Source organism: Chelonia mydas, chromosome 6 (genome assembly GCF_015237465.2).
Source record: "Chelonia mydas isolate rCheMyd1 chromosome 6, rCheMyd1.pri.v2, whole genome shotgun sequence".
Taxonomy (NCBI): domain Eukaryota; kingdom Metazoa; phylum Chordata; order Testudines; family Cheloniidae; genus Chelonia; species Chelonia mydas.
Window position 1 is genome coordinate 8065815 of NC_051246.2, and position 71168 is coordinate 8136982.

The following is a 71168-nucleotide window of genomic DNA, read 5'->3' on the forward strand; positions in this document are numbered from 1 at the left end:
AGAAGTCCAGTCTGCTGTTTCGACCTTCAGGAGGAGTTTGTTTCATGAAACCATCCATGGTTTCATCCATGGTTGTTTCTGAGGCTGTGGATGGTTTCATGAAACAAACTCCTCCTGAAGGTTGAAACAGCAGACTGGACTTCTACATAGAGTGCTTCCGCCGACGTGCACGGGCTGAAATTGTGGAAAAGCAGCATCACTTGCCCCATAACCTCAGCCGTGCAGAACACAATGCCATCCACAGCCTCAGAAACAACTCTGACATCATAATCAAAAAGGCTGACAAAGGAGGTGCTGTTGTCATCATGAATAGGTTGGAATATGAACAAGAGGCTGCTCGGCAGCTCTCCAACACCACTTTCTACAAGCCATTACCCTCTGATCCCACTGAGAGTTACCAAAAGCATCTACAGCATTTGCTCAAGAAACTTCCTGAAAAAGCACAAGATCAAATCCGCACAGACACACCCCTGGAACCCCGACCTGGGATATTCTATCTACTACCCAAGATCCATAAACCTGGAAATCCTGGGCGCCCCATCATCTCAGGCATTGGCACCCTGACAGCAGGATTGTCCGGCTATGTAGACTCAATCCTCAGGCCCTACGCTACCAGCACTCCCAGCTACCTTCGAGACACCACTGACTTCCTGAGGAAACTACAATCCATTGGTGATCTTCCTGATAACACCATCCTGGCCACTATGGATGTAGAAGCCCTCTACACCAACATTCCACACAAAGATGGACTACAAGCCGTCAAGAACACTATCCCCGATAATGTCACGGCTAACCTGGTGGCTGAACTTTGTGACTTTGTCCTTACCCATAACTATTTTACATTTGGGGACAATGTATACCTTCAGATCAGCGGCACTGCTATGGGTACCCGCATGACCCCACAGTATGCCAACATTTTTATGGCTGATTTAGAACAACGCTTCCTCAGCTCTCGTCCCCTAACGCCCCTACTTTACTTGCGCTATATTGATGACATCTTCATCATCTGGACCCATGGAAAAGAAGCCCTTGAGGAATTCCACCATGATTTCAACAATTTCCATCCCACCATCAACCTCAGCCTGGTCCAGTCCACACAAGAGATCCACTTCCTGGACACTACAGTGCTAATAAACGATGGTCACATCAACACCACCCTATACCGGAAACCTACTGACCGCTATTCCTACCTACATGCCTCCAGCTTTCACCCTGACCACACCACACGATCCATCGTCTACAGCCAAGCTCTGCGATACAACCGCATTTGCTCCAACCCCTCAGACAGAGACAAACACCTACAAGATCTCTATCAAGCATTCTTACAACTACAATACCCACCTGCGGAAGTGAAGAAACAGATTGATAGAGCCAGAAGAGTTCCCAGAAGTCACCTACTCCAGGACAGGCCTAACAAAGAAAATAACAGAACGCCACTAGCCGTCACCTTCAGCCCCCAACTAAAACCCCTCCAACGCATTATTAAGGATCTACAACCTATCCTGAAGGATGACCCAACACTCTCACAAATCTTGGGAGAAAGGCCAGTCCTTGCCTACAGACAGCCCCCCAACCTGAAGCGAATACTCACCAACAACCACATACCACACAACAGAACCACTAACCCAGGAACCTATCCTTGCAACAAAGCCCGTTGCCAACTGTGCCCACATATCTATTCAGGGGACACCATCACAGGGCCTAACAACATCAGCCACACTATCAGAGGCTCGTTCACCTGCACATCCACCAATGTGATATATGCCATCATGTGCCAGCAATGCCCCTCTGCCATGTACATTGGTCAAACTGGACAGTCTCTACGTAAAAGAATAAATGGACACAAATCAGATGTTAAGAATTATAACATTCATAAACCAGTCGGAGAACACTTCAATCTCTCTGGTCACGTAATCACAGACATGAGGGTCGCTATCTTAAAGCAAAAAAACTTCAAATCCAGACTCCAGCGAGAAACTGCTGAATTGGAATTCATTTGCAAATTGGATACTATTAATTTGGGCTTGAATAGAGACTGGGAGTGGCTAAGTCATTATGCAAGGTAGCCTATCTCCCCTTGTTTTTTTCCTACAAACCCCCCCCCAAGACGTTCTGGTTAAACTTGGATTATTGCTGTGCACATTGTAAGATGAGCTATTGCCAGCAGGAGAGTGAGTTTGTGTGTGTGGTTTTTGGAGGGGGGTATGTGTGTGTGTGGGGGGGGGGGGTGAGAAAACCTGGATTAGTGCTGGAAATGACCCACCTTGATTATCATGCGCATTATAAAGAGAGGTTTCAAAGAGGGATGGGCTATTACCAGCAGGAGAGTGAGTTTGTATGTGTGTGTGTGGGGGGGGGGGGGGGAAGGGTGAGAAAACCTGGATTTGTGCTGGAAATGGCCCTACTTGATGATCACTTTAGATAAGCTGTTACCAGCAGGAGAGTGGGGTGGGAGGAAGTTTTGTTTCATGGTCTCTGTGTGTATATAATGTCTTCTGCAGTTTCCACGATATGCTATGCATCCGATGAAGTGAGCTGTAGCTCACGAAAGCTCATGCTCAAATAAACTGGTTAGTCTCTAAGGTGCCACAAGTACTCCAACTCTTTTCTCAGCCATTTAAAGAAATCATAACCTAACACATACCTAGCTAGATTACTTACTAAGTTCTAAGACTCCATTCCTGTTCTGTCCCTGGCAAAAGCATCATACAGACAGACACAGACCCTTTGTTTTTCTCCCTCCTCCCAGCTTTTGAAAGTATCTTATCTCCTCATTGGTCATTTTGGTCAGGTGCCAGCGAGGTTACCTTTAGCTTCTTAACCCTTTACAGGTAAGAGGATTTTTCCTCTGGCCAGGAGGGATTTTAAAGGGGTTTACCCTTCCGTTTATATTTATGACAGGCTCCCCACAGCCTCTCTAGGAGTTCATTGACCCGGGGCATTGGGTCGGCGTCAAACCGAGATATATTGTTCAGCTTTCTACAATCAATGCAGAATCAGAGGGTGCTGTTTGGTTTTGGAACTAGGACTATTGGGCTTCGCCACTCACTATGTGATTCCTCCATCACGCCCATATTTAGCATAACCTCCAGTTCCTTCCGAATGGCCTCCCACATCTTCTTAGGCAGGGGCCAGTGAGGGTTGCGTACCTTCTGCCCTGGCAGGATGGCGACATGATGACTCATGACAGCCATCCACCCAGGCCAGGCTGACAAGACCTCTGGGTAAAACCGCAATAGTCTTTGGAGTTGTTCCTTCTGATTCAGATTGAGGCCTGCTCCTATGGTTTTCTCTAGCAAAGGTCCCAAGTCTCTGCAACCTTTCCTGTAAATGTAGAACATGATGGACGACCCCCTTTCCCTGGGTCTCCTGTTCTTCCCAGCCCTCCTTCAGGAGGTCGAGGATGCCTTGGGGTTGTCCCCATGTAGGAGTTTAAATGGGGAGAACCCTGGGAGGCTTGGGGTATCTCTCTTATAGCAAACTACAAGGCTGGGAGTAACGTATCCCACTGCCATGGATCCCCTTCCACAAATTTACTTAGCATGCTTTTCAATGTCTTGTTAAAAAGTTCCATCAATCCGTCCATCTGGGGGTGGTTTAGGGATGTCCTCGGGGCTTGTATGCCTAAAAGATGGCAGAGGTCAGCCATCAACCGGGAAGTCATGTTAGTCCGCTGGCCTATCAAGATTTCATGGGGTATTCCTACCCGGGAAAAGACTTCGGTGAGTTCGGCAGCTATCATAGGTGCAGTGGCCATCTGTAATGGGACCGCTTCTGGGTACCAGGTAGTGTAATCTACAATCACGAGGATGAATTGGTGGCCCGAGGCACTCTTTTATAGTGGGCCCACCAAGTCAAGTCCTATTCGTTTAAAGGGGATTTTGACTCTTGGAAGAGGTGTGAAGGGCGCCATTTGTACTCCTTTCGGGCCCGTGAGTTGACACTCTGGGCATGATGCACAATAATTCCTCACCTCTTGGTGAATCCCTGGCCAGAAGAATTGCTGCGCCACCTGTTGGTGCCCTGCCCAGGGTACTGAATGCCACCTGTTGGTGCCCTGCCCAGGGTACTGAATGAGCAAGGTGTAGAAGTCCCTGGCGTAGACTTCAAGGGCCCAGCAATTGGCAGAGTATTTCTCAAGTCTGGGGCTCTTCCACCAGCTGATAGAGGAGGTCCCACCATACCTCGGACCATGGGCCTTGGGGTTTTCAGGAAGCCTCCCCCTCTTCTTGATCCCTAACGGTGGCCTGTTCCTAGGCATGCCTAAGTGTGGAGTCCTCTCGCTGTTCCTGAATAAAGTCGCCGTCCCATTCCAGCTCTCTCTGTGCCTCCTCGACAGAGGAATCTGTCAATGTCAGTTGGGGTACTGGAGTTTCAGTGGGTCTAGAGGGCCCTTCCCGAGGATCCTCATCCTTATGCTCTCGCCCAAGTAGTCCTCCCTGTGCCTGCCCCTCATCCTTTCCCATTGGAGGGTCCAGGGCAGACTTTTGCAAGAATTCTCGGAACCATGGCCAGTCCTGCCCTAGGATCACTGGGAAGTCTAGCCTCCAGGTTATACCCACCGAGAGGTTTGCTCTTCGGTTGTGTATTACCAGTGTTACCTGGGCAGTGGGATATGAATGTAGGTCACCATGAACGCATTGGACATAAATGGGGGTTCCGTCTGGCTCCAAATCAGGCACGAGGTCACCCCGGACAAGAGTTTGACTGCAGCCCGAGTCTATCATTGCTGTCGTAGGAACCCCTTTGACGAGCTGCGGGACTTCTAGTTTCCCTGGGCCCCTTCTGTGGGCCCGGGGGCTGGCAACCCAGACTTGCCCATAATTACAGTCCATGTATGGGCAATCCTGATGAAAATGTACTTCTTGACCACATTCATAACAACGGTCTCTCAGTCTTCTGGGTGGCGTGTCAATCCAATTCAGCTCTACCCCTCCAAGTGTTGCCTCTTCCCACAGTATAGGACCTCAGGTGGCAGACAATTTCTGATTTGGGTTGGGGGGCTAGCCTGAGGCTCCCAACGGGCATCGTGGCCCTCCCGTTGGGGTCACCTGAGGTGTTTCCCTGGTTATTTGGCCTCTCCCCATGGGTTCATCTGCCTTGCGGGGTCGGGGTTCTGTAGTCTCCGCTGACAAGTAATCCTCCATCAGGATTACTGCCTCCATAAGTGTCGCGGGGCAGTGTCTACACAACCACTCATTGCCTCTGGCTGGGAGGATTTGAGCAAACTGTTCCAAGCTGACTGCCTCTGCCATTTGTGCCCTGGACGGCTTGTCGGGCTCTAGCCATTGCCAAGCATAGTCCTGTAGATGTTGAGCAACTACCCATGGCCTGACCCCTGTCAGATACTGTCTCTGATGAAAGTGCTGTTGATATGTCTCTGGACTGATACCGGTCTGGTCTAGTATGGCCACCTTCACTGTTTTGTAGTCCAGGGCATCTTGGGGGTCCAGGTTACAGTAGGCTGCTTGAGCTGGGCCGGTTAAAGGGGTACCAGGGTCGTCCAGTGTCCTGCCGGCCATTGTGCAACAGTGGCCACCCACTCAAACATAATGAAGAAGGCCTCAGGATCATCCCCAGGCCCATCTTCATGAGCCTTATGGGGGAGCCCAGGTGGTAGGGGTCTTTTTGGGGATTGGCCAGTGGCTCGCCTGGCCACAGAACGACTGCCCTTTATTGAACAAGCTTTTCCTGTTGGGATTGCTGTTGGGTGGCCAACTCTCGCATCATCTCCTGTTGGTGACTCATTACCTGTTGCAGCAGCTGCACATACTGCTGTTGTTGCTGTATGGCGCTTTGCTGTTGGCCTTCCAGGAGCCATTTCAAGACTTTGTCAGACTCCATACTAGCATCGACTATCTGTGAGTCACTAGCGTGGGACGTTAATCCCAGAGGGGTATTTGCACCGCCTTCCGATTCCTTAGTTTAGGCCTCTCCTTAGGTCTCCAGTCGCTGCCCGCATTCTCCACCATATGTGACATGGCTAAGGTGACCCCATCCGATGTGGGGCGAGTATGCCCGTCTCCCTTGTGGAATGGGACAGGTGCACAAGCCTTATGTGCCTCTTTCCCCCAACCCAAGTCCGTATGTCTGTCCTTAGCTGCGGGATAGTGTGGCCCAATGGCCAGAGTCCATAGGATCATCCTGCTTGGTCAGGGTAACACGCCTAGTGGCTAGAGTCCATACAACACGCCCCTACCATCAGGGCAGGGCAGCCCAATGGCCAGAGTCCTTACAAACACCCAGCTCGCTCATAGTAGCGTGGCCTAGCGGCCAGAGTCCCTACAACACACCCTTAACATCAGGGCAGTGCGGCCCAATGGCCAGAGTCCCTACAAACACCCCGCTCACACGACGTAGTGCAACTTAGCGGCCAGAGTCCATGCAGAGTCTCTCTCTATGGAAGAGAAGAATGAGGGGGGATTTGATAGCTGCTTTCAACTACCTGAAAGGGGGTTCCAAAGAGGATGGACCTAGACTGTTCTCAGTGGTAGCAGATAGCAGAACAAGGAGTAATGGTCTCAAGTTGCAGTGGGGGAGGTTTAGGTTGGATATTAGGAAAAACTTTTTCACTAGGAGGGTGGTGAAACACTGGAATGCGTTACCTAGGGAGGTGGTGGAATCTCCTTCCTTAGAAGTTTTTAAGGTCAGGCTTGACAAAGCCCTGGCTGGGATGATTTAATTGGGGATTGGTCCTGCTTTGAGCAGGGGGTTGGACTAGATGACCTCCTGAGGTCCCTTCCAACCCTGATATTCTATGATTCTATGATTCAATGCACCCCGAATGTCAGGGCAATGCGGCCCAGTAGCCACAATCTATGGGGGCCACCGGCAGGGATGGCTGGTGGCCCAGGTAGGGGGGCCCAGGCCCACCTGACTCCACCGGGCCCTGACCCAGAGCCCTGGTAGCGGCAGAACGACCAGCCACTAGCTCAGTAAGGAGTTCCACCGACACATGCTGAGCTTACCTCAGTGGGAGATACCACTCTGTCACCGCACCTGGGCCACTTCCTACCGTGATCTCGGGCATTGTAGTCCAAGAGGCATTGGGATCTCCAGGTTCCACAGCACCGGCCGCTCCCTGCCCGCTCCGTGGGCTGCTGGGGTCTGAGCCTGTGCTCTACGTCTCTGCTCTCCACTGGCAAAGGCTGGAGGCAGTCTTCAGGAGGAGCTCCTGGCACACGTGCTTCCCCTTTGGCATCCCCTCCTGACTGAGCTGGGCTGCTCTCCTTCATACTGCTACATTTGGAGCATGCCCAGTAGAGAGAAGGGGGTGTGGCTTTCTCAGCCCACAATACAGAATTAACCCCTTCCCATCTGGTGCTGGGCAAGTGCGCCCCATCACAGGGCTGCCAAACACTTTCCATTCTAAATTATAAAGGGAATGTCTGCGAGCTGCTCTGGCAGCTCTATGTGCGTGTGGGGGTGGGGGGTGACAACTTCTGGGCTGGCCATGCCCACCTGCCCCCAGTGGAAGCACCACATGAGGAAAGAGTTTGTCACACTGTCTGCAGTGCCTCACGGTCAGGAATGCTATCCTCAGGATAGACTGTTAAGAAGCAGGGCTGACACCCCAAACTGGTTGTGAGCTCTATACTTATCTTTCACCAACCAAGTAACAAGTGTGAACTCCTCAGGTGCTGTAACAGCCCTGTCATGGAGTCATTGGCAGTCGCCTTGGGCACTCCGGTCTAGCTTGCCACCCAGGCAAGCCTGTTTTTGTGGTAGATGGTCACTTTACATCAAAGATCACAAAATATTCAGGTTACTCCCAGTCCCAAGAGAGCAGTCACTTACCGCAGGTCAATTTGTACCTTAGATCATACCAAAAACAACACTTGTAGCCAATGCTGTAGTAAACTAAGGATTTATTAATGTAAAATAAAAAAAGAAAGCTATTTGCAAGATTAAAGCAGGTAAATACACACACACACACACAAACACAAATGCGTTACCATCTTAAGTTTTAAATGATGATAGAGCTGCTGACAGCTCTTTATGTCCTTTAGGGCTAAAGCAGGTTAATCCTGGGGACCTTTTTGCCTATTCTTAGTAATTCTAGCCCTTTCAGAGTCCAAGTCACAAAAAGGTAGGAATTTCTCCTTGACAAAAATTTTTATTCCCTTCCCCCTTGAGTTCAAACTGATGGGACAAGCGCTTCTGCGTGTCCCCTCTTTATGGGAGTGAGGGGACCATCAACAAAGGTTCTTGTCCCACAGTGGCCTGTCTGGGGCTTATGGCTTTCCTGTGTTGGGCAGGAGATAGCCCCTCCTAGGGCAAAGCATCATTTTACACGTGATGATGTTTTTTTCCTGACTGGGTTTAGAGATTCTAAGCAAACATTTTTTACAGTTCTAGAACAAACACTTAAATATTACCCTGTGGCATGGAAAAAGGCGATAAGAAAGATTAATGCCTGAAGCAATTTACAAGCATTTCATAGGGTCCAAACACTCTATTATTATGAGTTTAACCCCTATCTTAATAATACTAAAACAGAGGTGAGCCACACTGGTTTCCAGCTATGCATTTGTTGGTGTTCACTGAGGCCTAGAGACCTTGACATGAGCTGGCACCTGGTCTACCAGCATCACAGAGCTCTCCCAGCTCCCAGAGTAAGGGGAATTAGAGAGCTGGGCTAGGTTATCCCCAACCATTCCCTGCCCCAGTGTCCCATCAGAGCTCGCACCAGACCTAAGTAGGGCCTTACGAATTTCAAAGCCATGAAAACCACGTCACGGACCGTGAAATTAGCCGTGCCGCGTGAAATGTGATAGCTGGGTGCTCAAGCTTTGGGGCTTCTGTTCCCTCCCCACCCCTGTGTCTCTTCCCCACGTTCTTGGCACCTGCACTCAGGGCTGCTGCCCCCCATCCCCCACAAACATATTTATATATTTATTTTGACATTTCATTGTGATTTGCAGCAGAAACTAATTTTAAAACGTTGAGATTTCCTGGGGAATAAAAATTCTGTTCTTCAAGCAGGTTTTCTTGCCCCCATAGATCCCCCCTTCTTCTGGCTGCACTGTCCCTGACGCCTAGGTGCCAATTTGTTGTCTCCGCCAGCTGAGTTATTACCACCTGCCGTAGCTTCAGCATTTCTCCTCTAAATCAAGGCAGCATGGGCCAGATATTCAGGGGCGCTCAAACACGTTAGGAACTGAGCTCTTTAGGAAATTGGGCCCTTAGTGTGGATATGGAGCCCTTGAAAACCTAGCCCTTAGCTCTTTTAGAAATCTGGCCCCCTGTGTATAATTTTCTATAGGTGGCTTACATTTTGTTTCCACTCAGGAAATACCGGAAGATGCGATCTTGAAGATGTCTGCAGAGGTGCTCTCCGCAATAACTGATCCACAGGTTAGTGTGAGTCTCTCTTAATCTGTGATGTGACAGGAGAATGAAAGACCTGTGAAAAGGGTGCGAAAGAGGCGGAACTGGGGAAGAGGCAACTGAGAGGGAAGAGGTAAACATCTGAGGGGAATGGAGCTCTCTGGTCCTTCTTAGAGACTAGATCCTAATGATTACTACTGTGGGTATTGCCAGTCAGCTCTTGGCACCTCGTCTTCAGTGTAAAAGAGAGGGCGCTACTGGCAGGCGGCGCTGCGTGAGTGACCTCAGCTCTGGAACAAGTCCGTCCCTCCGACCCCCTCCCGTCCTTGTTCTGAATCAGTCTAGTTGTTGACCCTGAGGGCGCACGGTTACCGGTCTCTCTTTGCTAAGACTTTTGGGAAGGAGGAGGCTGGGTGGGGTGAGAGCGGTGGTTCTCAGTCTGCGGCCCGCAGGCCACTTGCCACCCAGTCAGCACACAGCTGCAGCCCATGTGACATCCTGAGGGTTATAAGCAGGGAGTGGCGGGAGGGGCACCTGCCCCGGGCACAGGGCCGGCAGAAGGGGGCAAAAATGGGACAGCACAGGGTCAGGCCCAGCATCGCCCCCTTGGGCACATTGCTCTTTGCTGAGGCGTCTGGAGGGGAGGAGGCTGGATGGGGTTAGAGATTGGGAAGATTTAGGGAGTCCGTGTTGGGGGCTGACCCTTCTTGAGAGGAGTTATATTTGTCAGCTGCTGGTTTTATTTGTTCTCTCTGTCACCCCAGTCAAAGGTGCACTGAGTTTGAAGACAAGCGCCTTTCTCTTCATGTTCTTATTAACAGGAATTATCAGTAATAAATCATGGAATCTCACGGCTTTATCTCTGTTTTTCAGTCACGGGTTAATGAAACGGCCAGCAATGAAGCAGCAGAGATAATGGAGGGATTTAACATGTTTAAACGAATTTGCCAGAGTCAGGTTAGTGTGTGTCTATCATACCCCCAATTACACGGAAGTTGTACTGGCCCAGCTTCTCTCACTACCGGAGCGTGGTTCAGGGATTTGTGTCATCACTATGTGGTGATTTTTGTAATGATTGGCTAATTCACAAGGAATTTCAACCATCATCATTCAGAAGACAGAACAACCAGCAATTACCCCATAGGATGCTACATAGTTGTCTACAAAGAAGGTGGAAAACATTCACCTGAGGCATCTGATTCTGGTCCTTCTTAGAGACTCGATACTAAATTTTTACTACCAGGAGTCCTGCTATTCAAATGAATATGTATTATGTGTAATTCAGTAGTACCTAGGAGCCCCGGGCATGGACCAAGGTCCCGTTATGCTCGGCACTGTGCAAACGTAGAAAATAAAGACCGTCCCTGCCCCCAAGAGCTTCCAATTTCAGTGTAAGACAAGAGAGAAGAGATGCAGACAGACGGGGAGTACAAGGAAATAATGAGATAATATTGGTCTCCCAGCACCCACCTGGAGGCCAGGAGGTAACCGTTGGCGAGTTCCCAAATTGGGATCCAGGTGGACAGTTAGCTGAAGGGGAAAAAAACGGTGACGTTTCTTACAGTAATTGTGGTTCTTTGAATTGTATTGTTCACATGGATCCCCAAACCCACACTCCTACTCCACTTCTACAGAGTTCTTTAGCTCTGGGATTCTGTATGGGTGAAGTAACTGAGGGATGGTTGGGTCTACCCTTCCGTTTATGCCCTCAGGTAGGGAGGGAGAGGGCATTCTGGGTGCAGGCGCAGCCCCAACGGACACAGTTGGCCAAAAGATCCAGACTTGAGCACACGGGGCACGTGCACACCAGATGTGGGATCCATACGACCAGTATGTCTCGCAGAACCACAGTTTCTGTAAGGGAAGGAACCGTTCTTTTCAGAATTCCTGAATCCACGTCTTTTACAAAAAACCAACAAATTCTGCAAATGTATTTATTCATTCATTTTGACTTTTCATTGTGATTTGCAGCAGAAACTAGTTTTAAACCGTTGAGATTTCCTGGGGAATAAAAATTCTGTTCTTCAAGCAGGTTTTCTTGCCCCCATAGATCCCCCCTTCTTCTGGCTGCACTGTCCCTGACGCCTAGGTGCCAATTTGTTGTCTCCGCCAGTTGAGTTATTACCACCTGCCGTAGCTTCAGCATTTCTCCTCTAAATCAAGGCAGCATGGGCCAGTTTTTCAGGGGCGCTCAAACACGTTAGGACTTGAGCTCTTTAGGAAATCGGGCCCTTAGTGTGGATATGGAGCCCTTGAAAACCCTAGCCCTTAGCTCTTTTAGAAATCTGGCCCCCTGTGTATAATTTTCTATAGGTGGCTTACATTTTGTTTCCACTCAGGAAATACCGGAAGATGCGATCTTGAAGATGTCTGCAGAGGTGCTCTCCGCAATAACTGATCCACAGGTTAGTGTGAGTCTCTCTTAATCTGTGATGTGACAGGAGAATGAAAGACCTGTGAAAAGGGTGCGAAAGAGGCGGAACTGGGGAAGAGGCAACTGAGAGGGAAGAGGTAAACATCTGAGGGGAATGGAGCTCTCTGGTCCTTCTTAGAGACTAGATCCTAATGATTACTACTGTGGGTATTGCCAGTCAGCTCTTGGCACCTCGTCTTCAGTGTAAAAGAGAGGGCGCTACTGGCAGGCGGCGCTGCGTGAGTGACCTCAGCTCTGGAACAAGTCCGTCCCTCCGACCCCCTCCCGTCCTTGTTCTGAATCAGTCTAGTTGTTGACCCTGAGGGCGCACGGTTACCGGTCTCTCTTTGCTAAGACTTTTGGGAAGGAGGAGGCTGGGTGGGGTGAGAGCGGTGGTTCTCAGTCTGCGGCCCGCAGGCCACTTGCCACCCAGTCAGCACACAGCTGCAGCCCGTGTGACATCCTGAGGGTTATAAGCAGGGAGTGGCGGGAGGGGCACCTGCCCCGGGCACAGGGCCGGCAGAAGGGGGCAAAAATGGGACAGCACAGGGTCAGGCCCAGCATCGCCCCCTTGGGCACATTGCTCTTTGCTGAGGCGTCTGGAGGGGAGGAGGCTGGATGGGGTTAGAGATTGGGAAGATTTAGGGAGTCCGTGTTGGGGGCTGACCCTTCTTGAGAGGAGTTATATTTGTCAGCTGCTGGTTTTATTTGTTCTCTCTGTCACCCCAGTCAAAGGTGCACTGAGTTTGAAGACAAGTGCCTTTCTCTTCATGTTCTTATTAACAGGAATTATCAGTAATAAATCATGGAATCTCACGGCTTTATCTCTGTTTTTCAGTCACGGGTTAATGAAACGGCCAGCAATGAAGCAGCAGAGATAATGGAGGGATTTAACATGTTTAAACGAATTTGCCAGAGTCAGGTTAGTGTGTGTCTATCATACCCCCAATTACACGGAAGTTGTACTGGCCCAGCTTCTCTCACTACCGGAGCGTGGTTCAGGGATTTGTGTCATCACTATGTGGTGATTTTTGTAATGATTGGCTAATTCACAAGGAATTTCAACCATCATCATTCAGAAGACAGAACAACCAGCAATTACCCCATAGGATGCTACATAGTTGTCTACAAAGAAGGTGGAAAACATTCACCTGAGGCATCTGATTCTGGTCCTTCTTAGAGACTCGATACTAAATTTTTACTACCAGGAGTCCTGCTATTCAAATGAATATGTATTATGTGTAATTCAGTAGTACCTAGGAGCCCCGGGCATGGACCAAGGTCCCGTTATGCTCGGCACTGTGCAAACGTAGAAAATAAAGACCGTCCCTGCCCCCAAGAGCTTCCAATTTCAGTGTAGGACAAGAGAGAAGAGATGCAGACAGACGGGGAGTACAAGGAAATAATGAGATAATATTGGTCTCCCAGCACCCACCTGGAGGCCAGGAGGTAACCGTTGGCGAGTTCCCAAATTGGGATCCAGGTGGACAGTTAGCTGAAGGGGAAAAAAACGGTGACGTTTCTTACAGTAATTGTGGTTCTTTGAATTGTATTGTTCACATGGATCCCCAAACCCACACTCCTACTCCACTTCTACAGCGTTCTTTAGCTCTGGGATTCTGTATGGGTGAAGTAACTGAGGGATGGTTGGGTCTACCCTTCCGTTTATGCCCTCAGGTAGGGAGGGAGAGGGCATTCTGGGTGCAGGCGCAGCCCCAACGGACACAGTTGGCCAAAAGATCCAGACTTGAGCACACGGGGCACGTGCACACCAGATGTGGGATCCATACGACCAGTATGTCTCGCAGAACCACAGTTTCTGTAAGGGAAGGAACCGTTCTTTTCAGAATTCCTGAATCCACGTCTTTTACAAAAAACCAACAAATTCTGCAAATGTATTTATTCATTCATTTTGACTTTTCATTGTGATTTGCAGCAGAAACTAGTTTTAAACCGTTGAGATTTCCTGGGGAATAAAAATTCTGTTCTTCAAGCAGGTTTTCTTGCCCCCATAGATCCCCCCTTCTTCTGGCTGCACTGTCCCTGACGCCTAGGTGCCAATTTGTTGTCTCCGCCAGTTGAGTTATTACCACCTGCCGTAGCTTCAGCATTTCTCCTCTAAATCAAGGCAGCATGGGCCAGTTTTTCAGGGGCGCTCATACACGTTAGGACTTGAGCTCTTTAGGAAATCGGGCCCTTAGTGTGGATATGGAGCCCTTGAAAACCCTAGCCCTTAGCTCTTTTAGAAATCTGGCCCCCTGTGTATAATTTTCTATAGGTGGCTTACATTTTGTTTCCACTCAGGAAATACCGGAAGATGCGATCTTGAAGATGTCTGCAGAGGTGCTCTCCGCAATAACTGATCCACAGGTTAGTGTGAGTCTCTCTTAATCTGTGATGTGACAGGAGAATGAAAGACCTGTGAAAAGGGTGCGAAAGAGGCGGAACTGGGGAAGAGGCAACTGAGAGGGAAGAGGTAAACATCTGAGGGGAATGGAGCTCTCTGGTCCTTCTTAGAGACTAGATCCTAATGATTACTACTGTGGGTATTGCCAGTCAGCTCTTGGCACCTCGTCTTCAGTGTAAAAGAGAGGGCGCTACTGGCAGGCGGCGCTGCGTGAGTGACCTCAGCTCTGGAACAAGTCCGTCCCTCCGACCCCCTCCCGTCCTTGTTCTGAATCAGTCTAGTTGTTGACCCTGAGGGCGCACGGTTACCGGTCTCTCTTTGCTAAGACTTTTGGGAAGGAGGAGGCTGGGTGGGGTGAGAGCGGTGGTTCTCAGTCTGCGGCCCGCAGGCCACTTGCCACCCAGTCAGCACACAGCTGCAGCCCGTGTGACATCCTGAGGGTTATAAGCAGGGAGTGGCGGGAGGGGCACCTGCCCCGGGCACAGGGCCGGCAGAAGGGGGCAAAAATGGGACAGCACAGGGTCAGGCCCAGCATCGCCCCCTTGGGCACATTGCTCTTTGCTGAGGCGTCTGGAGGGGAGGAGGCTGGATGGGGTTAGAGATTGGGAAGATTTAGGGAGTCCGTGTTGGGGGCTGACCCTTCTTGAGAGGAGTTATATTTGTCAGCTGCTGGTTTTATTTGTTCTCTCTGTCACCCCAGTCAAAGGTGCACTGAGTTTGAAGACAAGCGCCTTTCTCTTCATGTTCTTATTAACAGGAATTATCAGTAATAAATCATGGAATCTCACGGCTTTATCTCTGTTTTTCAGTCACGGGTTAATGAAACGGCCAGCAATGAAGCAGCAGAGATAATGGAGGGATTTAACATGTTTAAACGAATTTGCCAGAGTCAGGTTAGTGTGTGTCTATCATACCCCCAATTACACGGAAGTTGTACTGGCCCAGCTTCTCTCACTACCGGAGCGTGGTTCAGGGATTTGTGTCATCACTATGTGGTGATTTTTGTAATGATTGGCTAATTCACAAGGAATTTCAACCATCATCATTCAGAAGACAGAACAACCAGCAATTACCCCATAGGATGCTACATAGTTGTCTACAAAGAAGGTGGAAAACATTCACCTGAGGCATCTGATTCTGGTCCTTCTTAGAGACTCGATACTAAATTTTTACTACCAGGAGTCCTGCTATTCAAATGAATATGTATTATGTGTAATTCAGTAGTACCTAGGAGCCCCGGGCATGGACCAAGGTCCCGTTATGCTCGGCACTGTGCAAACGTAGAAAATAAAGACCGTCCCTGCCCCCAAGAGCTTCCAATTTCAGTGTAAGACAAGAGAGAAGAGATGCAGACAGACGGGGAGTACAAGGAAATAATGAGATAATATTGGTCTCCCAGCACCCACCTGGAGGCCAGGAGGTAACCGTTGGCGAGTTCCCAAATTGGGATCCAGGTGGACAGTTAGCTGAAGGGGAAAAAAACGGTGACGTTTCTTACAGTAATTGTGGTTCTTTGAATTGTATTGTTCACATGGATCCCCAAACCCACACTCCTACTCCACTTCTACAGAGTTCTTTAGCTCTGGGATTCTGTATGGGTGAAGTAACTGAGGGATGGTTGGGTCTACCCTTCCGTTTATGCCCTCAGGTAGGGAGGGAGAGGGCATTCTGGGTGCAGGCGCAGCCCCAACGGACACAGTTGGCCAAAAGATCCAGACTTGAGCACACGGGGCACGTGCACACCAGATGTGGGATCCATACGACCAGTATGTCTCGCAGAACGACAGTTTCTGTAAGGGAAGGAACCGTTCTTTTCAGAATTCCTGAATCCACGTCTTTTACAAAAAACCAACAAATTCTGCAAATGTATTTATTCATTCATTTTGACTTTTCATTGTGATTTGCAGCAGAAACTAGTTTTAAACCGTTGAGATTTCCTGGGGAATAAAAATTCTGTTCTTCAAGCAGGTTTTCTTGCCCCCATAGATCCCCCCTTCTTCTGGCTGCACTGTCCCTGACGCCTAGGTGCCAATTTGTTGTCTCCGCCAGTTGAGTTATTACCACCTGCCGTAGCTTCAGCATTTCTCCTCTAAATCAAGGCAGCATGGGCCAGTTTTTCAGGGGCGCTCAAACACGTTAGGACTTGAGCTCTTTAGGAAATCGGGCCCTTAGTGTGGATATGGAGCCCTTGAAAACCCTAGCCCTTAGCTCTTTTAGAAATCTGGCCCCCTGTGTATAATTTTCTATAGGTGGCTTAAATTTTGTTTCCACCCAGGAAATACCGGAAGATGCGATCTTGAAGATGTCTGCAGAGGTGCTCTCCGCAATAACTGATCCACAGGTTAGTGTGAGTCTCTCTTAATCTGTGATGTGACAGGAGAATGAAAGACCTGTGAAAAGGGTGCGAAAGAGGCGGAACTGGGGAAGAGGCAACTGAGAGGGAAGAGGTAAACATCTGAGGGGAATGGAGCTCTCTGGTCCTTCTTAGAGACTAGATCCTAATGATTACTACTGTGGGTATTGCCAGTCAGCTCTTGGCACCTCGTCTTCAGTGTAAAAGAGAGGGCGCTACTGGCAGGCGGCGCTGCGTGAGTGACCTCAGCTCTGGAACAAGTCCGTCCCTCCGACCCCCTCCCGTCCTTGTTCTGAATCAGTCTAGTTGTTGACCCTGAGGGCGCACGGTTACCGGTCTCTCTTTGCTAAGACTTTTGGGAAGGAGGAGGCTGGGTGGGGTGAGAGCGGTGGTTCTCAGTCTGCGGCCCGCAGGCCACTTGCCACCCAGTCAGCACACAGCTGCAGCCCGTGTGACATCCTGAGGGTTATAAGCAGGGAGTGGCGGGAGGGGCACCTGCCCCGGGCACAGGGCCGGCAGAAGGGGGCAAAAATGGGACAGCACAGGGTCAGGCCCAGCATCGCCCCCTTGGGCACATTGCTCTTTGCTGAGGCGTCTGGAGGGGAGGAGGCTGGATGGGGTTAGAGATTGGGAAGATTTAGGGAGTCCGTGTTGGGGGCTGACCCTTCTTGAGAGGAGTTATATTTGTCAGCTGCTGGTTTTATTTGTTCTCTCTGTCACCCCAGTCAAAGGTGCACTGAGTTTGAAGACAAGCGCCTTTCTCTTCATGTTCTTATTAACAGGAATTATCAGTAATAAATCATGGAATCTCACGGCTTTATCTCTGTTTTTCAGTCACGGGTTAATGAAACGGCCAGCAATGAAGCAGCAGAGATAATGGAGGGATTTAACATGTTTAAACGAATTTGCCAGAGTCAGGTTAGTGTGTGTCTATCATACCCCCAATTACACGGAAGTTGTACTGGCCCAGCTTCTCTCACTACCGGAGCGTGGTTCAGGGATTTGTGTCATCACTATGTGGTGATTTTTGTAATGATTGGCTAATTCACAAGGAATTTCAACCATCATCATTCAGAAGACAGAACAACCAGCAATTACCCCATAGGATGCTACATAGTTGTCTACAAAGAAGGTGGAAAACATTCACCTGAGGCATCTGATTCTGGTCCTTCTTAGAGACTCGATACTAAATTTTTACTACCAGGAGTCCTGCTATTCAAATGAATATGTATTATGTGTAATTCAGTAGTACCTAGGAGCCCCGGGCATGGACCAAGGTCCCGTTATGCTCGGCACTGTGCAAACGTAGAAAATAAAGACCGTCCCTGCCCCCAAGAGCTTCCAATTTCAGTGTAAGACAAGAGAGAAGAGATGCAGACAGACGGGGAGTACAAGGAAATAATGAGATAATATTGGTCTCCCAGCACCCACCTGGAGGCCAGGAGGTAACCGTTGGCGAGTTCCCAAATTGGGATCCAGGTGGACAGTTAGCTGAAGGGGAAAAAAACGGTGACGTTTCTTACAGTAATTGTGGTTCTTTGAATTGTATTGTTCACATGGATCCCCAAACCCACACTCCTACTCCACTTCTACAGAGTTCTTTAGCTCTGGGATTCTGTATGGGTGAAGTAACTGAGGGATGGTTGGGTCTACCCTTCCGTTTATGCCCTCAGGTAGGGAGGGAGAGGGCATTCTGGGTGCAGGCGCAGCCCCAACGGACACAGTTGGCCAAAAGATCCAGACTTGAGCACACGGGGCACGTGCACACCAGATGTGGGATCCATACGACCAGTATGTCTCGCAGAACCGACAGTTTCTGTAAGGGAAGGAACCGTTCTTTTCAGAATTCCTGAATCCACGTCTTTTACAAAAAACCAACAAATTCTGCAAATGTATTTATTCATTCATTTTGACTTTTCATTGTGATTTGCAGCAGAAACTAGTTTTAAACCGTTGAGATTTCCTGGGGAATAAAAATTCTGTTCTTCAAGCAGGTTTTCTTGCCCCCATAGATCCCCCCTTCTTCTGGCTGCACTGTCCCTGACGCCTAGGTGCCAATTTGTTGTCTCCGCCAGTTGAGTTATTACCACCTGCCGTAGCGTCAGCATTTCTCCTCTAAATCAAGGCAGCATGGGCCAGTTTTTCAGGGGCGCTCAAACACGTTAGGACTTGAGCTCTTTAGGAAATCGGGCCCTTAGTGTGGATATGGAGCCCTTGAAAACCCTAGCCCTTAGCTCTTTTAGAAATCTGGCCCCCTGTGTATAATTTTCTATAGGTGGCTTACATTTTGTTTCCACTCAGGAAATACCGGAAGATGCGATCTTGAAGATGTCTGCAGAGGTGCTCTCCGCAATAACTGATCCACAGGTTAGTGTGAGTCTCTCTTAATCTGTGATGTGACAGGAGAATGAAAGACCTGTGAAAAGGGTGCGAAAGAGGCGGAACTGGGGAAGAGGCAACTGAGAGGGAAGAGGTAAACATCTGAGGGGAATGGAGCTCTCTGGTCCTTCTTAGAGACTAGATCCTAATGATTACTACTGTGGGTATTGCCAGTCAGCTCTTGGCACCTCGTCTTCAGTGTAAAAGAGAGGGCGCTACTGGCAGGCGGCGCTGCGTGAGTGACCTCAGCTCTGGAACAAGTCCGTCCCTCCGACCCCCTCCCGTCCTTGTTCTGAATCAGTCTAGTTGTTGACCCTGAGGGCGCACGGTTACCGGTCTCTCTTTGCTAAGACTTTTGGGAAGGAGGAGGCTGGGTGGGGTGAGAGCGGTGGTTCTCAGTCTGCGGCCCGCAGGCCACTTGCCACCCAGTCAGCACACAGCTGCAGCCCGTGTGACATCCTGAGGGTTATAAGCAGGGAGTGGCGGGAGGGGCACCTGCCCCGGGCACAGGGCCGGCAGAAGGGGGCAAAAATGGGACAGCACAGGGTCAGGCCCAGCATCGCCCCCTTGGGCACATTGCTCTTTGCTGAGGCGTCTGGAGGGGAGGAGGCTGGATGGGGTTAGAGATTGGGAAGATTTAGGGAGTCCGTGTTGGGGGCTGACCCTTCTTGAGAGGAGTTATATTTGTCAGCTGCTGGTTTTATTTGTTCTCTCTGTCACCCCAGTCAAAGGTGCACTGAGTTTGAAGACAAGCGCCTTTCTCTTCATGTTCTTATTAACAGGAATTATCAGTAATAAATCATGGAATCTCACGGCTTTATCTCTGTTTTTCAGTCACGGGTTAATGAAACGGCCAGCAATGAAGCAGCAGAGATAATGGAGGGATTTAACATGTTTAAACGAATTTGCCAGAGTCAGGTTAGTGTGTGTCTATCATACCCCCAATTACACGGAAGTTGTACTGGCCCAGCTTCTCTCACTACCGGAGCGTGGTTCAGGGATTTGTGTCATCACTATGTGGTGATTTTTGTAATGATTGGCTAATTCACAAGGAATTTCAACCATCATCATTCAGAAGACAGAACAACCAGCAATTACCCCATAGGATGCTACATAGTTGTCTACAAAGAAGGTGGAAAACATTCACCTGAGGCATCTGATTCTGGTCCTTCTTAGAGACTCGATACTAAATTTTTACTACCAGGAGTCCTGCTATTCAAATGAATATGTATTATGTGTAATTCAGTAGTACCTAGGAGCCCCGGGCATGGACCAAGGTCCCGTTATGCTCGGCACTGTGCAAACGTAGAAAATAAAGACCGTCCCTGCCCCCAAGAGCTTCCAATTTCAGTGTAAGTACAAGAGAGAAGAGATGCAGACAGACGGGGAGTACAAGGAAATAATGAGATAATATTGGTCTCCCAGCACCCACCTGGAGGCCAGGAGGTAACCGTTGGCGAGTTCCCAAATTGGGATCCAGGTGGACAGTTAGCTGAAGGGGAAAAAAACGGTGACGTTTCTTACAGTAATTGTGGTTCTTTGAATTGTATTGTTCACATGGATCCCCAAACCCACACTCCTACTCCACTTCTACAGAGTTCTTTAGCTCTGGGATTCTGTATGGGTGAAGTAACTGAGGGATGGTTGGGTCTACCCTTCCGTTTATGCCCTCAGGTAGGGAGGGAGAGGGCATTCTGGGTGCAGGCGCAGCCCCAACGGACACAGTTGGCCAAAAGATCCAGACTTGAGCACACGGGGCACGTGCACACCAGATGTGGGATCCATACGACCAGTATGTCTCGCAGAACCGACAGTTTCTGTAAGGGAAGGAACCGTTCTTTTCAGAATTCCTGAATCCACGTCTTTTACAAAAAACCAACAAATTCTGCAAATGTATTTATTCATTCATTTTGACTTTTCATTGTGATTTGCAGCAGAAACTAGTTTTAAACCGTTGAGATTTCCTGGGGAATAAAAATTCTGTTCTTCAAGCAGGTTTTCTTGCCCCCATAGATCCCCCCTTCTTCTGGCTGCACTGTCCCTGACGCCTAGGTGCCAATTTGTTGTCTCCGCCAGTTGAGTTATTACCACCTGCCGTAGCTTCAGCATTTCTCCTCTAAATCAAGGCAGCATGGGCCAGTTTTTCAGGGGCGCTCAAACACGTTAGGACTTGAGCTCTTTAGGAAATCGGGCCCTTAGTGTGGATATGGAGCCCTTGAAAACCTAGCCCTTAGCTCTTTTAGAAATCTGGCCCCCTGTGTATAATTTTCTATAGGTGGCTTACATTTTGTTTCCACTCAGGAAATACCGGAAGATGCGATCTTGAAGATGTCTGCAGAGGTGCTCTCCGCAATAACTGATCCACAGGTTAGTGTGAGTCTCTCTTAATCTGTGATGTGACAGGAGAATGAAAGACCTGTGAAAAGGGTGCGAAAGAGGCGGAACTGGGGAAGAGGCAACTGAGAGGGAAGAGGTAAACATCTGAGGGGAATGGAGCTCTCTGGTCCTTCTTAGAGACTAGATCCTAATGATTACTACTGTGGGTATTGCCAGTCAGCTCTTGGCACCTCGTCTTCAGTGTAAAAGAGAGGGCGCTACTGGCAGGCGGCGCTGCGTGAGTGACCTCAGCTCTGGAACAAGTCCGTCCCTCCGACCCCCTCCCGTCCTTGTTCTGAATCAGTCTAGTTGTTGACCCTGAGGGCGCACGGTTACCGGTCTCTCTTTGCTAAGACTTTTGGGAAGGAGGAGGCTGGGTGGGGTGAGAGCGGTGGTTCTCAGTCTGCGGCCCGCAGGCCACTTGCCACCCAGTCAGCACACAGCTGCAGCCCGTGTGACATCCTGAGGGTTATAAGCAGGGAGTGGCGGGAGGGGCACCTGCCCCGGGCACAGGGCCGGCAGAAGGGGGCAAAAATGGGACAGCACAGGGTCAGGCCCAGCATCGCCCCCTTGGGCACATTGCTCTTTGCTGAGGCGTCTGGAGGGGAGGAGGCTGGATGGGGTTAGAGATTGGGAAGATTTAGGGAGTCCGTGTTGGGGGCTGACCCTTCTTGAGAGGAGTTATATTTGTCAGCTGCTGGTTTTATTTGTTCTCTCTGTCACCCCAGTCAAAGGTGCACTGAGTTTGAAGACAAGCGCCTTTCTCTTCATGTTCTTATTAACAGGAATTATCAGTAATAAATCATGGAATCTCACGGCTTTATCTCTGTTTTTCAGTCACGGGTTAATGAAACGGCCAGCAATGAAGCAGCAGAGATAATGGAGGGATTTAACATGTTTAAACGAATTTGCCAGAGTCAGGTTAGTGTGTGTCTATCATACCCCCAATTACACGGAAGTTGTACTGGCCCAGCTTCTCTCACTACCGGAGCGTGGTTCAGGGATTTGTGTCATCACTATGTGGTGATTTTTGTAATGATTGGCTAATTCACAAGGAATTTCAACCATCATCATTCAGAAGACAGAACAACCAGCAATTACCCCATAGGATGCTACATAGTTGTCTACAAAGAAGGTGGAAAACATTCACCTGAGGCATCTGATTCTGGTCCTTCTTAGAGACTCGATACTAAATTTTTACTACCAGGAGTCCTGCTATTCAAATGAATATGTATTATGTGTAATTCAGTAGTACCTAGGAGCCCCGGGCATGGACCAAGGTCCCGTTATGCTCGGCACTGTGCAAACGTAGAAAATAAAGACCGTCCCTGCCCCCAAGAGCTTCCAATTTCAGTGTAAGACAAGAGAGAAGAGATGCAGACAGACGGGGAGTACAAGGAAATAATGAGATAATATTGGTCTCCCAGCACCCACCTGGAGGCCAGGAGGTAACCGTTGGCGAGTTCCCAAATTGGGATCCAGGTGGACAGTTAGCTGAAGGGGAAAAAAACGGTGACGTTTCTTACAGTAATTGTGGTTCTTTGAATTGTATTGTTCACATGGATCCCCAAACCCACACTCCTACTCCACTTCTACAGAGTTCTTTAGCTCTGGGATTCTGTATGGGTGAAGTAACTGAGGGATGGTTGGGTCTACCCTTCCGTTTATGCCCTCAGGTAGGGAGGGAGAGGGCATTCTGGGTGCAGGCGCAGCCCCAACGGACACAGTTGGCCAAAAGATCCAGACTTGAGCACACGGGGCACGTGCACACCAGATGTGGGATCCATACGACCAGTATGTCTCGCAGAACCACAGTTTCTGTAAGGGAAGGAACCGTTCTTTTCAGAATTCCTGAATCCACGTCTTTTACAAAAAACCAACAAATTCTGCAAATGTATTTATTCATTCATTTTGACTTTTCATTGTGATTTGCAGCAGAAACTAGTTTTAAACCGTTGAGATTTCCTGGGGAATAAAAATTCTGTTCTTCAAGCAGGTTTTCTTGCCCCCATAGATCCCCCCTTCTTCTGGCTGCACTGTCCCTGACGCCTAGGTGCCAATTTGTTGTCTCCGCCAGTTGAGTTATTACCACCTGCCGTAGCTTCAGCATTTCTCCTCTAAATCAAGGCAGCATGGGCCAGTTTTTCAGGGGCGCTCAAACACGTTAGGACTTGAGCTCTTTAGGAAATCGGGCCCTTAGTGTGGATATGGAGCCCTTGAAAACCTAGCCCTTAGCTCTTTTAGAAATCTGGCCCCCTGTGTATAATTTTCTATAGGTGGCTTACATTTTGTTTCCACCCAGGAAATACCGGAAGATGCGATCTTGAAGATGTCTGCAGAGGTGCTCTCCGCAATAACTGATCCACAGGTTAGTGTGAGTCTCTCTTAATCTGTGATGTGACAGGAGAATGAAAGACCTGTGAAAAGGGTGCGAAAGAGGCGGAACTGGGGAAGAGGCAACTGAGAGGGAAGAGGTAAACATCTGAGGGGAATGGAGCTCTCTGGTCCTTCTTAGAGACTAGATCCTAATGATTACTACTGTGGGTATTGCCAGTCAGCTCTTGGCACCTCGTCTTCAGTGTAAAAGAGAGGGCGCTACTGGCAGGCGGCGCTGCGTGAGTGACCTCAGCTCTGGAACAAGTCCGTCCCTCCGACCCCCTCCCGTCCTTGTTCTGAATCAGTCTAGTTGTTGACCCTGAGGGCGCACGGTTACCGGTCTCTCTTTGCTAAGACTTTTGGGAAGGAGGAGGCTGGGTGGGGTGAGAGCGGTGGTTCTCAGTCTGCGGCCCGCAGGCCACTTGCCACCCAGTCAGCACACAGCTGCAGCCCGTGTGACATCCTGAGGGTTATAAGCAGGGAGTGGCGGGAGGGGCACCTGCCCCGGGCACAGGGCCGGCAGAAGGGGGCAAAAATGGGACAGCACAGGGTCAGGCCCAGCATCGCCCCCTTGGGCACATTGCTCTTTGCTGAGGCGTCTGGAGGGGAGGAGGCTGGATGGGGTTAGAGATTGGGAAGATTTAGGGAGTCCGTGTTGGGGGCTGACCCTTCTTGAGAGGAGTTATATTTGTCAGCTGCTGGTTTTATTTGTTCTCTCTGTCACCCCAGTCAAAGGTGCACTGAGTTTGAAGACAAGCGCCTTTCTCTTCATGTTCTTATTAACAGGAATTATCAGTAATAAATCATGGAATCTCACGGCTTTATCTCTGTTTTTCAGTCACGGGTTAATGAAACGGCCAGCAATGAAGCAGCAGAGATAATGGAGGGATTTAACATGTTTAAACGAATTTGCCAGAGTCAGGTTAGTGTGTGTCTATCATACCCCCAATTACACGGAAGTTGTACTGGCCCAGCTTCTCTCACTACCGGAGCGTGGTTCAGGGATTTGTGTCATCACTATGTGGTGATTTTTATAATGATTGGCTAATTCACAAGGAATTTCAACCATCATCATTCAGAAGACAGAACAACCAGCAATTACCCCATAGGATGCTACATAGTTGTCTACAAAGAAGGTGGAAAACATTCACCTGAGGCATCTGATTCTGGTCCTTCTTAGAGACTCGATACTAAATTTTTACTACCAGGAGTCCTGCTATTCAAATGAATATGTATTATGTGTAATTCAGTAGTACCTAGGAGCCCCGGGCATGGACCAAGGTCCCGTTATGCTCGGCACTGTGCAAACGTAGAAAATAAAGACCGTCCCTGCCCCCAAGAGCTTCCAATTTCAGTGTAAGACAAGAGAGAAGAGATGCAGACAGACGGGGAGTACAAGGAAATAATGAGATAATATTGGTCTCCCAGCACCCACCTGGAGGCCAGGAGGTAACCGTTGGCGAGTTCCCAAATTGGGATCCAGGTGGACAGTTAGCTGAAGGGGAAAAAAACGGTGACGTTTCTTACAGTAATTGTGGTTCTTTGAATTGTATTGTTCACATGGATCCCCAAACCCACACTCCTACTCCACTTCTACAGAGTTCTTTAGCTCTGGGATTCTGTATGGGTGAAGTAACTGAGGGATGGTTGGGTCTACCCTTCCGTTTATGCCCTCAGGTAGGGAGGGAGAGGGCATTCTGGGCCTATGTGTATAATTTTCTATTGTTGGTTTAAAATTTGTTTCCCCTCAGGAAATATCAGAAAATGCGATCTTGAAGATGTCTGCAGAGGTGCTCTGCACAATAACTGGTCCACAGGTTAGTTTGAGTCTCTCTTAATGTATGATGTGGCAAGGAAACAGATGACCTGTGTGAAGGGTGCGAAGGAGGCACAGTTTGGGAAGAGGCAAACATCTCAGGGGAATGAAGCTCTCTGTGCGTGACAACCACCCTGGCATGTTCACTGAGTGTTATCTGAGGGGAAATGCACCCATTTCCCTTTTAGGACAGGGGAGCAATCTGAACTTAATTAAAAAAAATAATTCGGGGGGCAGGCCCAGGTCTGCAAAGCTACGTAGGTGCCTGAATTCCAAATGTAGGTGCCTAAATCACAGTTTTCGATTTGCCACCTCACAGGGGAGCTCGCTAATCACTGGGCTCTGAGAGATCCTGCTGTGGGTCTCTCTCCATGTCTCTTGTTGAGGTTTTTCTACATTAACTGAATAATTAAAATTAACTGGGCCAGACAAAAAGTGAGAATCACTCCAGAGCCCAGTGATTAGGGGACGCAGCTGAGTAGCTGGCTCAGCCCTGTTCAAATCCCTTCTCCCCGTCAGGCAGAGGGGGGACTTAAACTAGGTGCAGAGGTGCCAACTTTCTTTTCTACCCCTGCCCTGCCCCATGCCCACCTCCACTCCAGCCCTTCCCCCAAGGCCCCACCCCCACCTCTTTTCATCCCATTCTGCCCCATTTCCCGAGCTCCCCACCCTCAATCAGCCCCTTCCTGCCCCAGCTCCTCCCCTTTCCCCTACTGCTGAACAGCTGATGCGGGCGGAAAGCTCAGCGGGGCCAGGGGGAAGGGAAGTCGCTGATCGGCTGGGCCGCCAGTGGGTGCTGTGAACCCACTATTTTTTCCTGTGGGTGCTCCAGCGCCGGAGCAGCCATGGAGTCGGCACCTATGGCCAGGTGTCTCCTGCACCCTGAGTAAGTACGTTAACCACCGGGCTAAAGGTTGTGAAGAAGGGCCTCCTTGTCCTGACATTGTTTTGTGCCGACTTAGGTGTGCTCAGAGCAGAAATACCGGATTGGTCCCAACATACCAGATAGGAGCTTCTCCACCTGCCTTCCATCTGGTTTGTGGAGCACGTCACTCTAGGCACCCGGGCGCTTATCCCCTGCCTCAGCCCCGGAGCAGTTCAGGAACCTTGGGGAAGACAGATGTTTGGCCACCTAACTTACATGTGGGGCTTGATCACACAGTAGTTCCTTTTGGGTGTTTAGCCCTTAGTGACCAGTTCTGACAGTGTGGGTCAGTATTAAAAAAACAAACAATGACAATAGGTCAGTGCTTCCAGTCTGCTCTCCCCAGTCAATAGGACAGAAATGGGATGTCTGTAGGCTTGTTGTCTGCAGAAAGAGCAGCCTTGATATTCTCTCCCTTTCTCCTCCACATTCTGGAACTAGAGAAGGAATGTGGAATAAGGTCCTCTGCTGTCTCACAACTTTTAAGCCTGTTTTCTTTTCATGCACTTACCCCTCCAGATTTTCCATTTCTTATCTTCATAAATCTCTTAATTCATATTTCTCTTCAGTACTTCTGACTTTAATCCTCCCTCTGTGCTACCTCGCCTCCATTCTGCAGAGGTAACCTGAATTGTACAGCAGGGCTTCTGTTTAAACCTCAACTCTTCTAAGTGCTCTAAATTCTACTTGGTTATTCAGATTGCCTTGAAATTTGGTGTGCCTCATAAGGATATGGAATTCTGTAACTGTTCTAAATTTGGGGTGTGACAGGGTGCTAAGCAGAAAACTGCTTAGCCAACCCTCTGTCACTACAGCTCCAATTAAGGGAGGTGAATTGGAGCTGGGTAGATCACCTGGCCCTGATTGGGGAAGCTGGAACAGCTGCTGCCTCTTCAGGCTGGGGCTGGATAAAAGCCTCAGGGGAAGGAAGTCAGGGGGGAGGAGCTGGAAAGAGGGGAAACTGTACTATAGGAAAGGCAGTGAGTGGAAGCAGGGAGAAATAGCTTCCCCCCCCCGGTAGACTGTAAGAAGGGGACTATGTGTGTGGTGGGAACACTACTTGTAAATAAAAGCACCAGATGAGCACTGCACTAAGGTCTCTGTGTGACTTTCTCAGCCTAGCGAGGGCAGGAGCCAGAAGGGCTCTGCAGGGACCCCATTACAGGGGAAATTTGCCCATAGGATTTCAAAAATATAGCCCCTGATTTTTTTCAAAAATAGTTAACAGATTTTGGGAAGCTTTTGGTGCTCATCGATAGCAATGAAATCAGTGCTCAGATCATTGTATCCAATGCTCCAGAGTGACCTCCACAGAAGGTCTGGCACCCACCTGCCCTTTGGAGAAAATCAAAATAAGAGTTTGTCTGAAAATGGTTTCACTTCCGTACATTCGAGCATCAGCAATCTCTGGCTCCAAATGGTGCTCCCAGTAGAGTACACCAGGATTGTTAGTCTTCACTGTTTCATGCCAAGTGTATAGCTCAAGTATTAGGCCTTTGATGCTGATTGACCCAGGCCGTGTCAGCTGGAGTGCTGCATTGGGCAGAAAATTTGGAAAAGGTTGTTCAGGCAGATTGCTACATTTCCTTTGAGACAGGGCAATTTTACTTTATTTGGGGGAAATGCAATAAAAACAAACAAACCTAGATTTGTGAATGTCAGGATCTGAGGACACTGTCCATCTATAGGGGATCTGATCCCGCTCCAGGTGCCTCCTCATGGGTGCTAGGTTTTGGGGCCTTGCCTTTCCAAGGGATCTGAGCCCCTCTCCCTAATCCCAGTGTGAGCTGGGTTCGGGGGGGGGGGTGTCTGCCCCCCAGGAGTGCCTGAGTCCCCTCTCTGCCCCTGTGTGTGTGCCAGGATTTGAGGAGCCTCTACCCATCTACTGGAGTGTGACCCCACCTCCCTGCACACCTCATGTGAGCCAGGTTCTGGAGCGGGGTTACCCTACTGGCACGTCTGAGCCCCTCTCCCTGCCCCTGCATGTGAGCCAGGATCTGGGGAAGCCGTGCCGTCTTGACAACTGTAACTGCTTTTGAGTGTTCAGCTCTTAGTAACCATTTCTGAAAGTTTGTGTGAGTATTAAAAACAATGACAATAGGTCCGTGCTTCCAATCTGCTCCCCCCAGTCAATATGACAGAAATAGGATGTCTGGAGACTTCTTGTAGAGAATTCTCACTGACTATTTCCAACTGGAGGGGGTAGAGTTAAGCTGATATGGATGGTTTCAGAGTAACAGCCGTGTTAGTCTGTATTCGCAAAAAGAAAAGGTGTACTTGTGACACCTTAGAGACTAACCAATTTATTTGAGCATAAGCTTTCGTGAGCTACAGCTCACTTCATCGGATGCATACTGTGGAAAGTGTAGAAGATCTTTTATACACACAAAGCATGAAAAAATACCTAAAGCATGAAAAAATGATATGGATGTTTTCCATAACTCTCTTTCTGGGTTTTCAGATTTGTTGAACTCAATATTCTGCAAGGGCTTGAGATACCACTGACAAACCTTGGCTCTGCATTAACAAAGTTCTTTTTTACCATTCAATTTTGTCATTCCCTTGATTGCTTGACTTTGCAACCTTAATATACCTCACTAAAGAATTTGATGAAAATAGGCTAAGAAGAAATTGGATCAGGTAGGAACAAACAAGAAGTGCCCCAGGAGTTGGTCCTGGGCCCGATTTTGTTCGACATCTTCATTAATGATCTGGATGATGGGATGAATTACACCCTCAGCAAGTTTGTGGATGACACTAAGCTGGGGGGGGAGAGGTAGATACACTGGAGGGTAGTGTTAGGCAAAAAGATTCTTTTCCCCAAGAATCAGGCAGGCACAGACAACTGAAGGGGGTTTATTCATGGTACCAGGAAGACTGATAAACAGCTTCAAAAGTGTAGTGCTACAATGACCAATTATATACCTTTATCACTTCATTTGCATTTATTTTGTTTTTTACAGAGACAAACATTGTTTCAGAGACAGAAAATGCATTTAACATGACAGTGAGAGGAACAGAACATACGCATCAAACTGTTTTGATTACATCAATTATTCATGAATACCTTAAGGCAAAGGGGTGGGGTGGGGGTGAATGTTTACAAATATCCGGAGGGCTGTGAAGGGAAGGTTTGTTCTGTTCTAAGAGCCGCGTTACTGGGTGGACATTTGACCATATAAGTTTATCAAGTGTTTACAGTTGTCAGTGTCCTTGGGCTTCCGAAGCATTCCTGCTTGATCTGAGGTTTGTGTCTTAGCTGTTAGCTAAATTTTAACTCTTGCCTGACAGTAGGGATAGGGTCCAGAGTGGCCTAGACAAATTGGAGGATTGGGCCAAAAGAAATCTGATGGGGTTTGTGAGGGTTTATGCCTCTGGTTGCGGGGCAGTAAGGCCGAATAGACAGAGTCCATAGTATCACCCCTGGTTGTGGGGCAGTACAGCCGAATGGCCAGAGTCCACAGAATCAGCTGCCCTCCAAAGGGGGGGAGGCGGCCTTGGTAGGGGGGCCCAGGGCCTCCCACTCCACCAGGCCCTGACCCAGGGCCCTAACAGCGGCGTAAGACTTTATCACTGGCTCAGCAGGGGGATCCTACCAAAACACGCTGAGGCTTACCGGGGGCAAGGTACCACTCCATCACCCCCCTGGGTCACTTCCCACTAGCCTGAGAGTTGGGGTCTCCCACGAGTTCCTGGGTTCTCTGCAGACCGCCGGGTCAGTCGCCTCGTCGGGCTCCTCCCATAGTAGGGCTTCGAGCCGGCCTGGAGAAGCTTCAGTTCCCGGCACCTTCAAAGGCTGTGGCTGGTCCTTCCCCTGCAGCCACCAGCCCAGACTGAGCTGAGTTCCCTCCTTTTATACGCCCAGAGCACTTGGAGCATGCCCAATATGGATGGGGCGGGACTTCCGCCGCAGTGCTACTGGCCTGGCACTACTGGGGTTAGTGCGGGGTAGGGCAGCCCCATCACACACCCTCCCACTTAAGAAGGACCCCCAGGGTTGGTCCACCTCCTCATCCCCCTCACCCTGTCTGGAGAAGAAATTTGCGTTAGTGTGGGCCTTACCCAGGCGATGAAACACGCGGAAGTCATAGGGTTGGAGGGAGAGGTACCATTGCGTAATCTGGGGGTTTGTGTCCTTCATACTGTGCATCCACCGTAGGGGGCCATGGTCCATGATCAACTTGAAGTTACTCCCCAGCAGGTAATAGTGTAGGGCGTCAATGGCCCACCTCACCACCAGCGCCTCTTTCTCTATCGTGGAATAATGTTTTTCCCCAAGGGAACAGTTTGCGACTCAGATACAGTACTGGGTGTTCTTCTCCGTCTAATTCCTGGGAGAGTACGGCCCCCCAGCCTACCTCTGAGGCATCTGTTTGCAGTATAAACTCCTTTGAGAAGTCTGGGTGTCGCAGGACTGGTTCTTGCATGAGTCATTCTTTCAGGGTTTTGAAGGCTTCCTTGCACTGTTCCAACCACTGTACTTGTCGAGGCTGCGAGTTCTTTGTCAGGTCTGATGGGGGGCGGCTATGGATGCAAAGTCTGGCACAAAGCAGTGATAATATCCAACCAGGCCCAAAAACTGGCATACCTGCTTCTTCATCTTGGGGACGGGTACGTCCATGAGGGCTTGTACCTTGCTGATTAGGGGAGTCAGTTCCTCCCCCCAACCCGTATACCCAAGGTAGGTCACTTCTTCCTGCCCGAGGTGGCACTTTGTCCGGTTAGCCGTGAGGCCAGCTGTTCTAAGGACCTGCAACACCCCAGCCAGGTGGTGTAGGTGGTTCTCCCAGTTGTTGCTGTAGACTACGATGTCATCTATATACTCCACCACATACTGGTCGTGGGGTTGTAAGACGTTATTCATCAGCCACTGGAACATAACTGCGGCTCTGTGTAGTCTGAACGGCATAGTTATAAATTAGAAGAGGCCGAAAGGCGTTGGGAAGGCCATTTTCTCCCGGGAGTTTGGTGTAAAGGGAATCTGCCAGTATCCCTTGGTTAGGTCTATGGTTGACAAGTACCTCGCTCCCCCGAGCCGTTCTAGAAGTTCGTCCACACGCGGCGTCGGGTATGCATCGAGCGGGAGATGGCATTGACCTTTCGGAAGTAGATACAAAGGCGGGTAGTCCCGTCGGGCTTTGGGACCAGGACGATGGGGCTGCGCCACTCACTCGTCAATTCCTCCATGACCCCCATCTCCAGCATTGTCTCCAGTTCCCGTCAGACCGTGTTCCACATTTTCCGGGGCAGCAGTCTGTGGTGGTCCCTTACCCTTTGATCGGGGGTGGTTGCGACATGATGGCTCATCAGGTTAGTTCGCCCTGGGCGGGCGGATAGGACGTCGGGGAAATCCTTTATAAGTTGTTGTAGTTGCTCTCGCTATACTGGGGTGAGGCCCGCCCCAAGCGTCACCGGCCTTGGGTCTGGGGGTTCCCCCACTAGGGGCCCGAGTTCTAATTCCGGGGTCAACAGGACGATGAGCAAGGCTTCCCTGGTCTTCCAGGCCTTCAAAAGGTTCACATGGTACATGCGCGTCTCCCTGGCAATCGGACCTCGTAGTCTACTGGTCCAACCTGCCGGATTACCTCGTAGGGTCCCTGCCATTTGGCCAGAAGTTTCGATTCGGCCGAGGGCAACAACAGCAACACCCAATCCCCTGGGGCGAAACTCCGCCCCCTAGTTCCTCGGTTATAGAGGTGTTCTTGGTTTGCTTGGGTCTGCATCAGGTTCTCCTGGGCAAAAGCACCCAGAGTCTGGAGCCGTTCTCGGAGTTGCAACATGTACTGGGTGGTCCTAAGGACTCGTGTCTCCTGGGCTTCCCATCCCTCCTTCAGGAGGTCCAGAATCCCCCTGGGCTGCCTGCCGTACAAGAGTTCAAAAGGAGCGAACCCTGTCGATGCCTGGGGTGCCTCCCTTATGGCAAACAGCAGGGCTGGCAACAGAGTATCCCAATGCGTAGCGTCCTCCTCCACAGACTTCTGTAACATGGATTTTAGGGTGCCACTGAAACATTCCACCAGGCCATCTGTCTGGGGGTAGTAAACTGACGTCCGGAGCATTTGTATATGGAGGAGGCGGCACAGTTCTGCTATCAGCTTAGAGGACACATTTGTGCCCTGGTCCGTCAGGATTTCTACAGGTATCCTGACCCTAGCAAAAATCTTCACTAGTTCGGTAGCGATCACTGGCGCTGTTACTCTCCGCAGGGGGACGGCTTCAGGGTAATGTGTAGCGTAATCCATGATCACTAGAATGAAGCTATTCTCCATCTTGCTTCTCTCAAGGGGGCCAACTAAAGAGTCCAGCAGAGGGCAACAAAAATGATTAGGGGACTGGAACACATGACTTATGAGGAGAGGCTGAGGGAACTGGGATTGTTTAGTCTGCGGAAGAGAAGAATGAGGGGGGTTGATAGCGGCTTTCAACTACCTGAAAGGGGGTTCCAAAGAGGATGGATCTAGACTGTTCTCAGTGGTAGCTGATGACAGAACAAGGAGTAATGGTCTCAAGTTGCAGTGGGGGAGGTTTAGGTTGGATATTAGGAAAAACTTTTTCACTAGGAGGGTGGTGAAACACTGGAATGCGTTACCTAGGGAGGTGGTGGAATCTCCTTCCTTAGATATTTTTAAGGTCAGGCTTGACAAAGCCCTGGCTGGGATGATTTAGTTGGGGATTGGTCCTGCTTTGAGCAGGGGGTTGGACTAGATAACCTCCAGAGGTCCCTTCCACCCCTGATATTCTATGATTCTATGAACTATGTCCATCCCAATCCTTTCAAAGGGTATGCTGATAATTGGCATTGGTATCAGCGGTGCCCGGGATACACCTTTTGGTCCCGCAAGCTGGCATTCCGGGCAAGATCCACAATAGTCCCGAACCTCCTGATGTATGCCAGGCCAGAAGAACCGGCGAGCTACGCTCTGGAGGAGGGTCTTTTCCCACCCCTGGTGTCCTGCCCAGGGGTTTGAATGAGCTAGTTGTAAGAGGCTTCGTCGCAGCTTCCGGGGGACCAATAGCTGACGGAACGTCTCCTGGGTCTGAGGTTCCTGCACTACCTGATATAGGTGATCCCGCCATATCTCAAAGCGGGGTCCCTGTGGGGGCCTTGGGGTCGGGCCTTCGCCAGGGCCAGGGCTAGTGGCCTGTTCCCAGGCTCTACTTAGGGTCAGGTCCTCTCTCTGTTCCTGCACAAAGTCCACGTCTTGCTCCAGCTCCGCCTGTGCATCATCCACCAAAAGGGGTCTTACTGGGTTGGGGGGGTCGCAGGAGTCTTCTCCGGCGTCGATGTCCCTTCTCCGGGGTCGACCCATGGTGTGCATTTGAGCAGCCCTGCTCTTGGAGGCCTAGTCCCGTCCATTCGTGGATCGGATGGTTGGTACCTCCGGAGAATCTCCCCAAAGTCTGGCCAGTCTCGTCCCAGTACTACCGGGTAGGCTAACCTGGGGGCCACACCCATGCGGAGGCCCTCCTCCCGGCAGCAGACTTCTATCCTCACCCAGGCCGTGGGGTAAGGGCAGATGTTCCCATGGACACATTGTAAGTGGATCTGGGCACTAGAGAGTTTGAGGTCTGGGACGAGCCCCTCCTGTATGAGGGTCTGACTACACCCCGAGTCCACGAGGGCGTTTGTGAGGATCCCCTCGACCTGTACGAGCTTTCCCGGTCCTCTCTTCTGAGCCCTTCGGCCGGCAACCCAGGCTTGTCCATAATTGCAGTCCATAAATGGGCAATCCCGCCAAAAATGCCCTTCTTGCCCGCACTCCCAGCAACCCTCTCGGGCTTCGGCAGGTCCAGGGCCTCCACACAGCGGGCTCCCTCTCTCTCATGGGCGCTGGTCCCTTCAGGTCAGCACCCGGGCGGCCCTGTGTCTGGGCTTAGGGCTTGGGGGGCTTCGAAGGTGCGGGACGGATGACGGCTCCCGAGCCCCCGCTCCCTGGGGATTTCCTTTGCCTGGCCCATCCCTTCTGCCGGCACTCCCTGCTGCCCGGGGTGGTGCCTCGGTTCCCTCGGCGGACAGGTAGTCCTCCATCAAGGCCACCGCTGCTGACAAGGTTGCCAGTCGATGTCGGCGTACCCACGCCCTTCCTCCTGGTGGCAGGATCTGGGTAAATTGCTCTGGCACCACCATTTCCGCTACCTGAGGTCTGGTCAAGCCCTCCGGGTTCAACCACCTCCAACAGTGGTCCCGTATCCATTGGGTCACTGCCCAGGGCCAGTCCCCAGGAGGGTACTGTTCTTTGCAGAGGTGCTGGCGATAGGTCTCAGGGCTAATGCCAGCATGGTCCAGTATGGCTGTCTTCACCCGGTGGTATTCCAGGGCCTCCTGGGGATCGAGGCTACAGTAGGCGGCCAGGCCTGTCCCGTCAGATAGGGGGCTAGCAGGGTGGCCCAATGCTCTGGGGACCACCTGGCGGCGGTCGCCACCCGTTCGAACGTCTCCAGGAACGCCTCTGGGTCGTCTTCTGGCCCCATCTTAGTGAGGCACACAGGCAAGTCCCCCAAATTCTCCCTGGGTCTGGGCCCAGTGGGTATGGGGGCTGCGGCTCCCGCCGGGCGTAATAAAGTGGCCATCTGCTGGACCAGGCGTTCTTGTTGTGCCTGTTGCTGGACCATCAATTCCTGGAGGAGCTGCTTGCTGGTGTTCTTGATGCTGGGTTCTCAGTAGCTGCTGCTGGCTGGCCATCCACTGCATCATCTGCACCTGCTGCTGTTGGGCCACCTGCTCTTGCTGCCTCTCCAGCATCCACTTTAGGAGCTTCTCCATCTCCATCTCGGAGGTCGGTGGGGTTCCTATGGTTTAACTCCCTTCCCCCGGACCTTTCAACAGGCCCGAATCGTTGCCCACATTCTCCTCCACGTGTGAGGGTTTATGACTCTGTTTGCAGGGCAGTACGGCCTAATGGCCAGAGTCCATAGAATCAGCCACCCACCAAAGGGGGGGGCAGCCTTGGTAGGGGGGCCCGGGGCCCCGACCCAAGGCCCTAACAGCAGCGTAGAACCTTGCCACTGGCTTGGGGGGGGGGGAAGGTCCTACTGAAACATGCTGAGGCTTACTGGGGGAAAGGTACCACTCCATCACCCCCCTGGGTCACTTCCTACCAGCCTGAGAGTTGGGGTCTCCCACAAGTTCCTGGGTTCTCTGCAGACCGCCGGGTCAGTCACCTCCTCGGGCTCCTCCCATAGTAGGGCTTCGAGCCGGCCTGGAGAAGCTTCGGTTCCCAGCACCTTCAAGGGCTATGGCTGGTCCTCCGCAGGGGCTTCCTGGTTAGGTCCTTCCCCTGTGGCCACCAGCCCAGACTGAGCTGAGTTCCCTCCTTTTATACTCCCAGAGCACTTGGAGCATGCCCAGTACGGACAGGGCGGGACTTCCACCATCAGTGCTACTGGCCTGGCGCTACTGGAGCTAGTGCAGGGTAGAGCAGCCTATCACAGGGTTCCACAAGAACAAGTGCAGAGTCCTGCACTTAGGAAGGAAGAATCCCATGCACCACTACAGGTTGGGGGCCGACTGGCTAAGCAGCAGTTCTGCAGAAAAGAACCTGGGGATTACAGTGAATGAGAAGCTGGATATGAGCCAGCAGTGTGCCCTCATTGCCAAGAAGGCTAACGGCATAATGGGCTGTATTAGTAGGAGCATTGCCAGCAGATCGATGGACTTGATTATTCCCCTCTATTTGGCAGTGGTGAGGCCACATCTGGAGTATTGCATCCAGTTTTGGTCCCCCCACTACAGAAAGGATGTGGACAAGTTGGAGAGAGTCCAGCGGAGGGCAACAAAAATGATTAGGGGGCTGGGGCACATAACTTACGGGGAGAGGCTGAGGGAACTGCAAAAGAGAAGAGTGAGGGGGGATTTGATAGCAGCCTTCAACTACCTGAAGGGGGGTTCCAAAGAGGATGGAGCTCGGCTGTTCTCAGTGGTGGCAGATGACAGAACAAGGAGCAATTGTCTCAAGTTGCAGAGGGGGAGGTCTAGGTTGGACATTAGGAAACACTATTTCACTAGGACGGTGGTGAAGCACTGAAATGGGTTACCTAGGGAGGTGGTGGAATCTCCATCCTTCAGGCCCGGCTTGACAAAGCCCTGGCTGGGATGATTTAGTTGGTGTTGGTCCTGCTTTGAGAAGGGGGTTGAACTAGATCACCTCCTGAGGTCTCTTCCAACCCTAATCTTCTATGTTTCTATGATTCTATGATTAAGAAGTTGAAGAAGATTATAGAGGAGATAGTTGAAGAAGTTGAAGAAAAGCTCATAATCAAGAGGAATGAGGCTGAAAAGAAGAGGAATGAGCTTGAAAAAGAGGAATGCTCTTGAAAAGTAGTCAAATTGCTTTGCAGAAGGATTCTCAAACTAACTATTGATCCAAAGTTGAGTTGTGAAATGTGCCTTTTATAAACTAGTGTTAAACTTGAAGATAAAAAATGACTCTGCATCTTGGGAGAGGGTGATTGAGAGTTTCTGGCTATAGTATTCATTCCCTTTGGGTGCTTGTCCATAAAGGCTTGTATTTAAACTCCAGTCTCCTTCTCCTTCAGAATGCAGCTGAGGACCTTCTCGCTGGGGCCAGCCAGCAGCCAGAGATACAGGGACTGCTCCACATCCAAGAGCTTCTGCAGGTACACTCTATCATCCTTCTCAGCTCTCTCAAAGAGGGCAAACTTGCAGGGATTGTCGATCAGCCTCAGCTACAGCTTGATGTAGTCGGTGGAGCAGCCATCTTTGTTCAGGTTCATGAAGAGGTTGCTGTTGATCTGGCTCTTGTACTTTCTTTATCTTCTACTCGATCTCTGCCTTGGTCAGAACCGGCTTCTCCCAGTCAATCTGCTCATCCCTGTTTCTCCATGCTTTTTTCCTTGGTCATGGCCAGGTCACTGTCCTGGTACTGCGGGCCACTGCCGTCCAGCCCGCGGCACCTATATTGGTAGGTGAACTTGCAATGGATGTATTGCAGACTCAACAAAACTGTGTAGTGTAGACAAGTCACGTAAACAGACAATACCACAATATGCCACTCACCCCATGACTTTTCTCAATCTGCAAGAAATCTGTTAGTGCTTCATACAGTTTATAAGTCTGCAGGCTCCCTGCTGCAGGCTGTAAACTCTGCCAGAAGCAAAGAGCCACTGGTGTTGGAAATGTGTGGGCCTTATAAACAGATTTCTCCAGGGCTACGCTGGAGATTAGCAGAATTCTACATTTGCCCCCTCAGCCTACAGGTGGCGGCTGGGACCCCACGTGGCAGCGGGCCTCCTGGACGTGAGGCGGGCGGAGGTGGCGGGCGTCCGGGATGCAGCACCCTCTGCACCTCTACTTCCCTTGCCTATGTGTACAGGGTTCAGTGGCAGCCAAGCAGGGGTTTTGTGGATCGCAGTGGTGCCTAAAAATGGGGCCTAGTAGGTGCCTAGATCAGCGTATGTGGAGCCAGCCCTTCTAACCCAAGATTCAGGGGGGTGACAGGTCTGAATACATACAAGGAGTTTCAGACACCTAAGTCACCACTGCAATGTGCAGAATCCCCTGCCAAATGCTGCATGCACCTACATTCAGTTGGCACCTACATTTTTGTCAGTAAAAGTTCTCGAGGCACCAATGTTTCTGACTTGGGCTATGTGTGCTGCTGCCTCACTCTAGGCATCCGGGTGCCTATCTCCCACCTCAGCCCCAGAACAGTTCACGAACCAGGGAAAAGACGGGTGTCTGGTCACCTAACTTGCAGGTGGGGCTTGATCACACAATAGTTCCTTTTGGGTGTTCAGCCCTTAGTGACCAGTTCTGACAGTGTGGGTCAGTATTAAAAACAATGACAATAGGTCTGTGCTTCCAGTCTGCTCCCCCCAGTCACTAGGACAGAAATGGGATGTCTGAAGGCTTCTTGTGTGCAGGCTTCTTGTACTCTCTATTGTTAGCAGTTTAATTAATTATTCTTATTTAGAAATACTATTGTTTAGTGGCCAAACTTGCAAGGCCATACACCCAAATTGATGGCATTTCTGTCTGTCTGTACCAGTGCTCCATGTATCTCCATTTCCAAAAAAGGGGAAATGTGGAGCCCCTGCCATCTGTTTTGCACAGCCATGGTTTCAAAGAGTTGTCTGTAGCTCAAACAGCTGGTTGATGGCACCATTAACATCTTCCAGCATAACAGCATCCCTGCTCAGCTATGCTTATCCTCCTAATAGAATTTGACATGGTGACACCCTGAATGACTTACCTCCCAGACAGAAGGAAGAGAAATAATAATGGATGGGGCAGGGGGATGAGGAGGCATGGGAGAATGGGGTTGGACACTGAGCCTCTGGAAGGGTCTACAGATTGGAAAACCCTGGCATGGGGCAGGAAGGAGGAGACTGGAAGGACAAACAGAGCCCCAGGCATGAGGGAGGGGTTGGAAGAGTCTCACAGTGTCCCTGCAATAGAGGGAGATTGGAGGGGGACAAACAGGGAGTTTGTTGGGGGGATGGAGAGATGCAGAAAACCACAGATGTGTGTAAAAAGCTTGGCCAACACAATAAACACACTGTATGACCCCCTAGTTATAAGCTGTCAAGGTTCCTTCCCCACTCTGAACTCTAGGGTACAGATGTGGGGACCTGCATGAAAACCTCCGAAGCTTACTTTTACCAGCTTAGGTTAAAACTTCCCCACTGTACAAATTATTTTACCCTTTGCCCTTGGATTTCCACTGCCACCACCAAACTTTATCTGGGTTCCTGAAAAAAATGTAGTTTGGACACGTCTTTCCCCCCAAAATCCTCCCAACCCTTGCACCCCACTTCCTGGGGAGGGTTTGGTAAAAATCCTCACCAATTTGCGTAGGTGACCACAGACCCAAACCCTTGGATCTTAGAACAATGAAAAAGCATTCGGTTTCCTTACAAGAAGACTTTTAATAGAAGTAAAAAGAAAGGAATCACCTCTGTAAAATCAGGATGGTGAATACCTTACAGGGTAATTAGATTCAAAACATAGAGAATCCCTCTAGGCAAAACCTTAAGTTACAAAAAAGACACACAGACAGGAATATTCATTCTATTCAGCACAGCTATTTTCTCAGCCGTTTAAAGAAATCATAATCTAACGCATACCTAGCTAGATTACTTACTAAGTTCTAAGACTCCATTCCTGTTCTGTCCCCGGCAAAAGCATCACACAGACAGACACAGACCCTTTGTTTTTCTCCCTCCTCCCAGCTTTTGAAAGTATCTTGTCTCCTCATTGGTCATTTTGGTCAGGTGCCAGCGAGGTTACCTTTAGCTTCTTAACCCTTTACAGGTGAGAGGATTTTTCCTCTGGCCAGGAGGGATTTTAAAGGGGTTTACCCTTCCCTTTATATTTATGACACACACCCCAAATCACAGCTAGGGTGAAACGCTGGCTGGGATTTCTTCCTGGAGCTCTAGGAAAAACAGAGTTAATAAGACACATGCACCTCTAAATATACTACCAAGTACATAAAGACTAACAATATTTTCCACATCTCAAGGACGATTTTAACCAGTTGATTCTGGGAAACTTTCACGGGAGAGTGCATCAGCCACTTTGTTAGAAGCTCCTGAGATGTGTTGGATGTCAAAATCAAAATCTTGGAGAGCTAAACTCCACCGAAGAAGTTTTTTGTTATTTCCCATGGCGGTATGAAGCCACTGTAGCGCAGCATGGTCGGTTTGCAGGTGGAAACGCCGTCCCCAAACATATGGGCGTAGCTTTTCCAGAGCGTAGACAATGGCGTAACATTCTTTTTCACTGACTGACCAGTTGCTTTCCCTCTCAGACAGTTTTTTGCTGAGAAACACTACAGGGTGGAATTCTTGATCTGGTCCTTTCTGCATTAAAACTGCTCCCACACCACGCTCGGACGCATCTGTGGTTACTAGGAACGGTTTGTCAAAGTCTGGGGCCCTTAGTGCAGGGTCAGACATGAGTCTCGCTTTAAGCTGGTTAAAGGCCTTCTGACACTCTTCGGTCCACTGAACGGCATTTGGCTGTTTCTTTTTGGTTAGGTCTGTCAGTGGGGCGACGATTTGGCTGTATTGCGGTACAAATCGCCTGTAATAACCGGCCAAGCCTAAGAAGGATTGAACCTGTTTCTTTGACTTTGGGACAGGCCACTTTTGGATAGCATCCACTTTGGCCTGTAGGGGGTTGATAGTTCCTTGACCCACCTGGTGTCCAAGGTAAGTCACTCTGTTTAGGCCTATTTGACACTTCTTAGCCTTAACAGTTAGTCCTGCCTCCCTTATGCGCTCAAAGACTTTTTGTAGATGTTCCAGGTGTTCTTCCCAGGAATCCGAAAATATGGCCACATTGTCAAGGTAGGCGACTGCATATTCTCCTAATCCCGCTAGGGGACCATCTACAAGTCTTTGGAAGGTGGCGGGTGCATTTCGCAGCCCGAAAGGGAGTACCTTAAATTCATACAACCTACCCTGGCAAAAATGTCTGCTAGTGCTTGGCACACACTTTTAGCCCTGGTGTTGCTTAGAGCTACTGCTTCCGGCCATCACGTGGCAAAATCCATGAAAGTCAGTACGTACTGCTTTCCTCTGGGTGTCTTTTTCGGAAAAGGACCCAGAATATCCACAGCTACTCGCTGAAATGGAACTTCAATGATGGGGAGTGGCTGGAGAGGGGCTTTGACCTGGTCTTGGGGTTTTCCCACTCTTTGGCATACTTCACAAGACCGGACATAGGTAGAAACATCCTTGCCCATTCCCTCCCAGTGGAATGACCCCCCCAAACGGTCTTTCGTCCTGTTCACCCCAGCATGGCCACTAGGATGATCATGGGCTAAGCTCAAGAGCTTGGCCCGGTATTTCGTTGGAACTACCAACTGTCTCTGAGGATGCCAGTCTTCCTGGTGTCCACCAGAAAGAGTTTCCTTGTATCAAAGTCCTTTTTCTACAACAAACCTGGATCGATTAGAAGGGCTGAGAGGCGGTGGGTTGCTCCGTGCCGCCGTCCAAGCTCTCTGGAGGCTTTCATCTGCTTCCTGTTTGGTCTGGAACTGTTCCCTTGATGCTGGAGACATCAGTTCCTCATTGGATTGTGGACCTATGCTTGGTCCCTCTGAAAGCGATGTAGGGGATGGGGCTGTTTCCGTTGACTGTGAACCGCTCTCCGCTGGGACACTATGTTGGGGTTCAGGCTCTGGCTGAGCCTCTCGTGTAGGATTATGGGCTGCTGCCGGTTCAGGTTCAGTGGGGCCCTCTGGTGTTGAGGTTGCAAGTACTGGATTCAGTACTTCAGAACCTCTCCATGACCCTTGGGCGTATGCAGTGACAGCAGATCAAGGAGCTGTGCACTAGCTACGCGCCGACGTTCTCAGCCAGCCCAGGACTGACTGAACGGGCATACAACTCCATTGACACAGGTAATGCTCACCCAGTTAAAGTCCAACATTACCGGGTGTCTCCTCAAGCTAAAACTGCTATAGACCGGGAGATCCAGGATATGTTACAGATGGGTGTAATCCGCCCCTCTGGAAGTGCATGGGCATCTCCAGTGGTTCTAGTTCCCAAACCAGATGGGGAGATACGTTTTTGCGTGGACTACCGTAAGCTAAATGCTGTAACTCACCCAGTCAACTATCCAATGCCACGCACAGATGAACTATTAGAGAAACTGGGACGGGCCCAGTTCATCTCTACCTTGGACTTAACCAAGGGGTACTGGCAGGTACCGCTAGATGAATCCGCCAAGGAAAGGTCAGCCTTCACCACACATCTCGGGCTGTATGAATTTAAGGTACTCCCTTTCGGGCTGTGAAATGCACCCGCCACCTTCCAAAGACTTGTAGATGGTCTCCTAGCGGGATTAGGAGAATATGCAGTCGCCTACCTTGACAATGTGGCCATATTTTCGGATTCCTGGGAAGAACACCTGGAACATCTACAAAAAGTCTTTGAGCGCATAAGGGAGGCAGGACTAACTGTTAAGGCTAAGAAGTGTCAAATAGGCCTAAACAGAGTGACTTACCTTGGACACCAGGTGGGTCAAGGAACTATCAACCCCCTACAGGCCAAAGTGGATGCTATCCAAAAGTGGCCTGTCCCAAAGTCAAAGAAACAGGTTCAATCCTTCTTAGGCTTGGCCGGTTATTACAGGCGATTTGTACCGCAATACAGCCAAATCGTCGCCCCACTGACAGACCTAACCAAAAAGAAACAGCCAAATGCCGTTCAGTGGACCGAAGAGTGTCAGAAGGCCTTTAACCAGCTTAAAGCGAGACTCATGTCTGACCCTGCACTAAGGGCCCCAGACTTTGGCAAACCGTTCCTAGTAACCCCAGATGCGTCCGAGCGTGGTGTGGGAGCAGTTTTAATGCAGAAAGGACCAGATCAAGAATTCCACCCTGTAGTGTTTCTCAGCAAAAAACTGTCTGAGAGGGAAAGCAACTGGTCAGTCAGTGGAAAAGAATGTTACGCCATTGTCTACGCTCTGGAAAAGCTACGCCTATATGTTTGGGGACGGCGTTTCCACCTGCAAACCGACCATGCTGCGCTACAGTGGCTTCATACCGCCATGGGAAATAACAAAAAACTTATTCGGTGGAGTTTAGCTCTCCAAAATTTTGATTTCCACATCCAACACATCTCAGGAGCTTCTAACAAAGTGGCTGATGCACTCTCCCGTGAAAGTTTCCCAGAATCAACTGGTTAAAATCGTCCTTGAGATGTGGAAAATATTGTTAGTCTTTATGTACTTGGTAGTATATTTAGAGGTGCATGTGTCTTATTAACTCTGTTTTTCCTAGAGCTCCAGGAAGAAATCCCAGCCAGCGTTTCACCCTAGCTGTGATTTGGGGTGTGTGTCATAAATATAAAGGGAAGGGTAAACCCCTTTAAAATCCCTCCTGGCCAGAGGAAAAATCCTCTCACCTGTAAAGGGTTAAGAAGCTAAAGGTAACCTCGCTGGCACCTGACCAAAATGACCAATGAGGAGACAAGATACTTTCAAAAGCTGGGAGGAGGGAGAAAAACAAAGGGTCTGTGTCTGTCTGTGTGATGCTTTTGCCGGGGACAGAACAGGAATGGAGTCTTAGAACTTAGTAAGTAATCTAGCTAGGTATGCGTTAGATTATGATTTCTTTAAATGGCTGAGAAAATAGCTGTGCTGAATAGAATGAATATTCCTGTCTGTGTGTCTTTTTTGTAACTTAAGGTTTTGCCTAGAGGGATTCTCTATGTTTTGAATCTAATTACCCTGTAAGGTATTCACCATCCTGATTTTACAGAGGTGATTCCTTTCTTTTTACTTCTATTAAAAGTCTTCTTGTAAGGAAACCGAATGCTTTTTCATTGTTCTAAGATCCAAGGGTTTGGGTCTGTGGTCACCTACGCAAATTGGTGAGGATTTTTACCAAACCCTCCCCAGGAAGTGGGGTGCAAGGGTTGGGAGGATTTTGGGGGGAAAGACGTGTCCAAACTACATTTTTTTCAGGAACCCAGATAAAGTTTGGTGGTGGCAGTGGAAATCCAAGGGCAAAGGGTAAAATAATTTGTACAGTGGGGAAGTTTTAACCTAAGCTGGTAAAAGTAAGCTTCGGAGGTTTTCATGCAGGTCCCCACATCTGTACCCTAGAGTTCAGAGTGGGGAAGGAACCTTGACAGGGACATTTGTTTGAGGGACAGGAACCTGTGTGTGCATGCGTGTGAGAGAGGGGTCTGAGGGAGAGGGGTGAGCTGGAGGGGTAAAATGGTGGAGAGATGGAAGCTGGTGTGTTTGAGAGGGTGTGAGGAGGAGGGGAGTATGTGTGAGGCTGTGGAGAGTGTGTGAGTTGGTGCTGATGGTGAGGAGAGTGTGTGTGAGAGAGAGCAGAGGAAGGGGAGAATGTGTGTTTGAGGGGTAAGGGAAAGGGAGTGTGTTCTTGTATTGAAGGGAGTGTTGAGTGTGTGTGTGTGTGTGAGCGGAGGGGGGGCAGTGGGGAGGATGTATGTGTGAGTGAAGGGGAGAATGTGCTAGGGGGCATGGAGGGCGAGTGGGGTGAGAGAGGGGATGAGGAGGAGGGGAGTGTGAGACTAATGTATGTGTGGGAAAATTCCTCTTTCAGTTATTACCTCGACCATGGCCCCAGTATTTGCGAGGTCTCTTTCCTCTCTCATAGTGGGGATGCCGATAGTGACCATTGTCTTCCTTTCAAAGAGAGCTGTCCCCACAGGCTTTATTCTTACCCAGAATTCCACAGCTGGGTTCCCTGACCTCTCCTTTGTCCTCTCTCTGGTGTTTGTTTCTCCCTTACTGAGGGTCATAAACATTCCTTGGCCTTCTCTCATTGGGTCAGGCTGAGTTGATGATGGTGGTTGCCGTGTCAGTCAGCAGATAGTGTTCAGGGAACCCCATTATTGGGCTGGCCTGTTAAAGGGAGTTAGGTGCCCAGCCTACCTGTGACAGGGTCCATTGAAGGGCATGAACTAACCCAGCTCCACCTGAGGACAGATAACTGCCTAAGTAGCTGTAAGGCAGTTAAGTGAGGAGCACCTGGACCTAATAAATTTCCTAGGAGAGCTAAGTTGACGGCGAAGCTTCAGAGAAGGGAGCTTGAATTAGGCAGAAGCTTTCCAGGCTGGGAGGCTTGGGAGAGATGCTGAAGAAGCAGGGGAAAGACTGCAGAGCTCTCCAGGCAGTGGAGTAGCTGGAGGTCTGACAGCAGAAGGAGCTGCTGCTGGAACATCGAGACTTTTGTTTTGGGCCTATTACGTTTTATCTGGGCTCTGAGGTAAGAGCCTTTAAACTCTGTACAAGTGCTGCTTTCCGAATGCTGTGTTAAAGAGAGAGAGATGCTGCAACATGGCAGTGTTCTATGGGCTTCTCCTTGTCTGGCCTGTTGAAGTGACTCATTGCAGGAAACTGAGGCAGGTAGCAGCAGAGCCACACTCAGCTGCCAGGGGTGCTCAGGAGGTGATGGTGCCCCCTCCTACAAACCCCATCCCTCGGCCTGCGCCACTTCCAGCAGCTCCCATTAGCCTGGAGCAGTGAACCGTGGTCACTGGGAGCCGTGATCGGCTGAACCTGCGGACGCGGCAGGTAAACAAACCGGCCCGGCCCGCCAGGGGCTTTCCCTGCACAAGCAGCGGAACAAGTTTGGGAACCACTGCCCTACAGCATGGAAAAAGGCAATGTGAGAGTAATGCCTGCAGTAATTTAGAAGCATTTCATAGTGTCCCAACACTCTATTATCATGAGTCTAACCCCTATCTTAATCATACTAACACAGGTGAGCCAGACGGGTTTCCAGCTAGGCATTTGTTGGTGTTCACTGAGGCCTAGGGACCTTGGCATGAGCTGGCACCTGGTCTGCCGGCCTCACAGAGCTCTCCCAGCTCCCAGAGTAAGGGGAATTAGAGAGCTGGGCTGGGTTATTCCCAACTGTTCCCTGGCCCCAGTGTCCCATCCCCAGCCTTCTCCTCAGAGCTGGCATTAGGCATAAGTAGGGCCCTACCAATTTCACAGCCATGCAAAACACATCACGGACTGTGAAATTAGCCCTGCCCCATGAAATGTGATCTCCCCGAAATCAGCCAGGCTGGGGAGGGACAGGACTTGTCCTTCCCCTGCTCAGCTGTTGTCAGTGAGAGATTAGACCCACCTCCACAGGCAGCGCTGCTGCTCCCCACCCCCACTGCCGCTGCTGCTGGGACTGGGAGCCACCGAAGTTCCGGCCAGGACTCGGGGCTGCCACCCCCTGCAACTCCAGCCCCCACAGCTCCTGCCCAGCTCTGGATGCCCGAGCTCCAGGGCTGCTGCCACCGCTCCCCCTCCCCGTGCCCCTCCTCTTCCCTCTGTGGGGGGTGCTCGAGCTCTGGGGCTTCTATTCCCTCCCCACCCCTGTGGCTCCTCCCCAGGCTCTGGGCGCCCACACTCAGGGGTGCTGCCACCCCAACCCCCCCCCCAGCGTCTCCTGCTGGGGCAGGAGGCACCTGGGCTCCAGCTGGGACTCAAGGCTGCCACCCTGCCCCTCCCCTCCCCCGCAACTCCAGCCCCTGTGGCTCCAGTCCAGGCTTGGGGCTGCTCCCCCCACCCCAGGGCTCCTGGCTGGGCTCAGGGCTTCCACCCCGTGCAGCTCCTGCTTGGGCTCAGGCACCTGCGCTGGAGCTTTTGCCTCCCACAGCTCCTTCCTGATCTCCAGGCTTCTGCTCCCATTGCCATGGCTCCTGCTGGGGCCCAGGGTGTCCAAGCTTGGAGCTTCAGCCCCTGCAGCACCTGCTGGGACTTGGGGCTTCCACCTCATGGCTCCTGCCAGGACTGGGGCATACATTTTCCAAATTGTCTAGGGCCCCTGGGCATGGGCCCTATGGGCTCACACTTTAATCCACCACTGGCCCTGACTAGCAGCTAGGAACCCCCGTTTGGGGCTCTCCCAGCAGCACTGGGGAGATTGGACCTACCTCCACCTCTGGGAGCCTCTTCCAGCTGCAGGAAACTCCACAGCTGCGGCCTTCAGAGCCCAGCTCTGCCAGCGGCACAGAAGTGAGTATGGCAATCCTGCAATCCTCCTACAACCGCTTTGGGACCACGCATAAGCTCCTTTTGGATCAGGACCCCCATAGTTACAACATCATGAAATTTCACATGTAAATATCTGATATCGTAAAATTGACCAATTTTAAGACCCTGTGGCTGGGAAATTGACCTAAGTGAACCATGAATTTGATAGGGCTCTAGGCATAAGCAGACTAAGCAATTACTTAAGACCCAGAACAGCTCAAAGGGGCCCCATTTGCTTTTTATTATAAGACCTTCCCTGTTTTAGTATGGGGAGGGGAGGGGAAATATTCCCGCTTAGGGCCCCCAATGGGCTAGCAATGGCTCTGCTTCTCCTGCTGCCTCCTGAAGCTTGAGTCACACCAGTCTGTGCTGCAGGGCTGGGGGGCAGTATTCAAATCCTGCAGCTGATGCGTGATGGGGGTTGTTCCATTGGACATCATTTTTCCATTGAAAAACAAAAGGCCACTTCACATACAAACAGATGTTAAAAGAAGGTTAAATTTGCAAAGTCAAACTTGACATTTAGGAAATGCCAGAATGACAGATTCCTGTGAGTGTCGGCATTGTGCTACAGTCTCTAATTGTGTGATCACATACTCATGTTTCCGCAGGCCCCTGCCTCGCTCAGTGAAAGGACGGAGGCATAAGGCACTGGATTAAGGTTACATGGGCTCTTGTGAAGCTGGCATTTCCTAACTGCAGACAGCTTCAATTTTCAAACTGAATGCCATTTTACTGTATGAATTCGAATATACAATTATTTCTTGTGATACAGATACAATAACGCAGGGGACAGTGAATGCCCAGTAGGTGAAACAAACTATTAGAGTTTCAGAGTAGCAGCCGTGTTATTCTGTATCTGCAAAAAGAAAAGGAGGACTTGTGGCACCTTAGAGACTAACAAATTTATTTGAGCATAAGCTTTCATGAGCTACAGCTCACTTCATCGGATGCATGCAGTGGAAAATACACTGAAGAAGCATTGTTCTAAGTGAGCCATAAAATGTTGGCATACTGTGGGGCCATGCGGGTACCCATAGCAGTGCTGCTGATTTGAAGGTATACATTGTCCCCAAATGTGAAATAGTTATGGGTGAGGACAAAGTCACAAAGTTCAGCCACCAGGTTTGCTGTGACATTATCGGGGATACTGTTCCTATCCTTGCAACAAAGCCCGTTGCCAACTGTGTCCACATATCTATTCAGGGGACACCATCATAGGGCATAACCACATCAGCCACAATATCAGAGGCTCGTTCACCTGCACATCTACCAATGTGATATGTGCCAGCAATGCCCCCTCTGCCATGTACATTGGCCAAACTGGACAGTCTCTACGTAAAAGAATAAATGGACACAAATCAGATGTCAAGAATTATAACATTCAAAAACCAGTTGGAGAACACTTCAGTCTCTTTGGTCACTCAATTACAGACCTAAAAGTGGCAATTCTTCAACAAAAAAACTTCAAAAACAGACTCCAACGAGAGACTGCTGAATTGGAATTAATTTGCAAACTGGATACAATTAATTTAGGCTTGAATAAAGACTGGGAGTGGATGTGTCATTACACAAAGTAAAACTATTTCCCCATGTTTATTTCCCCCCACACTGTTCCTCACACGTTCTTGTCAACTGCTGGAAATGGCCCACCTTGATTATCACTACAAATGTCCCCCTCACCCAGGTCTCCTGCTGGGAATAGCTCACCTTACCTGATCTCTCCTGTTACAGTGTGTATGGTCACACCCATTGTTTCATGTTCTCTGTGTCTATAAATCTCCCCACTGTATTTTCCACTGCATGCATCCGATGAAGTGAGCTGTAGCTCACGAAAGCTTATGCTCAAATAAATTTGTTAGTCTCTAAGGTGCCACAAGTACTCCTAAACTATTAGAGTGTGATCCTTCAACCCTTTGTGCATTTCTCTCACACACACACAGTCCTGTCACGGCCAATGTAGCCCCACACAGGCTGAGCTCCTTCCCTTACTCCTGCCTCCCTCCTTCTCTGGCTTGTGTCTGGGGTGGAAGCTGACTTTAAATGTGCCATGGCTTCTATTGGGTACCAGGCCCAATGCCCATATTCTCTGAAAGGGAGACCAATCCCTCCACCCTGATCACCTTGGCCAGGTTTTATCTGGGCAGGTCACTCTCCTTTCTGCTCTGTCTGGCCAAGGCACAATTAAATTAGCATTTGTGGTGGCCCCCTACCAGATAATACCCAGACCTATTTCCCTCTGCAGGGAAGGGGGTGGCCATCACCCCGGCATTCCCAGCTGCACTAATCTACAGGATCTACACACTCAGAGGTGGACTACAGATCACTACATGCAATTAACATAAAAGCAATCCAGTTAGTATTAGTTGTAAAGAGAGGAGAGAGCTGGACAATACAAAACACATGTTTTTTGGGGGGGGAAATCTGGGACTTTGTGTTTATTGGGATCACCCTGCAGTAATAACCAAGGCTGTGAAAGCCAGAGTGTGAGCTGAGCATGGCTGGCAGGCAGCAGCTACACACAGACACTCGGGGTAAGGCCGGAATGCTGGAGGCTGTTTGTGAGTGGTCCGGGTTGGGAGCGACAGCAGCACATCATTACTGGGCCCCCCAGGTTACAGGGCAGGTGGTGACACTGCCCCCCACGGGTCTGGATATACATCGTGGATTGTCATAATTACCATCATTGATGCCAGCTAAGAGACTGTCAAACGGGGGGGTGGGGGGGGGGGGTTCCTTCTATAGTTCTCACCAGCTGAAGGGATAGAGAACAGGGATGTTGTTAAAATTAAAGCCTCCCTTAATACTTCACATTTCAAAGGTTTCCTTCTTTTCTGTATCTTTAAAAAAAGGAGGTGGCTGATGTACCAAACCCCCACACTGAGGAGAACTAATCAGAGCAATAAAACAATATGTTGCTAACCAGATTTGTAGGGTCAGCAGGGCCACATGAAGACACTACCCAAGGGCAGCCCGCTCTTCTCTAGATCTCAGCCAGTGTGAACTCCCACCCTAATCCTGCTGCTTAATTGAATGTGTCTGTCCTCAGTTTGCCGCAGTGTCCACATCAAATGTTTTTTTTCTTTTCAAACTTTAATTTTTTTGATTGAAACACTTGACATTTCCCCCCGGGCTTTCAATAAATTATATTGTAAGCCCCCTCACGTGAAGATTTTTATATATACTCTGAGATCTAAAGCTCTCTTTACAGTTTACAAGTAGAACAGTTTTTGTTTTGTTAAGGTTTGTTGTAGACTTATTTTAAAAATAAATTAACACTATTTTTGAAAGACTCCCTAGGCTGGGGGAGGGGCTTTTAGCAGTGGGCGAGCTAGTGCTTGCCCATGTCCCGGTGCTCAAAAGGACCACTCTCCCGGTGCTCCCTGGCCCTCCTGTATCACAGTCCGTAGATATTGTTACTAGATGTGCCCGTTACTTTGGGGTATGCTCATTTTTTAGGGTTACACTTCTGGGGGGAGCAGGGGGTTCTGTAATTCTATCAATGTACTGCTTGTGTCACTTGTGTGTTCATATGGAGCTCTACTCTTTCCTTCTGCAAGTCCCCTCCCAATGGAGCTATCCTGCAGGACCTAGGTTCCCCAGGGCTGGGTTCCTCCAGCCCCAGAACCGGATGGGGAGACGGGGAGGGAGAGAAGACTGAGAGGAGACAGAGACAGTCTGAGTGGACCGGGTCAATCAGCACTTTCAAGCTGACCCCTTATATGTCCCTGGACTCAGTGGGTTGGGTTGAGCAGCACTTCCAAGCTGCCGCCCTCATATGTCACACGTTTGGCACGTCCCTATTCCCACTTTCACGTTACAATTGTACTAGTAGTAACCCACTTGATGAGCAAACCCCACCATATTTTTGGGCGCTACAGGGATCTTTAGCTTAGGTAAGAGAAGAGTTGCTGCAGAGTAAATGGGGAAGCTAAAAATACAAAAGAGTAAAGTTCAGAGAGAGAGAGAGAGAAGCAAGCAGCTTAACCATAAAAGTTATTTATTGAATAATAGTGATAACTACACAAGGAGGGCTAAACCAACATAACAGTTACATTATTAAAGGTTACAAAAGTCATATATAGAAAACTATACCTGATCAAACAAGTCAGGGTTAGAAAGTTGTACCTGAGGTAGAAAAGAAAACACAGAGAGAGAGAGAGAGGGATCTCACCACTTCCATGAAACTTGAACTAGTCAGGGTTCCCAGGTGGTGGTGGTAGCTCAGGGTCCTGAGTGCTGGAGACAGGCAGAGCCCACAGAACGATCAGTCAGGAGAACATGAAATCCCAGTGGAACTGATGCAGAGTTTGGATCCATGCATCAGAACACACTTGAGCGGGGGTAGGTTTTTTGGGTTTTTTTGGTAACAATGGTTCAAGGGAGAACCCTGATTTGTTTATGGGTAAACTGATGACTCAAGGGTTTTCTTTAGGCTAGACAATAGGAGCTGATCACTCTTGGCTATGGGTGGTGTTCCTTCCAGGGAGCTCACAATGCAATTAGGCAGCTTCAGTATTTTGGATATCAATCAAGCATTCATTACTAGAATTGGTCTGATAACTGCTGAGCTGGGTTTGTGCAGGCATAGGTTCATTAACATCTGGAGCAGAGATCCCCCAGGATGCAGTGCTTCCCTGCTTTTCTGGTCCCAGAGTTCAGTGTGGTTCTTGCCTTGGAATCTCTGTTCTCCATTCTGTATGCTAATGGAGATGCCTCCCTGTCCTATCTTTGATGCAGATGAGGCTAGGGGAGTTGCCTTAATCCTATCACCATTGTCAGGAGGGTTCTAGATATGTCTCCCACCGCCCTTCACTGCTCTCTGCAAGTCTTTTCTCTGATCGGTTTTGGTGCAAGCAGAGGTGGGGGCATCCTTCATGAGTCAGACAGGCTGGATATTGCGCCCTGGTTCGACAAGAATACAGAGCTGACTGGTATCAATATCTGCATCCGTGGATGTGGATGCAGTTGTATTGTTCATCAACTTTGCAGATGATGGATTGGATGCGGATCCAAATTTTGTTTGCCTGAGCTCCGGTGCCCCCCGTGGAACAAAATCCTAGAACCCCATGGCGTGGGGTGCGAGGGCTTGGGGCTTCTGCCCCACAGGGCCTCAGACCCCCTGAAACTGGCTCTCAGTCCCTCAGGGGCCATGCACGCTCGGTTGAGAACCACTGCTCTAGAGGGTGCTAGTGCAGATGCAGATCCATATAAAAGATGGATTGCGGATCATGGGTCGGGTACAATTTAATTACTGCAGATGCAGATCCAAATTCCATGCGGGGCTCTAGTTATGGCTGTGCTGCAAAGTTACTGGCAGGTATGGTCTTGCAGGCCAGGCCTGACTCACAGAACGGTCCCTAAGATTAACACTGTGGGATCACAGCCTGCACCGAGCCCAGCATACCACATTGCTGATCAAATGGAGCAGCAAGTACATAAGGAGATGAGAAGCATGCTGCACATGGGAATAATTAGAGTCAAACAGTCCGTGGACTTCTCCCATTGTTATGGAACCCAAAAAGAATGGAGCCATTAAGTTTTGTGTTTACTACAGTAAACGTAACGTCACGGCTTCTGATACTTATCCTATGCCCAGAACTGATGACATGCTGAACACTTTAGTCAGGGCAAAGTTCCTGAACACCTTGGATTTAACAAAGTGTCAGGCTCTGGTTCTAGGCAGTCAGGCCTGGTGGTATGAGCAGTGGTTGAAGCTGGACATACGGTCGGGATCAGGCTGAGGACAGCCCTGAAACCAGGGTCCGGGGACAAGGCATGGGTCAGAACTGAGGTCAGAGCGCATAGACAGACCAAAACAATATCAGAGTCCAGATGCAGGCCAAAGGTGAAAGTCGGTTGGAGTCATTCAGGGGTTTTGGGGGTCAGGAGGCAGATGAAGGGGTGGGGTGGGTCAGTAACCAGGCTGCAGCAAGGCCAGAGTGGGCTGGAACAAGGCTTGGGCACGGCTGGATCAGGAACAGGAACTGGATCAAGGGCAGGCTGGAAGCTTAGGGAGTCTGTAACACTGCGAGACAGCAGGACAGATCAATGCAACAGTCTTTTCAACAGACAAACTTGTAGCGCAGGCCGCGTCAATGACCCTTTTTAGAACTGGGGTGGGTGGCAGCCATTTTGCAAGATTGCATTTTTTTTCTGGAGAAGTTTTTTCTGCTGAAGGAGAAATTTTCAGGTATGAAGAATAATGACATAAAATTACCATTAATCCTCAACCATTTACCCACACACAATGTCCCGGTGAGTGTTGAGTAAGCGAGAGCTCCAGCAGGGTTCTGGGGTCCTGCAATGGTCCCTTCAGAGACCAGTGAGACCCAGACCAACAGCCGTTCTTCCTTAAACACAAAATTTTATTCTGACTTTGGAACAAACTGTTGGTGGGTGATCCTTTCACCACACGTGCATTTCTATATCCCTGGGTGCTCCCATGGCCAGTGGAGACCTGGGCAGACTGGGCTCCTTCCTTAACTGCTGGCTCTGTCTTTCTCTGGCTCCCTGTCAGTGGGTCAAGCCTGTTTTAAGTATGCCTTAACTTCCCTTGGGTATCCAGACCCAATGCCCATGTCCCCTGAAAGAGGGACCAGTCCCTCCGCCCTGATCAGCTTTGTCAGGTTTTATCTGAGGTCACTCTCCTTCCTGCTGTCTGACTTAGGTGCAATCCAATTAGCATTTTTGTTGGCTCCCTGTCAGATTTTACCCAGGCCCATTTCCCTGTGCAGCGAAGAGGGTGGCTGTAGTGGGGCAGCTGCCCCACTCCAGTAGGCAGGGGTTAAAAGCAGCCCTGGAGAGGGCTGAGGCTGGGATAAGCAGTGAGAACAGCTGACCACAGGTGGGATCAGCTCAATCAGGGCCTAGCTGGCCCTGATAACAGGGCTGTGAGCCAGGAGCTGAGAGAGTCTCTCTCTAGCTTTGGAGAGAGATGGACCTAGCTGTCTGAAGGAGCAAAGGGTACCTTGGACAGAGCAGTGCTGGGGAAGGGCAAGGGGAGCTGGGGAGCTCCAGCCTGGCAACCCCCCAGGCTGAGGCCTTGATAAAGGCCTTTGCAGGTACTGGGGCTGGGTGGTGCAGCCTGGGAATAGGTAGAGGCTCACTCTTGCCCTGGAGTGGGAAGGGCTAGCTGCCTGGGAGCAAGGTACCTGGAGCGGAGCAGTGTTGGGGAAGGGCAAAGGGAGCTGGGGAGCTCCAGCCTGGTAAACCCCCAGGCTGCAGGCCCTGTTGAAGGCCTATGAAAGGTACTGGGGCTGCAGAGGTGCAGCCCGGGGAAAGGCAAAGGCAGCAGGTCCTACCCCCTTGCCAATGATGAGTGGGCATTACAGACTGCAGTCTGCCCCAGGGAAAGGGGGCTAGATGATGACTGGCAGTAGCCACTGAGGTAAGGTGGGCTTAGCGGGTTGGGGGGTTCCCCTGGGAGGGGAGACCCAGAAAGTACTGCTGGGGCAGAAGGCTGAGGAAAGGGGCACTGGGGTCCAGGAGGGACACGGGGCCTGAGGTGGGCCAGCCACCAACCAGCAGAGGGCGCTCTGAGGCTGGAAAAGACCTAATTCCCAGGACGACCACCAGGGGGCGCCGTGCCAGTGAGTCTTTGCTTTGCGGCCGTGGCCATCACCCCTGTATTCCCAGCTTCACTAATATACAGGACCTACACACTCACCAGCGAGAGGGTAAGGAGAGGTCAGGGAACCCAGCTGTGGTATTCTGGATAAGAATAAAGCATATGGGGACAGCTCTCCAACAGGAACGCAATGGTCACTATCGGCATCCCCACTAGGAGAGAGGAAGGAGACCTCGCAAATACTGGGGCCACAGTCAAGATTAAACGTGGACTATAGATCGCTACATGCAATTAATACAAAAGCAATCCAGTTATTAGTAAGGGCCACATCTGCACTGGTCACAACTACCAATCTTCAAATCACTGGAAATGTCACATGGTCACATTCTCTTTAGAGTCTGGTTTGTGGATCAAGTATGAGATTTTTAATTAAACCGGGTCAATTCCAAAACAAAAAAAAATTATTACTATGGAGTTAAGGCTGAGGGGACTGTCACAGTGCCTGGAATGCTCACGACCATGAGTGCCTACCTCGGGGCAGACTGTCAAAAGCAGGGCGGACACTCCAAACCGGTGCTGTGTTCTGTAATTAGATTTCACCAACCCAATACCAAATGTGAACTCCCAAAGTACTACAATATTCTTACAGAGGAGTCACAGCCAGGCGTGGTGCCCCATCCTTGTCACTCGCTCCTCTCCCTCTAGAAGCCTGGTTAGCAAAATATTGTTTTATTGCTCTGATTAGTTCTCCCCAGAGTGGGGATTTGGTACAAATTTGTGGCCTCTCTCTGGGAAAATTCCTTTTTCAGTTTTAATCTTGACTGTGGCCCCAGTATTTGCGAGGTCTCCTTCCTCTCTCCTAGTGGGGATGCCGACAGTGACCATTGTGTTCCTTTCAAAGAGAGCTGTTCCCAGAGGCTTTATTCTTATCCAGAATACCACAGATGGGTTCCCTGACCTCTCCTTACCCTCTTGCTGGTGTTTGTTTCTCCCTTACTGACTGGCATAAAAAATGTCTTCCTCTTCAATCATTGGGTCAGGCTGAGCTGATGATTGTGGTTGTCCATGTCAGTCAGCAGATAGTGTTCAGGCAACCCTGTCATTGGGCTGGCCTGGTAAAGGGAGTTAGATGCCCAGCCTACCTGTGACAGGGTCCACTGAAGGGCATGAGCTAACCCAGCTCCACCTGAGGACAGAAAACTGCCTAAGTAGCTGGGAATGGGTGACAGGGGATGGATCACTTGATGACTGTCAGAGTGGATCTTGCCTATAGACATCTCACCAACCCTTCCCCAGAGCAACCAGCCAGGATCCCCTTTCCCAAGTTACAGAGAATCCACCATTTGCCCTAGTTTAAACCTGCAAGTGACCTGTGCCCCATGCTGCACAGGAAGGCAAAAAACAAACAAACCAACCTATCCAGGGCCTCTACCAGTCTGACAAGGGGAAAAATTCCTTCCTGACCCCAATTATGGTGCTCAGTTAGACCCTAAGCATGTCTTCAATACCACCAGCCAGTCACTTTGCAGTTTGCACTGTTAAATGGCATTCCATTTCGATTACTCCAGTTTTCAAGGTCATCCAGATCTTTTAGTGTGATATTCCGGTCCTCCTCATCCACACATTTTATTAGCACGCTCCCCACTTTTTGTGCCAAGGTCAGTAATAAAAATGTTAAATAGTATTGATCCCAAGACTGTTCCCTGAGGAATACCATGTTACCAGATTTGCCTGTTACTTTGGGTATGCTCATTTATTAGAATCATAGAATCATAGAATATCAGGGTTGGAAGGGACCTCAGGAGGTCATCTAGTCCAACCCCCTGCTCAAAGCAGGACCGATCCCCAATTAAATCATCCCAGCCAGGGCTCTGTCAAGCCTGACCTTAAAAACCTCTAAGGAAGGAGATTCCACCACCTCCCTAGGTAACGCATTCCAGTGTTTCACCACCCTCCTAGTGAAAAAGTTTTTCCTAATATCCAACCTAAATCTCCCCCACTGCAACTTGAGACCATTACTCCTCGTTCTGTCATCTGCTACCACTGAGAACAGTCTAGAGCCATCCTCTTTGGAACCCCCTTTCAGGTTACGCTTCTGCGGGGGAGGGTTCTGTAATTCTCTTAATGTACTGCTTGTGTCACTTGTGTGTTAATATGGAGCTCTACTTCTCCCTAATGGAGCTATCCTGCAGGACCTAGGTTCCCCAGGGCTGGGATCCTCCAGCCCCAGAATCAGATGAACACACACACACGCACACTAACAGAGCAAGTCTGAGTGGACCGGGTCAATCAGCTCTCTCAAGCTGACCCCCTTCTATGTCCCTGTACTCAATGGGCTGGGTGAAGCAGCACTTTTAAGCTGCCACCCTTATATGCCACATGTTCAGCATGTCCCTATCCCCACTTTCACATTACAATTGTTCTGGTAGTAATCCACTTGATGAGCAAACCCCACAGTATTTTTGGGCACTACAGGGATCTTTAGCGTAGGTAAAAGAAGTGTTGCTGCAGAGTAAAGGGGGAAGCTAAAAACACAAACGAGTAAAGTTCAGAGAGAGAGAGAGAAGCAACCAGCTTAACCACAAAAGTTATTTATTGGATACTAGTGATTGTTACAGAAGGAGGGCTAAACAAACATAACAGTTACATTACTAAAGGTTAATACCTGAGGTAGAAAAAAAAACAGCGAGAGAGAGAGAGAGAGAGAGAGAGAGAGAGAGAGAGGGATCTCACCCACTCCATGAGGCTTGAACTGGTGATGGTGGTAGCTCAGGGTCCTGAGTGCTGGAGACAGGCAGAGCCCCCAGCACAATCAGTCGGGAGAACATGAAATCCCAGTGGAACTGATGCGGAGTTTGGGTCCATGCATCAGAACACTTACTTGGGCATAGATAGGGGTTTTTGTACAGAAACAACAATGGTTCAAGGGAGAACACTAGATTTGTTTATGGGTAAACTGATGACTCAAGGGTTTTCTTTAGGCTAGACAATAGGAGCTGATCACTCTTGGCTATGGGTGGTGTTTTCTTCCAGGGAGCTCACAGTGCAATTAGACTGCTTCAGTATTTTGGATATCAATCAAGCATTCACACTAGAATTGGTCTGATAACTGCTGAGCTGGGTGTGTGCAGGTATAGGTTCATTAACATCTGGAGCAGAGATCCCCCATGATGCAGTGCTTCCCTGCTTTTCTGGTCCCAGAGTTCAGTGCGGTTCTCTGTTCTCCATTAGCATACAGAATGGAGATGTCTTAATCTTGTCACCCTTGTCAGGAGGGGTCTAGGTGTGTCTCCCAATGCCCTTCAGTGCTCTCTGCAAGCCTTTTCTCTGATCGGTTTTGGTTCAAGCAGAGATGTGGGGGGGGTCTTTCATGAGTCAGACAAGCTGGATACTGCTCCCTGGTTCCCCAAGAACACAGAGCTAACAGGTATCAACCACTAATAACCTCCCTCCAGCCTGACAGTTCACCATTCAGCATGACACGTCGTAGTCTCCCCTTTAACCAGTTCCTTATCCACCTTTCTATTCTCCTATTAATCCCAATCTTCTCCAATTTATCTAATAATTCCCCGTGTGGAATTGTATCAAACGCCTTACTGAAATCCAGGTAGATTAGATCTACTGCATCTCCTTTGTATAAAAGATCAGTTATCTTCTCAAAGAAAAAAAATCATGTTGGTCTGGCACGATCTACTTTTTCTAAAACTTTATCCCAACTACCACGTACCTCTATGTCCTTAACTATTTTCTCTTTCAAAATTTGTTTTAATACCTTGTATACAACTGAGGTCAAACTAACAGGCTTGTGGTTTCCAGGTTGACTTTTCTCTTTCTTAAAAATAAGAACTATATTGGCAATTCTCCAGTCACAGGGCACTACCTGCAAGTGTACAGATTCATTAAAAATCCTTGCTAATGGGCTTGCAATTTCATGTGACAGTTCCTTTAATATTCTTGGATGGAGATTATCTGCCTCCTTTCCCATGATTTAATCCCATTAACCAACAGCCTTTCTTTTTTAAAAAACAAAAAACCACAAAATTTCATTCTGACTTTGGAACAATTGGCGAGTGATCCTTTCACCGCACATACATTTCTATATCCCCTGCAGTGCTACCATAGCCAATGGAGAAGCGGGAGGCTGAGCTCCTTCCGTTACTCCTGCCTCTGTGTTTCTCTGGCTCCACGTCAGTGGGGGAAACTAGTTGAAAATATGCCATCACTTTCTTTGGGTGTCCCATATTCCCTGTAAGGGGAACCAGTCCCTCCACCCTGATCAGCTTTGCCAGGTTTTGTCTGGGGTCACTCTCCTTCCTGCTGCGTCTGACCTAGGTACAATCCAATTAGCATTTGTGATGGTTCCCTATCAGATTATATCCAGGTCCATTTCCCTCTGCAGGGGAGAGGGTGGCCATCACCCCTGAGTATTCCCAGCTGCACTTATATACCAGACCTACGCAATCAGATATGAACTACAGCGCATATGGTATAGGGCCGTCAAACATCTTGACAGGTGAAAGGAGACGTGACAAAGTCGGTCCACCAGTGGTGCTTAGCGATGGTATGGGGAAAAGAGCGTGATAAGCGAGCGGCAAACCTTTCCCCAGTGGCTACAGGTCTTCTTGCCAGAGGGAGGTTGGAGCCCACTCTGCTCCCTGCCTTGCCTGTGAGCCTCAGCCTGGGCTCTCTGATGGCTCTCCATGGTGACTCCACCAGTCTGAACCCAGCTTCTCCCAGCTGAGCGGTTGTGGGCAGAGTTCTCCCAGTTGCCAGTGGGAATCCTGAATTTCTTGAGAGCTTGCTTGACCCTTGTCTCTGTATCGGAGCTTTACCCTTCCTCTGCATCACGGGCTGTTCTCACGTTGGCCACAGAGCACGGCCTTCGGCAGACGATCTTGGGGCATGCGCGTCATGTGTCCCAAACAGCGAAGCCTGCGAGTGTCCAGCATAGTCTGCATAGATGTTGGGACTCTCAAAGATCTCGTTACTGATGATTCATTGGTCCCAAGTGACTCCAAGGATTTTTCTAAGACAGCGGAGGAGGGAACTGTTCAATCTCCACTCCTGCTTGGATTATGTGACCCAGCTTTCACAGCCGGAAAGGAGGGTACTAAGGACACAAGCCTGTTAAACAGGGTTAGCCATAGGTGCCGACTCTGTGGGTGCTCTAGGGCTCAGCACCCACCAGCAGCCCCCCAGATCAGCTCCTCGCCCCAGCGCCTCCCGCCCGCCGGCAGCCCCCCCGATCAGCGCATCTCCCACCCCTCCCCCCAGCGCCTCCTGTGTGCTGGTGACCAGCTCTTCAGCGGCATGCAGGAGGCGCTGTGGGGGGGAAGGGGGATAAGCGAGGGCAGAGTGTGCTTGGGGGACATGTCAGAACGGGGCGGGAAGAGGCAGGTCGGGGGCAGAGCCGGGGCATGAAGAGGCGGGGTGGGGGTGGGGCGTTGGGGGAAGGGGTGGAACAGGGGTGGGGCCTGGGGCAGAGCAGGGTGTCGAGCACCCCCTGGCACATTAGAAAGTCAGCACCTCTGGGGTTAGCAGTTTGTTGTTCCAAACACGTGAGGTAAGTTTGCCAAAGGTAACAGAAGCTTTGCCAATGACAGCATCAAGTCTCCTATCAAGGTTATGTGAGTGGGTAAGAATTGTGCCATGATAGCAGGAGGGATCCACGTTCTCCAGAGCTTCATTACTGACATAGATGTTAGGCGGGATGTTGGTACCTTGTGCCATGACGACTGTTTTCTTGATACTGATTACCCGGCTGAACTTGTTGCACGCATCAGAAAACTTGTTTATTGTGATCTGCAATTCATCCGGTGAATTAGAGGCGAATGCAGCGTCATCTGCAAAAAGCAGATCCCAAGTCGTAAGCTGGGTGTCAAGGTTCCTTCCCCACTCTGAACGCTACGGTACAGATGTGGGGACCTGCATGAAAACCTCCTAAGCTTATCTTTACCAGCTTAGGTCAAAACTTCCCCAAGGTACAAAATATTCCACCCTTTGTCCTTGGATTGGCCGCTACCACCACCAAACAAATACTGGTTACTGGGGAAGAGCTGTTTGGAAACATCTTTCCCCCCAAAATACTTCCCAAAACCTTGCACCCCACTTCCTGGACAAGGTTTGGTAAAAAGCCTCACCAATTTGCCTAGGTGACTACAGACCCAGACCCTTGGATCTGAGAACAATGAAAAAGCATTCAGTTTTCTTACAAGAAGACTTTTAATAGAAATAGAAGTAAAGAAATCCCCCCTGTAAAATCAGGATGGTAGATACCTTACAGGGTAATTAGATTCAAAACATAGAGAACCCCTCTAGGCAAAATCTTAAGTTACAAAAAAGATACACAGACAGAAATAGTTATTCTATTCAGCACAATTCTTTTCTCAGCCATTTAAAGAAATCATAATCTAACACATACCTAGCTAGATTACTTACTAAAAGTTCTAAGACTCCATTCCTGGTCTATCCCCAACAAAAGCAGCATATAGACAGAGACCCTTTGTTTCTCTCTCTCCTCCCAGCTTTTGAAAGTATCTTGTCTCCTCATTGGTCATTTTGGTCAGGTGCCAGCGAGGTTGCCTTTAGCTTCTTAACCCTTTACAGGTGAGAGGGGTTTTCCTCTGGCCAGGAGGGATTTCAAAGGGGTTTACCCTTCCCTTTATATTTATGACACGCCCCCCAAATCTCAGCTAGGGTGAAACACTGGCTGGGATTTCTTCCTGGAGCTCTAGGAAAAACAGAGTTAATAAGACACATGCACCTCTAAATATACTACCAAGTACATAAAGACTAACAATATTTTCCACATCTCAAGGACGATTTTAACCAGTTGATTCTGGGAAACTTTCATGGGAGAGTGCATCAGCCACTTTGTTAGAAGCTCCTGAGATGTGTTGGATGTCGAAATCAAAATCTTGGAGAGCTCAACTCCACCGAAGAAGTTTTTTGCTATTTTCTTTGACGGTGTGAAGCCACTTCAGTGTAGCATGGTCGGTTTGCAGGTGGAAACGCCGTCCTCAGACATATGGGTGTAGCTTTTCCAGAGCGTAGACAATGGCGTAACATTCTTTTTCACTGACTGACCAGTTGCTTTCCCTCTCAGACAGTTTTTTGCTGTGAAACACTACAGGGTGGAATTCTTGATCCGGTCCTTTCTGCATTAAAACTGCTCCCACACCACGCTCGGACGCATCTGTGGTTACTAGGAATGGTTTGTCAAAGTCTGGGGCCCTTAGTTCAGGGTTAGACATGAGTCTCGCTTTAAGCTGGTTAAAGGCCTTCTGACACTTTTTGGTCCACTGAACAGCATTTGGCTGTTTCTTTTTGGTTAGGTCTGTCAGTGGGGTGGCAATTTGGCTGTATTGCGGTACAAATTGTCTGTAATAACCGGCCAAGCCTAAGAAGGATTGAACCTGTTTCTTTGACTTTGGGACAGGCCACTTTTGGATAGCATCCACTTTGGCCTGTAGGGGGCTGATAGTTCCTTGACCCACCTGGTGTCCAAGGGAAGTCACTCTGTTTAGGCCTATTTGACACTTCTTAGCCTTAACAGTTAGTCCTGCCTCCCTTATGCGCTCAAGGACTTTTTGTAGATGTTCCAGGTGGTCTGCCCAGGAATCCGAAAATATGGCCACATTGTCAAGGTAGGCGACTGCATAGTCTCCTAATCCTGCTAGGAGACCATCTACAAGTCTTTGGAAGGTGGCGAGTGCATTTCGCAGCCCGAAAGGGAGTACATTAAATTCATACAGCCCGAGATGTGTGGTGAAGGCTGACCTTTCCTTGGCGGATTCATCTAGCGGTACCTGCCAGTACCCCTTGGTTAAGTCCAAGGTAGGGATGAACTGGGCCCGTCCCAGTTTCTCTAATAGTTCATCTGTGCGTGGCATTGGATAGTTGTCTGGGCGAGTTACAACATTTAGCTTACAGTAGTCCACGCAAAAACGTATTTCCCCATCTGGTTTGGGAACTAGAACCACTGGAGATGCCCAAGCACTTCCAGAGGGGCGGATTACACCCATCTGTAGCATATCCTGGATCTCCCGCTCTATAGCAGTTTTAGCTTGAGGAGACACCCGGTAAGGTTGGACTTTAATTGGGTGAGCATTACCTGTGTCAATGGAGTGGTATGCCCGTTCAGTCAGTCCTGGGGTCCCAAGACCTCTGGATGACATCTGTTGTGAAGTCAAGAAACAAGATATTTTTTGTCTTTCTAGACTAGTTTCATTTGCCCTTTCCTCCCACTTTAAGTGTTTAGCATTTTAACGGAAGAATACGTAAGGAGGGCCACAGCCCGCACAATTATCTGTGTAGCCCTCCTCAGCCCGCCCCACTGGGAAGAGTCTGTCGCCGGCCCGGTCAAATGACATCATGGTTTATTGCTTCCAGTGCCTATGTTACTGGCTTCCTGTGAGAGTGATCTCCTTTTCCATAGCCACATAATCCAACTGGATATTCCTATGTGCTCGCGCGTGTGTGTGTGCTCACGCGCATGTGTATTGCATTGCCTTTGCATCTGGACTAAACTCCATGCCTCTCTGAGCCACAGTAATTCCCCAGCCGCTTTTCCTCTTTCACCTTCTTGTGCGCACCTCTCAGTTCCCGAACAATGTGGCTTTGAACGTTATCAATCTGTCTCAGGTGTGTTTGAAATGTCTCATTCCATTTCTCACAGGTTCAGGAGAAGCCTCCTCCCCGCACTGGTGAAGCAGTGGCTTCTAAACCACAACCAGAACCACAGGTAAACAAATGGGGCAAGTGACACCTGGGTATTCTGCAGCAGTTGAGTAGGTCAGCGACCCATTGCCAGCCCCAAGTGAGTCCGGAAGACAAGAGGGGAGCTCTCCTCCCTTTCCATCAATATCACCTCTGACCATTCCTCTGGGTGTTTAAGAGAAGGGGGGGTTTGATATGAGAGAGAGAGGTCAGCATCTCGTTCCTTTCCCACACATACCTCAGTGTGCCCTGGCAAGAGTCCCAGGTCATAGCAGCACGAGAATACTGAGTGGTTGATTTGAATAAGAGCAAAACTGTGTGGACAGTAGGCTTAACAAGGAAGTTACCTCTATTAGGAAGAACAAATGATGTGGCTACAACTTTAATCCGATATAGTTAAAAACCTGTTCTTGGAGGGAACATATTAAATCGATGTAACATCACCATGTAGATGTAGCCTAAAATGGGATTAAGGGCTCCACTGACACCACCTCTTCGTATCATGAGGTCAGAAGCAAGGCTTGTCAGGATCAGGAAATTCTCCCAAAAGGATATTGAACTTGAGTATGGAGTGCAGGTGGAAGCTAGGGTAACTTCTTTTCCCATCACAATACCATCAAGGAGCAAACCAATCCCTCCAACATTTCTGATTCTAGAGGCCTCAAAGTGTTCAGATTTTGTTGACAATACAGCTTGTCAAGGTTCCTCCCCCACTCTGAACTCTAGGGTACAGATGTGGGGACCTGCATGAAAGAAAAACCTCCTAAGCTTATCTTTACCAACTTAGGTCAAAACTTCCCCAAGGTACAAAATATTCTACCCTTTGTCCTTGGATTGGCCGCTACCACCACCAAACAAATACTGGTTACTGGGGAAGAGCTGTTTGGACACGTCTTTCCCCCCAAAATACTTCCCAAAACCTTGCACCCCACTTCCTGGACAAGGTTTGGTAAAAAAAGCCTCACCAATTTGCCTAGGTGACTACAGACCCAGACCCTTGGATCTTAAAAACAATGAACAATCCTCCCAACACTTGCACCCCCCCGCTTTCCAGGGAAATGTTGGATAAAAAGCCTCACCAATTTGCATAGGTGACCACAGACCCAAACCCTTGGATCTGAGAACAATGAAGAAGCATTCAGTTTTCTTACAAGAAGACTTTTAATAGAAATAGAAGTAATTAGAAATAAGAAATCCCCCCTGTAAAATCAGGATGGTAGATACCTTACAGGGTAATTAGATTCAAAACATAGAGAACCCCTCTTGGCAAAACCTTAAGTTACAAAAAAGATACACAGACAGAAATAGTTATTCTATTCAGCACAATTCTTTTCTCAGCCATTTAAAGAAATCATAATCTAACACGTACCTAGCTAGATTACTTACTAAAGGTTCTAAGACTCCATCCCTGGGCTATCCCCGGCAAAGACAGAATATAGACAGACACACAGAGCCTTTGTTTCTCTCTCCCTCCTCCCAGCTTTTGAAAGTATCTTGTCTCCCCATTGGTCATTTTGGTCAGGTGCAAGCGAGGTTACCTTTAGCTTCTTAACCCTTTACAGGTGAGAGGAGATTTCCTCTGGCCAGGAGGGATTTTAAAGGGGTTTACCCTTCCCTTTATATTTATGACACGCCCCCCAAATCTCAGCTAGGGTGAAACACTGGCTGGGATTTCTTCCTGGAGCTCTAGGAAAACAGAGTTAATAAGACACATGCATCTCTAAATATACTACCAAGTACATAAAGACTAGCAATATTTTCTACATCTCAAGGACGATTTTAACCAGTTGATTCTGGGAAACTTTCACGGGAGAGTGCATCAGCCACTTTGTCAGAAGCTCCTGAGATGTGTTGGATGTCAAAATCAAAATCTTGGAGAGCTAAACTCCACCGAAGAAGTTTTTTGCTATTTTCTTTGACGGTGTGAAGCCACTTCAGTGTAGCACGGTCGGTTTGCAGGTGGAAACGCCGTCCCCAAACATATGGGCGTAGCTTTTCCAGAGCGTAGACAATGGCGTAACATTCTTTTTCAGTGACTGACCAGTGGCTTTCCCTCTCAGACAGTTTTTTGCTGAGAAACACTACAGGGTGGAATTCTTGATCCGGTCCTTTCTGCATTAAAACTGCTCCCACACCACGCTCGGACGCATCTGTGGTTACTAGGAACGGTTTGTCAAAGTCTGGGGCCCTTAGTACAGGGTCAGACATTAGTGTCGCTTTAAGCTTGTTAAAGGCCTTCTGACACTTTTCGGTCCACTGAACAGCATTTGGCTGTTTCTTTTTGGTTAGGTCTGTCAGTGGGGCAGCGATTTGGCTGTAGTGCGGTACAAATCGTCTGTAATAACCGGCCAAGCCTAAGAAGGATTGACCCTGTTTCTTTGACTTTGGGACAGGCCACTTTTGGATAGCATCCACTTTGGCCTGTAGGGGGCTGATAGTTCCTTGACCCACCTGGTGTCCAAGGTAAGTCACTCTGTTTAGGCCTATTTGACACTTCTTAGCCTTAACAGTTAGTCCTGCCTCCCTTATGCGCTCAAGGACTTTTTGTAGATGTTCCAGGTGGTCTGCCCAGGAATCCGTAAATATGGCCACATCGTCAAGGTAGGCGACTGCATATTCTCCTAATCCCGCTAGAAGACCATCTACAAGTCTTTGGAAGGTGGCGGGTGCATTTCGCAGCCCGAAAGGGAGTACATTAAATTCATACAGCCCGAGATGTGTGGTGAAGGCTGACCTTTCCTTGGCAGATTCATCTAGTGGTACCTGCCAGTACCCCTTGGTTAAGTCCAAGGTAGAGATGAACTGGGCCCGTCCCAGTTTCTCTAATAGTTCATCTGTGCGTGGCATTGGATAGTTGTCTGGGCGAGTTACAGCATTTAGCTTACGGTAGTCCACGCAAAAACGTATTTCCCCATCTGGTTTGGGAACTAGAACCACTGGAGATGCCCATGCACTTTCAGAGGGGCGGATTACAGCCATCCGTAACATATCCCGGATCTCCCGTTCTATAGCAGTTTTAGCTTGAGGAGACACCCGGTAAGGTTGGACTCTAATTGGGCGAGCATTACCTGTGTCAATGGAGTGGTATGCCCGTTCAGTCAGTCCTGGGGTGGCTGAGAACGTTGGCGCGTAGCTAGTGCACAGCTCCTGGATCTGCTGTCGCTGCATACGCCCAAGGGTCATGGAGAGGTTCACCTCTTCCACACCACCAGCACATTTCCCTTCGTAGTAGACACCTTCAGGCCACTCAGCGTCGTCTCCTCCCTGGGCTGTAAACTGACAAACCTTTAATTCTCTGGAATAAAAGGGCTTTAGAGAATTAATATGGTACACCTTAGGCTTTCGGTTGGAGGTGGGGAATGCTATGAGATAATTAACAGCTCCCAGGCGCTCCTGGACCGTGAATGGCCCTTCCCACGATGCTTCCATTTTATGGGCCTGGAGCGCCTTTAAGACCATGACCTGGTCCCCTACTTTGAAGGAACGCTCTCTGGCATGTTTATCATACCAGGCTTTTTGCTCTTTTTGAGCATCCTGTAAGTTTTCTTTAGCAAGGGCTAAAGAGGTTCGGAGGGTGTTTTGTAGGTTGGTTACAAAGTCCAGAATGTTAGTTCCTGGAGAAGGTGTAAATCCCTCCCATTGCTGCTTCACCAACTGCAATGGCCCCTTAACCTCACGGCCATATACAAGTTCAAATGGGGAAAACCCTAAACTGGGGTGTGGTACAGCTCTGTAGGCAAAGAGCAACTGCTGCAACACTAGGTCCCAATCATTGGAGTGCTCATTTACGAATTTACGTATCATGGCCCCCAAAGTTCCATTAAACTTCTCCACCATGCCATTTGTTTGATGGTGGTAAGGAGTGGCAACCAAGTGATTTACCCCATGAGCTTCCCAAAGGTTTTTCATAGTTCCTGCCAGGAAAGTAGTCCCTGCATCTGTGAGGATGTCGGAGGGCCAACCTACCCTGGCAAAAATGTCTGCTAGTGCCTGGCACACACTTTTAGCCCTGGTGTTGCTTAGAGCTACTGCTTCCGGCCATCGGGTGGCAAAATCCATGAAAGTCAGTATGTACTGCTTTCCTCTGGGTGTCTTTTTCGGAAAAGGACCCAGAATATCCACAGCTACTCGCTGAAATGGAACTTCAATGATGGGGAGTGGCTGGAGAGGGGCTTTGACCTGGTCTTGGGGCTTTCCCACTCTTTGGCACACCTCACAAGACTGGACATAGGTAGGAACATCCTTGCCCATTCCCTCCCAGTGGAATGACCCCCCCAAACGGTCTTTGGTCCTGTTCACCCCAGCATGGCCACTAGGGTGATCATGGGCTAAGCTCAAGAGCTTGGCCCGGTATTTAGTTGGAACTACCAACTGTCTCTGAGGATGCCAGTCTTCCTGGTGTCCACCAGAAAGAGTTTCCTTGTATAAAAGTCCTCTTTCTACAACAAACCTGGATCGATTAGAAGAGCTGAGAGGCGGTGGGTTGCTCCGTGCCGCCGTCCAAGCTCTCTGGAGGCTTTCATCTGCTTCCTGTTCGGTCTGGAACTGTTCCCTTGATGCTGGAGACATCAGTTCCTCATTGGATTGTGGACCTAGGCTTGGTCCCTCTGGAAGCGATATAGGGGATGGGGCTGTTTCTGTTGACTGTGAACCGCTCTCCGCTGGTGCACTATGTTGGGATTCAGGCTCCGGCTGAGCCTCTTGTGTCGGGTTATCGGCTGCTGCCGGTTCAGGGTCGGTGGGGCCCTCTGGTGTTGAGGTTGCAAGTACTGGATTCAGGGCTGACAATGGGTCTGGTGTTGGTTGTTCGGCTGGTTCCGGTTCTGGGACTGGTTCCGTCTGGGTCTCTGGGACTGGATCCACTACTGCTGTTGCAGACATTGGCCTGGGGTCCGGGTCCATCACCTCTGACCGGGTCCTGATAGAAGTTTTCGGAACAGAGCTAGGCCTCATGGCTTGTTTAGCCTGGCTGCGGGTGACCGTTCCCACCCTCTTGGCCTGCTTCACATGATTGGCCAAGTCTTCCCCCAACAGCATGGGGATGGGATAATCATCATAGACTGCAAAAGTCCACATTCCTGACCAGCCCTTGTACTGGACAGGCAACTTGGCTGTAGGCAAATCGAAAGAGTTGGACTTGAAGGGTTGAATCGTCACTTGGATCTCTGGGTTGATGAAATTGGGGTCCGCTAAGGAAGCATGGATAGCTGACACTTGTGCTCCGGTGTCCCTCCACGCGGTGACCTTCTTCCCGCCCACACTCACAGTTTCCCTCCACTCCAAGGGTATCTGGGAGGTATCTGGGCCTGTGGACCTCTGGTGTGATTCCGGTGCAATGAACTGTAATCTGTTGGGGTTCTTGGGGCAGTTGGCCTTTACATGCCCCAGCTCATTACATTTAAAACATCGTCCAGCTGACGGGTCACTGGGGCGAGGAGGGTTGCTGGAGAACGGGGTGGTGGGACGATAAGGGGTCTGGAGGGTTCTTTGGGAGGTAGGTGGGGCTTTGGGTGGCCCCCGGTAATAGGGTGTGGTCTGGGGTTGTCCCTTCTGGTCTCCGCTCCAACTGCGACCAGTTTTTTTTCTTCTCTGCCACCTCCACCCATCTGGCTCCAATCTCTCCTGCCTCGATTACAGTTTTGGGCTTCCCATCTAGGATGTATCTTTCTATTTCCTCAGGAACACCCTCTAAGAATTGTTCCATTTGCATTAGGAAGGGCAAATTTACTGGAGACTCACCACTTGCTCCTGATATCCAGGCATCCCAATGTTTCACAATGTGGTAGGCATGTCGGGTAAATGACACGTCTGGTTTCCACCTTAGGGCTCTGAACCTCCGACGAGACTGCTCGGGCGTTATCCCCATTCTGACTCTCGCCTTGGATTTAAACAGTTCATACTTGTTCATGTGTTCTTTAGGCATTTCAGCTGCCACCTCAGCTAAGGGTCCACTGAGCTGCGGCCTCAGCTCTACCATGTATTGGTCAGTAGAGATCATAGAATCATAGAATCATAGAATATCAGGGTTGGAAGGGACCCCAGAAGGTCATCTAGTCCAACCCCCTGCTCAAAGCAGGACCAAGTCCCAGTTAAATCATCCCAGCCAGGGCTTTGTCAAGCCTGACCTTAAAAACCTCTAAGGAAGGAGATTCTACCACCTCCCTAGGTAACGCATTCCAGTGTTTCACCACCCTCTTAGTGAAAAAGTTTTTCCTAATATCCAATCTAAACCTCCCCCATTGCAACTTGAGACCATTACTCCTCGTTCTGTCATCTGCTACCATTGAGAACAGTCTAGAGCCATCCTCTTTGGAACCCCCTTTCAGGTAGTTGAAAGCAGCTATCAAATCCCCCCTCATTCTTCTCTTCTGCAGACTAAACAATCCCAGCTCCCTCAGCCTCTCCTCATAAGTCATGTGCTCTAGACCCCTAATCATTTTTGTTGCCCTTCGCTGGACTCTCTCCAATTTATCCACATCCTTCTTGTAGTGTGGGGCCCAAAACTGGACACAGTACTCCAGATGAGGCCTCACCAGTGTCGAATAGAGGGGAACGATCACGTCCCTCGATCTGCTCGCTATGCCCCTACTTATACATCCCAAAATGCCATTGGCCTTCTTGGCAACAAGGGCACACTGCTGACTCATATCCAGCTTCTCATCCACTGTCACCCCTAGGTCCTTTTCCGCAGAACTGCTGCCTAGCCATTCGGTCCCTAGTCTGTAGCGGTGCATTGGATTCTTCCGTCCTAAGTGCAGGACCCTGCACTTATCCTTATTGAACCTCATCAGATTTCTTTTGGCCCAATCCTCCAATTTGTCTAGGTCCTTCTGTATCCTATCCCTCCCCTCCAGCGTATCTACCACTCCTCCCAGTTTAGTATCATCCGCAAATTTGCTGAGAGTGCAATCCACACCATCCTCCAGATCATTTATGAAGATATTGAACAAAACGGGCCCCAGGACCGACCCCTGGGGCACTCCACTTGACACCGGCTGCCAACTAGACATGGAGCCATTGATCACTACCCGTTGAGCCCGACAATCTAGCCAGCTTTCTACCCACCTGATAGTGCATTCATCCAGCCCATACTTCCTTAACTTGCTGACAAGAATGCTGTGGGAGACCGTGTCAAAAGCTTTGCTAAAGTCAAGAAACAATACATCCACTGCTTTCCCTTCATCCACAGAACCAGTAATCTCATCATAAAAGGCGATTAGATTAGTCAGGCATGACCTTCCCTTGGTGAATCCATGCTGACTGTTCCTGATCACTTTCCTCTCCTCTAAGTGCTTCAGGATTGATTCTTTGAGGACCTGCTCCATGATTTTTCCAGGGACTGAGGTGAGGCTGACTGGCCTGTAGTTCCCAGGATCCTCCTTCTTCCCTTTTTTAAAGATGGGCACTACATTAGCCTTTTTCCAGTCATCCGGGACTTCCCCCGTTCGCCACGAGTTTTCAAAGATAATGGCCAAGGGCTCTGCAATCACAGCCGCCAATTCCTTCAGCACTCTCGGATGCAATTCGTCCGGCCCCATGGACTTGTGCACGTCCAGCTTTTCTAAATAGTCCCTAACCACCTCTATCTCTACAGAGGGCTGGCCATCTCTTCCCCATTTTGTGATGCCCAGCACAGCAGTCTGGGAGCTGACCTTGTTAGTGAAAACAGAGGCAAAAAAAGCATTGAGTACATTAGCTTTTTCCACATCCTCTGTCACTAGGTTGCCTCCCTCATTCAGTAAGGGGCCCACACTTTCCTTGGCTTTCTTCTTGTTGCCAACATACCTGAAGAAACCCTTCTTGTTACTCTTGACATCTCTTGCTAGCTGCAGCTCCAGGTGCGATTTGGCCCTCCTGATATCTTTCCTACATGCCCGAGCAATATTTTTATACTCTTCCCTGGTCATATGTCCAACCTTCCACCTCTTGTAAGCTTCTTTTTTATGTTTAAGATCCGCTAGGATTTCACCATTAAGCCAAGCTGGTCGCCTGCCATATTTACTATTCTTTCGACTCATCG

General features: G+C 49.6%; 1 protein-coding gene across 1 annotated transcript; it reads left to right on the top strand.

The window, feature by feature from the left end:
• Positions 1–3631: 3631 nt before the first annotated feature.
• Positions 3632–27680, top strand: LOC122466161. Its single transcript, XM_043548385.1, has 17 exons — positions 3632–3722; positions 9266–9357; positions 10204–10287; positions 11670–11735; positions 12582–12665; positions 14048–14113; positions 14960–15043; positions 16426–16491; positions 17338–17421; positions 18805–18870; positions 19717–19800; positions 21184–21249; positions 22096–22179; positions 23561–23626; positions 24473–24556; positions 25386–25451; positions 27597–27680. The coding sequence occupies exons 1-17, from the start codon at positions 3632–3634 to the stop codon at positions 27678–27680; spliced, it is 1317 nt and encodes a 438-aa protein (XP_043404320.1).
• Positions 27681–71168: the final 43488 nt, after the last annotated feature.

What these genes read in the sequence shown, in the direction of transcription:
- LOC122466161 (XM_043548385.1), top strand. Translation starts at nt 3,632, where the DNA reads ATGGCAGAGGTCAGCCATCAACCGGGAAGTCATGTTAGTCCGCTGGCC. An exon ending in CCGCAATAACTGATCCACAG is followed by an intron (nt 9,358 to 10,203) that starts GTTAGTGTGAGT and finishes TCTGTTTTTCAG; the next exon opens with TCACGGGTTAATGAAACGGC. An exon ending in AACGAATTTGCCAGAGTCAG is followed by an intron (nt 19,801 to 21,183) that starts GTTAGTGTGTGT and finishes GTTTCCACTCAG; the next exon opens with GAAATACCGGAAGATGCGAT.